The sequence below is a fragment of the Notechis scutatus genome, chromosome 1 (assembly GCF_049901735.1).
Source record: "Notechis scutatus isolate UNSWTSFEM ecotype Mainland chromosome 1, rNotScu1.2, whole genome shotgun sequence".
In the NCBI taxonomy this organism is placed as follows: Eukaryota; Metazoa; Chordata; class Lepidosauria; order Squamata; family Elapidae; genus Notechis; species Notechis scutatus.
In genome coordinates this window covers 290,695,332-290,767,420 of record NC_142009.1, presented here as the reverse complement: position 1 = coordinate 290,767,420, position 72,089 = coordinate 290,695,332, and the positions used below count along the sequence as shown (strand labels likewise).

General features: G+C 38.3%; 1 protein-coding gene across 1 annotated transcript; it reads left to right on the top strand.

The window, feature by feature from the left end:
- The first annotated feature begins 14,703 nt into the window (after nt 1-14,703).
- SYNDIG1L (synapse differentiation inducing 1 like) lies at nt 14,704-57,702 on the top strand. Its single transcript, XM_026664270.2, has 5 exons — nt 14,704-14,909; nt 49,859-49,968; nt 50,301-50,764; nt 54,871-55,008; nt 57,447-57,702. Exons 3-5 carry the CDS (start codon nt 50,348-50,350, stop codon nt 57,603-57,605), a joined length of 714 nt encoding a protein of 237 aa, XP_026520055.1. The 5' UTR covers nt 14,704-14,909; nt 49,859-49,968; nt 50,301-50,347; the 3' UTR covers nt 57,606-57,702.
- Nucleotides 57,703-72,089: the final 14,387 nt, after the last annotated feature.

Below are 72,089 nucleotides of genomic sequence, written 5' to 3'. Positions count from 1 at the left end.
ATGGTCATAAAATGTTATTATTGGCTCCAGTTCAATTGTCAGAGGTTGTATATATTGTATTTCATTGCTACTTAACCCCAGCTTTTCCCTTTTTTCTTTATAGCTCCATGGGTACCAGACAAATAAGGAATCACATTTTATCTATCTCATAATACATGAAAATTATGCCAACCTTTCACAACTTGATACTTTGCATAGATGTCCTGTATCATAACTCCTAACATCTCTCATCAGAAATAATTAGGCTGAAGGAGGCTGCCTAAATATCATCAGGCAATGTATTAATCTTTATAGTGTCACAATATTCCTTCTTTTTAATATAATGTATTAAAATGAGGGACATGAACAGTTTAGAAATATGATATATAAGCTGTCCAGTGACCTGCAGGTACATAAATAGAAGCAAAAGCAATTACAATCTCAAAACATATCTAAAAAGAAATTATTATTAAAAGTTAAGTTTTACAAAACAATGAAGTACCCAACATATTTCAATTGATGAGATGCTTTTTCAAAGTAACCCATTTCAACCTAATTTAATCTTCTAAAAGAGTAAAATCTTCATCCAGTCATTCTAAAGGATGTTCTTTCCAACTATATATTGGACATTTTACAGGTTCAGAAGGACTATATTTTGATAGGGATTCATTTACCAGAACCATTCAAAGATTAAACCATTTTGTTTCTAATGCAATTACACAAGAGCTCTGATTACACTATGCTTGATTAAAACTGACACCAGTTCTCAAGAGTTACAGTACTGATATAAGTTATACGTTTTACTTCTAACTGGTCTTCAATTATAGTATCCCTATAGGGTAACAGTTATCTTCTTCTAACCTCTGTAAGCTGCTTTGTTTTTCAGGAAGCCAGTAGTGAGATCCAACATTTAGATTTACAATGTGCTTCTTTCTGCTACCCAGCCTAAGATAGTGAATACTCTGTAAAGTCCCAGATTTAGTGTGGATTACAGTTGTTATAATGTCTCTTTTCCTGCATATATAGTTATAGTTTGGTCCTTGGAAGTGTTATTTACAGATTGGCTTTCTCCAGTCTGGTGCCTTCTAGGCATGTTGGACCAGATCCTATAAAGATGGATATAGATGGGAAGACCACTCTAGAACACAATGTCAAGTGTGAAGTCTTTCTCTCAGTTCCATTAGACCTGGGGCATTGAGAGCTCTACAGCTCACACCTTGAAGCACTAACTGGCAAACTGGTTCTACTGGAAATATACACATTATTTGCACCATGGGCCCAGATATGTACTGAGTGCAGCTCTCTTCAAATAAGTGAGTGAGCTGAAATGGATAAGTATACTGTACTGACAATACAGTTCCCACCTCATGTCTTATTCCCAAGATTATTTCTTTTATTTAATTTAAACTCAAGCTCTAGTGACATGTAAACCCTTAGTTCCAGAGAGTTGGTCTCTTGCGAAGAGTTATTACATCTTCCCCAAAGCTTTGCATCTCAAATGCTGAATTGATACTATGCATCTATTAAGCCATGGGACTCTACTTTCAAACAAGTAGATATGTCACAGGTTGCCCTGGTCTTTTCCATTCTTAAATGGTCACAAACTGTAATTAGTAACAATGCAAAATAACTCTCCCTGCTAAAGGACATATTTCTTCATGGTATATTTTTATCCTAATATTTTTCTGATGCATTTCACTATTACTCTTAATATACCCATCCTGTGAAGAACATTCACCTAAGAGATTATAAACTTACTCAACCTTATTTGATAAGCTTCCCATTTAAATTAAGATTTGAAGACAAGGAGGAGTATTTTGGTGGAAACAGAGAAATTATAATGGGAGGTGGAGTTCTCAGAGAAGGAGGATTTAGTATCTTATACTTATCCCTCTCCTCTAGTCCATTGTGCTCATCCCCAGATCCAGGTCACTGGATTCCCATGGCAATTCCTGCTTAATAGCAGGTCTGCCTGTAATAAATCGTCATCCATCTATGGTCTTATCCTGTAAGGGAGGACAAACCCAGTGTCCATCACTGAAACAGTATTAATGAAGCTTATGGAGGATCTCTAGCAAGACTCCAAAGAGTGGGGCTGCTCTCCTGATCTTGTTTACTCTGTTCAGCAGCTTCTGATAGCATTAATACTGGTAACTATCTAAATTGGAGTTTAGCAGTAGAGGCCTTGTATTGCACTGGATCTCCATCTGCTCCTTTTTCTAGGTGGTCTTTTAGTTGGGGGGAAATAGATTGAGCCCAAGACCCTTGCGGGGGTTGCGTTAGGAGTTTTTTTTAATATAAAAATATAAGTGTTATATTATTTTAAAGAGAAAGGGAATCCAATAATAAGGAAAAAAAAAAAATGGAACATTCTCCCCTAAAATCCAAAAAAAAAATAAATCCAAAAAAAAAAAATCCACAAAATTATTTATTTAAATAAAAAATATAAAAAAACAATATTAATATAAAAAACGGTAGAATTGGGCCAAAAACCTTTGTGACCCTTGTGAGGTCACACAGGCTCAACACTCTCTCTACTCCAGGGCAAGGTTATCCGGTCAGATATCATCTGTTTTGTTTTTGTTTTGTTCTTTGTCAATGTGCAGATGGTTATCATTGTTTATTGTTATTATATTAGGAGTTGTAATGCTATTATGTAAGCTGCCTGGAATTGTCCTTGATTGAGATGGCGTACAAGTTAATTAATTAAACAAATAAATCTGTAATAAATCTTTGCAACTCTTTTATCTGTTGAAAATCATTACCTCATTCCTCTTTATTTTTATAATTCATTTTCTCCTTTGGTGCCATATTGAAATTAGAGCAAAACACATGCACTGCACAGGTATTACCTAGCACAGAAACATTTATGGTATTTTAATATTTTTAGTAATGAAAGGTATTTGTAGGACAGAGTTGCTAGTTTAAAACATTCACTGATGTAAGGCTAAAAACATGGGCATTGCAAAAAAACTGAGATTATATCAAAAGGCTGGCATGTACTGTATAGTAGAATCATGAGAAAATTCCCTTATATACTTGTGCCCCAACAAAACATGCAAATACATAAGCAGCAGGTTTTGCTGCCTGTTTCATCATGCCCTCTCCTCCCACCATGCCTGTAATTGTGTATTATTCTACTTCTTAGGTTGTAATATAAATATATTTTGCTTTGGGGATCAGCAAAATGTATTAATTCATATATAGTATTATAGAAAGTACATTCTTGTAAAGTGCTTTGTTCTGATTTCAAAGTGTTTAATAGAAGTATATCAAATTTCTTGCAAATCTTTGTTTTATATTAACAAACTCATTCTTTGGAAAAAGTTGTTTTGTTTAATTGATCATGAAATAATACAGGGAGGCATAATAAAGGAGAAATGAAATAGAAATTGGTATCAAATGGAAGAGTTGGCAAGTTGGTAAGGACTCAGATTCTTATCTCTGTGTTAGTGTAATTCAGTCATTTTCTACAAATAAACAAAACTCAGTCCATAATCATGGTTTAGTATTCTAGCAAAATAGTGTCTTCTATATGTACTGGATTTTATCTTAATTCATTCCCAGCCATGCAGGTTCAACAGGCACCATTGCAATGGAAAAATCCAATGTACTATGACATATTAATTTTTTTTTTACAATTTGGTACCCCTAAAGCTTCAGTTAATGAGGCTATGATTAGTCTATTATAGTCTAGCAAATAACTTACAGTATTTTGTTTTCTGCCAGGAAAACTACCAGGATGCCATCAGCAGGATCTCAGTTTGACTCATATTTTATATTCCACTTATTTTAATGGAACATTTGAGCTTGCAATTACATTTGGATCATGCCCATAGAATGTTGCATATCTATTTTTGTACATTACAGCTATTTAATCTAGCAAATTTTTAATGGCTTGAGGGATTATTATGCTTTATTTTCATTTAACAGTGAAAATTTTGTCTAGAAATTTTATCTGTGTGGCTTTTATAACATTTCCCTCACTCGCATAAAATTCTTAAGCTATCAATCTACTTGTTACCTCAGCAGGAGTCAAATGTCTAATTCAGGCTGGTCTCTTTTTTTGGCTGCCAATAATGCAATTCGTCATATAGAATTTAACAAATTCATCATATAGAATTTGTTGCTATATATGTTGTTTTTAGATGAAGAGTGCAAAGCATTGCACATGTTAGCAATGAAAATTTTCTGTCAAAGAATTACTTGCCAACTCCCACCTCTATAGGAAACTGCAGTACATTAGCACTATTTTTATCATGTCTTTCCAAACTATAGAAAGCTTCTTTTTCCCAAATGGAACCAACACAGCAATGGTTGTGTCATCTATAAAGCCTATCAAATAATAATGCAGTACATTACATGGTGTTTAAGATAATGAGACTGAGAGAGGTCCCCCTCCCACCCCTAGCTTCCTGTGCTGTTCTTAAAGATCTTCCCACATTAAACTACAATCAGGGGAGCACTTACATCTCTTCCTCTTTTATGAGTCACTTTTAGTCATTCTCAAAGACTCAAATGAGTTCTGGTGCAACAAAAAATTGCTTTGTGTGTGGACAATTCAATTTCTTGATTTCCCTTATAAATAATAACTCCATCTCATATTTTCTTCTGTATTCCTTTCATGTGATTGCATGTTGTCTTGGATTGTTTCAATATCACATCTTTCCAGGTACCTTCAAACTGAGAAAATCTTATATTATTCCCATCTTTTTCTAAGGTCTTAAATGTTAAAATTACAGAAAATAGATCTTATTGCCAGCAGCTTGAATTGGATCTCCAGTGAAGATCCTATTGCTCATATGGATGAAGACAGTTCCTCAAATTACTTAGTCCTAAATATTTAGATACTTTTTGCTGGGCACCAAATTGTTTTCAAGAACTCATGGCACCACACTTTTTGGGTATACCATGTACTGCAGCTGAACTTCCACACAGGCATCCCTGTTTCTATCCTAATCCGTGAATATCATAGAGAAGTAAAGAATCCTAGAATGTCAACAAGAAGTAAAATACTGCATGTCTATGATCAAGTATAGTGCTTTTATACAAGAAACATTATGCACATGTTATTTGCTTCTCCTTTGGTATATTTCCTAGCTTTTTCACTTGTCAGCTACATCCTCTTTGAGTGCAGCTGTTTGATTTGTGAAAGCCATCTATTGCTACTAACTCCAAACACAAAGGCTGGATTGTCTGTTGTTGCAAGTCAAATCTTTACATGCTCCCACTTTGGGTAATTGCTACATTTGAATTCTATTTCAGGTAATGTGTGTGACCCACGTGAAAGATGCCGCAGCCCATTAAGGAAAGCAAACTAGCTATTTGGGACTAAAATGCTATCTAGGACAAATTGTTCTATTCTGGTAATGGGTCACCATGGACAGCAAATCAGCCCATGCCCCCTTTGGAATATATATTTTGGCAGCTTATCACTGAGTTGCACTCTTGAAACAAGGATGCTTTTAAACAAATTAGCAAATTGTATGTGAGAATAGCTTTTCTGATGGAGAATCTATTTTGTGGTGACTTACATCTTTGGGAATGAAAATCTGACAAATATAATACTAGGTAAGTTTCACTATAACATACTTTCAAAACAAACAAACTTTACTGTTTTTCTTTTCTTTTTTTGGGAAGATTCTTTGTAAGATCTGGTCATCAAAATTTGACCCCTTGCGTTGATTAAAAGTTGGCTTTAACTACTTTTGGTTGTCGTATTTACATTTCATTAGCCAAAGTGTTTGAAATATGTGCTTGTCAACAGATAAGAAGACGGAAGTCTACAAATCTGAGTTTATCATTAGGCCACTAACACCACACATATTCTAAATTTCAACAGCAATCATCCACTGTCACACAAAAAGAGTTGCATCAGAATACTATACAGCAAGGTGAGAACCCACTGTAGCACCCAGCAAGCCAAACAGCTGGAGAGAAGGTACCTACACGAATAATTCAGTCACAATCATTTAGTACAAGATGTCTGCACAACACGTTGGGGCGAGAAAGGGAGAAATGAGGCACAAGACTAACTACATGGCACACCTTGCCATACATGAGAAACATTTCAGAAGCAGCAGAACACAGCTTCCAAGATCTGCAAGTGAGCATCGCCCAGAGGCTATCATGCTAGGACAAATTATGCACTGTAAAGATCATTTGGAAGAGGAAGACACTTCCAGTGTAATCTACCAGATCCCCTGCATGAATTGCCCCTATGACTATGTAGGACAGACAGTGAGAAAGCTAATCACCAGACTGCAGGAACACAAGCAAGCAGTCAGATGAAGAGATCCAAACTCATTGGTAGCCTCACATTGCAATAAACAAGGACATACATTCAATTTTGCAGCTGCTAAGATTGCTGGATGAGCAGGCACAAAAGCAGCCATGGATGTGGTTGAAGCCTGGGAAACAGCCCCTCCCTTCAATCAACAGGAGTGCTTATCAAGTACTTAGGAGGGGGGGGGGGGTTGGCAGCACAAGGCAACAACAGCCAACATAATAGCCAGCCACCAACACCCCAGTCTACATCTAAAAGGTTACACAGCACAGTCACCATATAAATACCCCAAATAGAACAGCATAGAGTACAAAGAAATTCCCTGAGGATGGGGTTCCAGCATGAGTCCAAAAGCTTGGAGGTCAAAACCTCTGGTCCTGGTAGCCGACCAAGATTAGACCCTGTCTGAAAGATGTCTTACAAGCTTCTTGGTAACCAGAGCAAACTTCAGACATCAGCATTACATCTCAGGCTACATGCCAGTTGAAGCTCAGAGATATTGCTGTTTTCAGGAGTGCCTGACAGATCATTGTTCTCTGTAAGCAGATAAGGTTGCCATTTAGCTTCATTGCTCTGACTATTGCAAAGATGTATATCACACTCATATCTTTAGCTACCCAGCACTTGACTTCAGTTGTCAATTGTTCTCAAAGCCTGAGGCACTGCTGGCAAAGAAAGGATTCTTGGCTTGCATTGGTTCACTCTGTCCACAACTTCTACATTTGACCACAGCTTCTTGGTCTTATAAATACTCAGAGCAAGTTTAGAAAATGTTGGAAGACAAAGGAGTTCAATCAGGAGAAACTGCACAGAGAAAGATTGGAGTTTTACTTAATAAAACTATCCAGGAGAACCTCTTTAAGACTCTGGAAGCACTTCCTCCTCCTACACCCTAGATCTGTCTGTCTGTCTGTCTGTCTGTCTGTCTGTCTGTCTGTCTATCTATCTATCTATCTATCTATCTATCTATCTATCTATCTATCTATCTATCTATCTATCTATCATCTATTTCTCCTAGTGGCCCAGAAAAATGAAGAAATATAAAATACTGAATTAAACTGGTATTTTATTAGAAGGGATTTTGGAGGTCTTCTAGTCTACCCCCTGCCTAGGCAGGAAACTCTACACCACTTCAGACAAATGGTTATCCAATCTCTTCTTAAAAACTTCCACTGTTAGAGCATTCACAACCAGGCAAGTTGTTCCACTGATTAATTGTTCTAACTGTTAAGAAATTTCTCCTGGCTTGGTGGGCATGGCAGGGGAAGGATACTGTAAAATCTCCAGTCAGAGGTGGCATTCGCTGGTTCTTCGAACTACTCAAAATTTCCACTACTGGTTCTCCAGAACTGGTCAGAACCTGCTTGACTCCCTTTTCTTCATGGCAGCCCCTGAGATATTGGAACACTGCTATCATGTCACCCTCAGTCCTTCTTTTCACCAAACTAGACATACCCAGTTCCTGCAACAGTTCTTCATATGTTTCAGCCTCCAGTCCCCTAATAATCTTTGTTGCTCTTCTCTGCACTCTTTCTAGAATCTTCACATCTTTTTTACATTGTGGTGACCAAAACTGAATGCAGTATTCCAAGTGTGGCCTTACCAAGGCATTTTAAAGTGTCATTAAAACTTCATGTGATCTTGATTCTATCCCTCTGTTTATGCAGCCTAGAACTGTGTTGGCTTTTTTGGCAGCTGCTGCACACTGCTGGGCTCATATTTAAATGGTTGTCCACTATGACTCCAAGATCCCTCTCACAGTTACTACTATTGAGCAAGGTACCACGTATACTGTACCTGTGCATTTTGTTTTTCTTGCCTAAATGTAGAACCATTGAATTTCATTTTGTTAGCAAGCACCCAATGTTCAAGTCTGTCAAGATCCTTCTGTATCTTAAGCCTATCTTCTGGAGTGTTGGTTATTCCTGCTAGCTTGGTTTCATCTGCAAATTACTTTTACTTTACAATTCAATCATTTCAAATACTTCGCATAAAACCCAGGAAAATTGTCCCATGCTCCTTATTCAGAGGCCCTCCTGTTCAGCAAATGTAGGATTTGAACAAGTGTTAGCAGTAACATTGGTGACCACCCCATCATGCCATCTGGAAGAGTGGAAAAGCATGTGTTTACCAGTAAATATCAGAAGAGCATTGTTGGAGGCAGGAAGTGTGACTAAGTAAGTGCTAGACATGGGTGCAAGCAGTTAATATCAACTCGCAGCAGCTACCCATTTGGTACTGTACTGTATGCTTTCACTCCCTATATAGTTTGCATCAGGGCAGGACCCACACAGATAATGTTGAAGGTATAAATTTGGGGCTCCACCTACTTCATAAGAAAATTTATGGTCACTGTGAAGTTCCCAGAATGCTTTAAAACAATGCTTCAGGAACTAGCATGACAGGTGGCTTTCCAACTTCCAGTACCAGTTAACTTCAGTGCCAATGAATCTACAATCAGCCACCTTGTCAATACTTCCACAAATCTGATGCTTGCTCATTATTCCTTGCAAGTAGTTTTAAATAGGCTTTCCTTCAAATACGCACATGCACATATCTAATTGTACTGCAGATTGGAGTAGTTCCAGACACTCATCTTACCCTGAAGTGCAAGAATTTAGAAAGTAATGAGTGGGTATCATCCTACTTTGCTTGGTCAGAATTCTGTGAACTCTGGATTTTCCATACCAAGAGTAAATCGTTATAATCTGGCCTGATCACCAAAATAAAACTTCTTCCTTGCAACCTGTAAACAAGAGGACATATACAGAATGCAACCTAGAATTAAGGAAAAATTTCCTAACAGAACAATTAATCAGAAGGAACAAGTTGCCTTCAGAAGTTGTGGGTGCTCCAACACTGGAGACTTTAAAGAAGAGGTTGGACAATCATTTGTCTGAAATGATACAGAATTTTCTGCTTGAGCAGAGGATTGGACTAGAAGACCTCCAAGGTCCCTTCCAATTCTGTTAGATTCTTGACTACATGGCATCCTTTTTGTCATGTCCAAATCACATGCCAGCAGCTCTACTGTCTTGCTCTTGTGAAATTACATTTCCCCCCATTTCTAGGATTAGAAAGACAGTTGTCTTTGAAAACATGCATTGAAAAGATTTTGACCCTTTATGTTCCTCTCTCTCCCCCGTCATACTTAGCGCAATGGAGTGGAAATCTCTATGGTATTTATGTGGATTCTCATAAAACCAAAATCCAGCAAAATGATTATGAATAAAAAATTGTCACTTATAATAAAGCACAACTCCTGCCTCTGCTTTAGCCTTTATCCTAGTAGTGATCCCCTTGAAACAGCAAAAGTAATGGTTTGAGGAAAAATCTAGATTTCTGAAATCATGCCTTATTTGAAATAACTCACTATACTTATGCATTGGTAAACTTGTTAGGTCTCAGGAATTAAACAGCATCAGGTCTGCTTCACATTCAGCTACATTCCAAAGACTGTAGGCTAGACCAGGAAATAAAACAACCCAGAAAAACGCAAAGGGAAACCATATCAATGCTGCTGCCAAAAAACTTACATGCATCCATGAAATTACTAGAAGTCACTTGAGTCAACAACATATTTACCTTCTGTAAAATTATTTTAGTAGAATTTTTTTGAAAGACATGAATTAATTCCTACCTATAATTAATCCATTAGCTTCTCTTCTCTAATGTTTGTGTGAAATGTTTCTCCTGAAAAGATCTTGCACTGTTTGTTGTGATAGTTAATTAGAGCTACTTGCCTTATATTGGACATTGGGAAATGTGGCATTAGGGATATGATTGTTGTGTTTAGGGTGAATGGCAAAAGATTGCAGCAGTCTAAAGTAGAAATGGGCAATATTATACAACTAAAGGTTTCACCATGCTTGATCATTGGCCATGTTGGGTAGGGGAAGATGGAATTGAACAACACAAGGACAAGTAATCCTTTTATGTAGCAATTGCCTGATTTAGGAACCATTCAAAGTTAAGACAATGATGAAAAGGTAACATTATGACCAATCTTTTATGACCTTCACAGGTCTGTAAAGCAAAGGAAAACTGAAGTAAGATCATAAATACAGTTGTAGTTTCATTTAAAGATTGCTTTGCATATCAACTGAGTTAGGCAGAGGGTCATATGTTGCTATAAAGACAAAGCAATAAAACAAAAACCTGAAAATGCTCACTGAAAAGAAACTATATCCAAGTGATACCATATATGAACCAGAACAATCCCAGTTCAGACTCTGCAGTTTAATAAAATTAATCAGGGGTGACTGAAGAAGTGTTCTGCTTTAACCCTTGAGAGCAACAGTGAACTGCAGCAAACAGAGCCAGTGGTCTGACTCAGTATAACAAAAAAGGAAATGAAACCTGCAAACCCATATCCGTATTCCCCAACTTGATGGTTGCATTTGCTTTGGACCTAGGTCCCTTGGCCAGCATGGAATCATGGCTGAAACTGGAAGATAAACTGAAGAACATTAGTACCATGCCAGGAATGTTGCCTAATGTTGTATACTGCATCTTCTCATCCTAGATTCATAATTACTGAAAATAGGTTTTTTTATTCAGGGTGAATAATTCTATAATGAATTATAGAAACCACAGTACTAAATACTCACTAGCACTTCTAATTTGTTGATGACCATGTTCTTGGGAGTTGGGAGGCCCTGGATTATCTCTCATGTTAGAATAAAGAGTTTTCTTGATTATCTTAGGCAAGATACTTCTGCTGGACTATGTATGACTCATTACTTATCAAGCTCTCACAGACCAGTGACTCCCTTCAAGGTCTGAGTTGCACTTACAAGATTCTAAAACTTTGTCCCAATCTTGAAAAAAACTAATAAACTTGAGGTGGGCTAATATGTGATGTAATACTTTTAATTTAGCATGCTTGTGATGTATTTGTCTCTTTTGCACACACCAATCACTTGAAAGTAGTTTTGAGTTAGTGTTGAGATAATAGAACAGTAAGTAGACTGTCCCTTCAAATCTCGGATTCTAACCAATTAAAAAATCTGACTTTTCAATGTGCTGATATATATCTAAAATCTTTGAGACCAAGTATACAATAAATTAAATGGATTATCACTGAACAGTTTTCAGGTTGATTGAATAGTTTGGTTTGGGTTTCTTAAACAATGAGAAGAAGGGATATCATTCTTCTCCACTTGCCATTTCCAGTTTAAGTTCCTCCCTTTCCCATGATTCCCCCCACCCCAAATTTAAAATTAAGGAAAAAGTATATATTTTGATCTAACAAAGAAAACAATGGAAGGATCAATGTAAGAGAATATTTGTATCTCAAGGTAGAACTGTGGGGTCATTACCCAACTAGTGCCCTGATGGTGTTACCTTGTTGGATAATGAAATGGCTGCAAGAAAACAACCAAACTCAGAGAGCACCAAGGACCCTACAATGTAAGGAATCATATAAACATAGAAATGACAAGTACAGCTTTAATCAGCCTTCTCTTTCATTCCCTCTCCCCAACAGAAATATTTCACTTCTCATTGCAAAATTTGCATAGCTTATTTTCTTTATAAAGGCTTGTATGGGAAGTACAGTTAACTACTTAGTCATACATCTCCACATTGTGATGCATGAAAACGGCATGACATAGCTCATCAAACATTATTTGGGAACCTTGGAGAAAAGAACAGGTGAAAAGCAATATTAGATCCCAGGGATAAAAAAATGAGAACACTTGCTTGAAAATGTTCAGGCAATAGAACTGACATGTTTTAAGGCTGCCTTCCTCAATTTGGCACACGCCAGAATGGGCTTTCAATTCTCAGAATGGCTAAGAAGGATGGAGGGGAAGAGGAAGGGAAAGTTAGGGAAGGATGATATATAACATAAAAGAAGCAAATTAAATACCATCTGATGGCAGCTTAAAACATTTATGCAATAAGCATTAGGGGAGAAGTATTTGTGAGTGCATGGGAGTTTTCTCATTAATATAGGTGTACGTGACTGATTTTAATGAATTCAGAGAAACTGTCAAAATGAAGTGGACCAGGAACCTGCTGATATTTTTCTAGAAGAGCAGCTGAAGAGCAGTTACAATAGTAACTGGACAAATTCCTTGTTACATCATGCATTAATAGCTTCATTATGGACCTAGGCAAGTGCAACAGACAAAGGCTTTCATGTATCAGGTATTTTATAGACGAGGAGCAGGAGGGTTTCATGAGGGTTCTTACAAGGACTCTTGCATATTTAACTTTCCCAGAAAAGCCTTGCATTTCTGTCCAGAATACTCTTGTGTCCAACACAGCCAAAATGCAAAACCTCTTATCTTCTTAGTGAAGTGGGTGTCCTTGTTAAACATCATGCCAACATGTATTACACACTATGTTAGATAATTGTAACTTGAATCAGATTTTCACCTAAGAATACTTTCCAAAATAGTTTATAAGTAAAATCCACATGAATAAGCTATTTAGATAGGAAATATATTGCTATGGAAGGGATAAACTCTCTTCTTGACCCTGCCAATTACTGAGGCAGTCCAACTCCACGCTCTTCCTCCATAGGGAAAGAAAGAGCAAAAAGCATTGTTACCGGTAATATATTTTCAGACTTGGTGATAAAGTTAAGGAATACAGTCTTTTAAGTGTAGGTGCCAAAGATTGGACCTCGTCTATATAAGATATAACCAATCTTTCACCAAAGTGAATTTCCATATTCAGCAGAAACGTCTGATATCAGATGCTGAAACTGAACAAATATAAGGAGCCATCATAATCATACTTTGCTTTTATCATCAACCTCTGGTCATCAGGGATACATCACCTCTATACATAGAGTACAAAAGTCATAGCCAATGGCCATTGATGGATCTACTCTATCTTGAAATTACTCAAGTCTTTCTGCAACTCAGTGTCATAATAAGTCATTTTACTGAGATCTAACTGACTTTTTTTTGGGGGGGGGAACCCTAGATGATTCTTGGTCTAATCAAACAAGAGGTCCCTTAATTTTTGACATTGCAATAAATCAGCTGCAGTATACATGCATATACAATTGTTCAATAACTCAGGAATAAAATTCTACTGGAACAAAAACAGGGAGTCTACAAAGATATGAGGATGTAGAAGTTTTGTCGCATTTATTCTCACTTACACAGAATTTAGAGACATGGGTGAGTTATCCATGCCACCCATCCATTTCCCGCCCCCAGTTGTTGGTTTGCTCCGCATTTATCACAAAGGAGATAACTGTTCAAATGAGTGTTTGGCATACCCACAGCCATCATAAAATGATCTGACTGACCTTCTGCAAGAATCCCACACTCTTCTTGACACCCTCTTTCCTTGATTGACCAAACAAAGGGCTTGAGAGAAGTTGGATCCTTACAAGCATCCTGTCTCTGAATCACTACATAACTCTGTAGATAGACTGGATTAATAAGCCATAATATTTTTTAAATCTTACTTTTTATTCATTCTTTATACTTCAAACTGCCATTGAGTAAAGATTCCCCTGCACCCAATCTTTACCTGTTGAATTAACTGAAATTTAGTCTCTGGTAATTGCACTTAGAATCAGTATATTAATGAGTTCGTTTATGTTATATTTAAAGATACTGAGAGAGGTTTAAGTTAACATTCAACAAAAAGAAGAAAAACCCAGTTTGGGTTACAGTAGTTCAAATTGCTTCATCCACTTCCTTGAAAATATCCTCTGGCACAAAGAGGAACAGGTGAGAACATCATTCTAGAGGTTGCAACTTTGGTGGGACTGAACTGACATCCTGTTCTGCATCAAGGGTTGAAGGAGGCATGAAAAAAGGAAATGTTGAATAGTACTGATATAAATATACTGATGTTCCTTGTAATTGCCGATGTGAATTATTTTAGGATAAGAGACAACTGTTTGGTATAAAACTTGATTCGTTTATGCAATAAATCAAGTCAACAGGCTGAATGAGATGTGCAGTTAGAAGGAAGCTTCATAAACGACCATGAATCTTACTTTGAAATTACAGTAAACATCCATGTCGCTGGGAGGTTGAAAGATCTTTCAACGATGGGTTGGGGGGGAGTGGAAAAAAAGGAGGAGGCAAAAAGATGGAGCAAAATCTGTAACTGACGCTGAACAATCAATTGAAATTGAAAATCTCTAGAACAGGTCTTATGCTTCCTGACTGCCGTTGACTAAAACAGAGCTGGAAGCCTTGAAAGAAAAGGGAGGCGGCGCAGGACGGAAAGGCAAAAGCTCTGCCTTAAGTTAAAAAAGAGAAGAAGCGCGCCGGGAGCAGAAGCCCCGCGTTGGCAGCGCCCCACTGAGGCGGCGGGCGGGCCGAGTGGCGGGCGCTCTCGTCCGGAGGAGAAGCCAGGCTTTGCGGCAGCCGGAGGGGCCGTGAGGAGCAGCTCATCTCCGCCCGTTGCTCTCTCAGGCGCATCCCCATCTCAGCTCTGACTCCGCCTGTGCCGCCGCCGCCGCCGCTCTGCCTCTTGGGCTCCGCGCTGCTTCCAGCCGCGGACGCTCACCCGTTAACCCGAAATTCTCCCGCCGCCGCCGCCCGAGGACCAGTCGAGCGTGCCCACCCGGGGGTCATGCCTACGCCCGCCTGCCTCCGCCCCGCCTGCCTCCAGCTCGGCGGGTGAGGCAGCCTCCTCCTCCTCCTCCTCCTCCCCTGCCCAGGTAAGGCGCCTTCCCTTTCCCCTCTTTTCCGCGAGCGGGCGGCTGTTTTGTGGGACTGCGCTTCCCGAGCAAGCCCGGAAAGTTTCCAGCTTCGTCCCTTCCCTCAAGTCTTTGCTGAGAGCGGCGCGACTGTGGTTGGAGGACGGACGCGGGGTGGGGACGGGGGGGCAGCCCGGGGGAGGGAAGCAAAAGTGGGGAGGGCGAGGAGAGAGTTTCTTCCCCAGTCCTGGACGGAAGTTCGGCGGGTGTCGAGGCGCTTTTCGCCTCGCCCTCGGGAGCCTTGAACGCGCGGGAAAGGTGGCTTCACTTCCCGCCACGCCGAGGAACCTGAGGGCCAGCCCGGGCTGCCGTTACCATGCAAGGTTAGTGGGCTTGTGGTTCCGAAGTCGGGGCTAGTGCCGGGCAAACCCGCTGGACCGGTTTGCCCTAAAATGCTGTTCCTGGGCGGTTGCGCTGCATCCGGGGGAGGAGAGCCCCCTGCCGTTTCCTCGCCCGCCGCGGACGCTGGCCGCTTCTCGCACCTGGTGGAAGGGCTGGAAAAAGGCCGCTTTGAAACGCCGCCTTCGGGGAGCCTGTGCACAACTCAATAGGCGCTGGGCTCTAGCTGGAGACAGGCTTCCGCTTGGGAAGCAAGTCCGATATGTGTGTCCGTTTCAGCCCGAATGGCAGCCTTAGTCTAAAAGCTGAGCAAGGCGCCAGTCCCAGGTCCGGCAGTTACCTTTGTTGAGGAAAAACTCCATAAATCCAGTTTCTGAAGAAAAACCTTGGATTGGAGGAGAGAGGCCCTGTGGACTTCAGAAGGATATCGGGAGTTCCTTGTGAAGTTAATCAGGGAGATGATTGTACTCCGCCATCCATTATGCTCTGTGGAAGAGGAGGGGATTTGAATCCAGAACTGGAAAGTTAAGGTCAAAGCATTGTTTAAACAAGGCTCACTTTGTGGGTATACTTGATATTTAGCAGAAACTCACACCTCAGAAGGGTCGATTCTGGTCCCATTATTCCCAGCTGTGGCTGTGCATTCTGGGCATTGCAGTCTTGGCACCTCTGAGAGCCCCAGTTTGGGGAAGGCTTGTTTGCATCTGATGTATGTAATTTAATTTGAGCCCTTATAAGTTGACATTTCCTGGATGCGCTGGGATCACAATGATTAGAATTCCCTGCCAGATCCAAACTATGTTCAGGGCACCAGATTATGAAGAGCTGGTCTAATCTAAATGATTAATAAGTCTCAAGATATCAAGAGTTGGTGACAGGGAAAGCCTGGAGTCAAAACACATTGAATGAAGAAGCCACAATTAAAAGTATGATAGGAAGACCTGAGGAGCCCATCCTGCCAAACAGGAGCAAGAGCTTATCAGATTTAAGGATAGGCAGAGCCCGCTTCTCTCTCCCAGCTTTGGGATCTATTAACTATTGGACCACAACAGCAGTATTTCTTAAAAGCCTGTGAAGATGTGTTTTGTAGTCTGTTTTTTGCTTGTGTTTCATCATTGCTTTTTGCTCACATTGACTGCAAATTGAATATAAAATTGAAAGCTTGGAAGAATAAACCTTTGGTCCCAGTGATCAACTTAGATTGGACCCTGAATATAAAATTAACACTGGCAAAACAAATATTCATTTTATAAATGGAACTCCGCTGCTTTCTACCTGTCTTCAAGAACATCCATCCCTACACACGTAGGAAGGTGCAGAAGGTTAGAGACACTTCTTTTGCCTGGCTTAATAGCCCCTGTGTTGCTAAAGTCTCATATCCCATTTTCCCCTCTCCTTCAGCTCATCCTGTGAAGCCTGAGCGAACTAAACTCAACCATGTCCTGCCCTTCAGAAGCCTATCTTGCTTCTGAATATGAGATTGGATATCCATCTAGGCTTGTTGCCCTGACACATTTCTAGCTGTTTCCTCCAGGCAGGTTAGTTTTGTCCCAGAGGGTAGTTTTTGCCACTTTACTCAGAGGCAGCAGCTCTTTCTGGAGAATAGCTTTCTCCCTTCCTTGACCCCTCTCATTACAGCAGGGCTAGAGATATGACTATCATCATATAAACTAGCATGGAGTCCTTTGGAGTGTGTGTGTTTGAGGTGGGGGGGAATGCAGCAACTCGGGTGTAAAACCCTGGAAGGCTTTCTTTATCCGACTCTGGGAAGATTGGCTTTATAACAGGCACTTCTTGCGATGGCCCTCCTGCCTTCCAGACTGCTTTGTAGACTAGAATCCTTTCTTCCTTGCAAGAAAAGTCATTCCCAGATATGCTTTCATCTTTATGCCTGGGACTGATTTCTCATGCTGGTTTACCGGATTGTTGCATGCTGATTCATTAATTAATTGTAGCTTTAAAATGTGAAGTTCAAATCGAGTTTTGTTCAAACTCTAAAAAAAGGAAGATGCCTTTCATCACCTATGGAAGTCTGATTATCTTCACATTTCCAAGTGTATGTTTCCACTAAGACGTGCTTAGTGGAAACCTATTTTTTCCCTTTTTCTGTTGAGGATTAAAGTATACTAAATTGGCACCTTGCTTCATTTCAACCATTTGACTGGTTTGAGGAAAGACAATGAATTACACACACTCCTAAATCTTAAATTGATTGCTCTAACTTTGCTAAGATATTCAAAAATCATTCAAAGCTTCATATTTTCAAAATGGAGGGAAATTATACAATTCTATTGGAGAAGGACATACAGCTTTGCAATACACCTATAGCCAATCCCAGTTCAGAATTGTAGGACATAAAGGTGATTAGGTGAGCTCTGTTAGCAGAAAGTATTGAAAGAAGGGTTGGGGCTATGTAGAATCAGTGCTAGAGAAACAAGGCAAGTACTAATTTGGTAAGAATGCATATATCAAAGAAAATGTGGGTTAGGGATAACCTACCCTCAGGTTTCTAGGTGGTAAGTATGTGATTAATATTTAAATTCAGAAAATGGTGGGGTTATATAAAAAGTAATTATATAATCCCCTATAATCATATATAGGAAAAATGCTGTAGTGGTGTACTTAGATTTGTGTAATGCCACAATAGTGATTTTTGTCATTAGTGCACAAGGGATCTGCTGCATGCATTAATTGGCTTGTTTGTCAAGTTTAAATGGTGACAATCCTTCTGTAATTTTTGTGTAAAACCATATATATCAGCTGTCTCCAATCTGGCAATCTCCAGATTGTAACGCTCAGAATAAGCCTGAAGTGTCATGTTGGAGAAGGTTGCTGTATACATAAAAAATGAATGTAAAAAGAGAAATTACATGAGATGCAATTTACATTCTGTGAAAAAGTCTAAAACGAACTCTTTAAAAACAAACATTTTTTGTTTCTGGTAACAGATAGGTTGTAGAATGCAGAACTGAACAGGGACTGCTTAACCTTTTCTGCATCTTCTTTTAGTCCTCCCTCCATAATATCATCTCCACCTGCTCTTCCTAGAACAGTTCCAAAGGCAAATTTGAAAGGGCAAATGTATGGAATTCAGCTAGAGTAAAAGAAGATGGAGACAAATATTTATCATTCGCTTATCCCTAAAAATATCACCTACTTCTTCCTTTCTTTGTCATTTTTTTAAAATTGCAGTGCTTTGAAAAACTCTCATGTTCTTTTCCAGTCTTTTTCAAGCATATGCTTCTAATACCCCTTCTTTCTGAAGTATGTATTTTGAGCATCTGGGAAATTATTTCCCCAGAGAGATGTTTTATGAGGACTTTTATAAGAGAAATATATTTTTGTCAGATTTTGCTTTATTCCCTCAACTTTTTCTTTTTTTAGAAAGAGGTTTTCAGAGGTTGTCTCTGAAGATTACAGATCTGAGAGACATAGACATTTTGTTGAATTAATGGACTACCATGAGTCAGTCCAATATTTGTATTCCAAGTCAACCTACATTCAGTATTTTAGAATAACTTGCATGTTCACAATAATATTTTTGGCATTTCCTCATCTAAAGAGTCACTGTTTCCACTATCTGAATGCAGAAGAGAAAGGGAAAAAAGCAAGAACAGATTAACCACAGTAGAGGAGCAAAGAGATCTATAGAACAAAGAGCCTTGCTTGGAGATTTCTTACCTATGCTGTCTTTAAGTAGGGCTCTGTGGATTTCAAGGAAAAAAAAGTGCTTTGGAGCATGCAATGGTGCTCACATATTCTTGCTGGTGATTCTTTAAACTAGCTGCAGCGTGATTCCAAAAAGAGACATTCAATTGAAATATTTGCTGGGAGGTTGGCATAGGTGTTCTTGTGTACCTTTCTCCTTCAAACTCCAATTTTTCATAGCCCTAATCATTAAAACACCAACTATTCAAGACCTTGGGAGAAAGGAAGGGAATCAAAGCTCAAATATGGAGAGTAGTTTGGCATTTAAAGTGATCAGATTGATCAGTACTTTTCATTGAAGCCAATATAATTTATAACTATGACTGCTGATGTTATTTCAGCATTTGAGCTGAAATATATGAAATATAATAATCATATTCTTCAACCATTGACCGACTGATAGAAAATAATGGTAAAAAAGTGACTGACACGCAGTGAGAAGAAAAATGGGAGACCAGATTTCAAATGAATGTTATACACTTCCAAAGTGTCGAGTTTTAAGTGATTTTTGAGCTGGGTCAGCTGCACTGAGATATATATGGGTATGTGCAGACTTATGCATAGAATACATGGCTAAAGCAAGGAGGTTGTGTGGATTTGCCCAGTAATTCTCAGCAGGTGAACAATCCTCAGAGATCCTCTTTCCTAAGCAAACAGGCCAAAGTTGATTTAGTTTTTCAACCTGTATCCCTACATATACCAGCTATCAGCTGGAGAGATCCTACTAACAATAATGACCAGATCATGATACTGCATGTACTGTGTTAAATAAACTAACCAGTCCAAAAGGCCGTTCAAAGTGCAAACAGGTAAAATGATGATGAATATTTTAAAATGCTGGCCAAGCACTCAAGGATTTCTATGAAGAATATTTTTGTTCAAAAAGTTTGTACTAAAGAGTTGTTGATATTGTTTGAAATGGTAAATAAATACGTTGTTTTCAGTTTAATGTTCTAGTACAAAATTTAGTTTAATGGGGTCTTCATGACTGAAAAGATGGAAAAACATAAACAAATACAATCATAAAATTCTAGTTCAGCAAAAATGTGAATGTGTATTCTCAAAGGCAAAAAAACCTGGAAAGAAATGTGTTTCTTTAATTGGTGAGCTTGCGCTTTTAAAATGTTCATTCAGTAATCCATGATTGTAGAAAGATTGAGAAATCCTCTCTGGAATACTGTCAGATGTTCAGTGCCTGCATTTCAGTCTTTTCCCTGGGGCCCAAGATAAGAAAAAAGAAAACACCAAATACTTTGCAAAGCAGTTCTGTCTGCAGAATTTCACATTTACTTGTTACAGCTTCCAAACCTAGTGGTAAAGGCTGTGATTTGCATGCAAAAAGACTTAGAGGCAGTTGTTGACATTTCCTGTTACAAAGCAAGTAACAGATCAAGGAAAGAGGATCTCTTCCTAAATAGACATTACTGGCCTATGTGGAAAAAGAGTCCAATATCTTCTGCATTTCAAGAAATTTTGCTATTTTACACAAAGATCAATATACACATTTGTATACTCTTAATTTTTGACAGCAGCACTCAGTTGTGGCTTGAATTGACACTTCAGATAATGTTCATATGTTCCCGGTTCATTGATACTAATGAAATTGTTCCACACATTCAGTTGTAGATTGTATAAAATTATTAAATACATTCCAGTAAGAACTAGCCTTTACTCTGTAGAAATGTTTCCTGTATCCTTATATTTCAAAGTAAGAGAAGGCAGAGGTTTGAGAGTTTGGGCAGGTTGAAATCACACTGTTTCACATTCTGGAAAGCAGAAAATTATATCATGGTATCTTATGGATAATTCCTCTTCTTGAAAGGGTGACTGCTGTCTAATGCAATAGGAAAATCATAGAGTGTGGGAGATATCTTCAAGGATGCCTAATCCATCCTGAATTGATACAAGGATTACCAACTTCACCATTCCTGATATACAGCTGTTCGGTTCCTGCTTTAAATCTCTTTTGGAGATCTTATACAGTATTGTCATAGCCTCTTCCATACATGTAAAAAGGGAGCATTTTCCCCCTTTTCTTTGATTGGGGGAATTAATCACTTTGGTGTAGTGGCTAAGGTACCAGGCTAGAAATCGAGAGATCATGAGTTCTGTTCCCATCTTAGCCAGGAAAGCCATCTGGGTGACTTTAGGCTGGTCATACTATCTCTGCCCAACCCACATCACAGGATGGTTGTTGTGGGAAAATAGGAGGATGGGGGGGTGTTAGGCATGTTTGATGCCTTGAGTTTAGAAAAGTAATAAAGGCAGGGTAAAAATAAATAAAATAAAATTATGACATCAATTAGCCATTTGGGTATGACTAATCAGTGACGTTTTACTGTATTTTTATTTATTATATTTGAAAATACAGTGGTATTATGAAGTATCATATACACCCAATAAAACAATGTACTGCTATGTAAACGTATTTCTTTTAATATAAAACAATATGGCAATATAGAAAAAGCCTATAATGCTATTTAATGTTCAGTAATGAGAAAGAGAAAGCCAGATTAGTGTAGGGATTAAGGCATAGGGCTAGAAACCAGAAGACTCTGAGTTCTAGTCCTGTCTTATGCACAAGACTAACAGGGTGACTTGGGGCAGTCACTCTCCCTTAGCCCTAGGAAGGAAGCAGTGCAAACCGTTTCTGAAAAACTTTGCCAAGAAAACTTCAGGGACTTGTCTGGATACTTTCTGAGAATCAGACACAATTGAACAGAAGAAAAAAATGGAAATAAACTATTCATAAAAATAAAGGGTTCTCATTTTCCTTGAATGCTTCCATTTTCTTATATAAACTGATTAATATCGTTGCCAGAAATAACCAATTGGAATATTTTTAGAGTTCTATTTAATAATTAAAACAAACATTCCTGAAACTAGTGCACTTGGGTTCTAGTACACAAAAATGATCTATGTGTAGGTTTGTTGACTGGAAGAATGAATTATTTGATGAATTAGATATACTATAAGGTTTATTTTATTTGTACATCACTGAGGTCCTTGAGCGTCCTTTCTTTTCATTTATATTCCAGTTGGAACTGAACTCTGCATCATTCTCAGTGTCACTTTCTTTAGTAAGCTTATGCAATGTGAATTTCTCTACTCTCACTGAGATTTGCAAGTTATTCAGATTTAGTGTCATTTTTCAATCTCATTAGTTTCTCGTTCCAGTCTTCAGATTTCTACTGGAGCTGCTACATCAGACCAATCTAGACACCTTCCACACCTCTATTCATATACTTTATCTGCATGTGCCTTTTTATATTTACAATCTGTCAGATTTTCAATTTTTATCTCTGAGCCAAATATGCCTAAATAAATATGTTTTTCAAGTAGGGTTGTAGGCAGCAGTTTCATATCCCTGAGCTTTTTTTAACTGTTATTATTTATTGATTTTCTTACACCTAAAGACTTGCTGGTTGCTTCCTAGAAATAGGCAAAATAAGCAAAAAGTCTCACTCCGATTGTTACCACAGAAGCAATAGAGCAGAGGAGAAAATAAACGGGAAAAAGCTGAGGAGGAGAAAGAGCAAACTTGCCTGTTTTATGACCATTATGACCTGGGTCACAGCATGGTTCAATATACTGTATAATTATACCTATGCACACACAGACCTTCCAATATTGTAAGCCATTTTTTCCTGATATACTATGATAAAACTACATTTGTCTCCTTGTCACCATATGTGTCATACACTTGCCAGTATACGTTGGCATATAATTAAATTGGAAAGGACATTTAGTTACCTCCCTTTTATACATCGGAGCTGTTTGCTAGCAGTTGCCTTTCCTAGAACTGGAGATGAACAGGAAAGGAAGAAAGGAGACTTCTGAGAGTGGGGAATTCTGCCATATTGAACATCAACTATCACTGTTTTTATTACAGTGTAATGTTATGAGAGACCTATCTGGGAGTACTTACAACCCAGTTTCGAAGTTCTAACAGTCCCCTCTACAGACACAGTCATGTGGCTACAATGCAAGCACTCCACAACTAGACCTCATTTATGACTATTTGCAATAGTTCTGTGATCTTGTAACGGTGTTTTGCATTGCTTTTGCCAAACACCATCATTTACTTCCAGTTTTCATGGAAGCAAAACCATGCCCATAATAAAACTGGTTTATTTAATGTCTGTTGTGATTATTTACAACTTACCATTTACTTAATGCCTGCCACAAAAAAGTTTGTAAAATCAGGTTGGTCACTTTATGACCATCACAAGTTATGACCATCCATTAATGTTATAACTTGAGCAATACCTGTACAACTTGAAACATAGATTGTGTTGGGGTGTTTTTCTACCAAGCTTTAGTGATAGATGTGCTGCATCAGGCAGCAACAATTAGCATTTAGTTGACCAGGATAAAACTTTATTTGGTAAAAGTTATTGGGTTCCAATGGATTATAAAGCATTTTCCATAGTTGTAGGTCATGACCTAAGTGCACAGAAAATCTGTTTGGTGATGTCAGTCTTTCCTATTATCTTCAGTCTGAGAAGTCTCATCGTATTTGGTAATTGAATCAGAAAACATAGCATTGTCAAATTCAGTATTTGCTGCTTTTGTTGAACACAGAATGTTTATACTAGATTTATATTCTACAACATTAATAGATGAAATACTGTACATATCCTACAACTCCATTTCTGGCACTGTTTTAAAAACCAAGCAGGTAGCTTTCTTTCTTATACAAATATTTGCTCAGGATAAAAAACTTACAACACTACAGAATGAGCTCATCATAATGTGAAATGGCATACTGTACACTATATATCATCAGTGTCATAAAATATAAACTTATAAACAAAATATGTTATTTAAATTCATAGATTAAGTTCTAAAAATCCTGGGGAGTGATATAACCTTGCGTAGATCCCATATTTCCAGTTATATTGTTATAAAAGTAACAATTCAGCAGGACCGAAATCAGAAATAAGGATGTTCCTTATTAACAAGGATTTTAGACATAGATGAAAATGGAAAGCTGAAAATATTGTGATATTTCTTGACTAAAAGTTTAAAAATAAATAATAGGAGATTGTCACTGGTTTTTATGTCATCTGTGCTTCATAAAAGTCCTCATAGGATTTTCTCAGCAATTGCATTTTGATTTAGTAGAGTAAACTATTCTCACCAGAACATCCTGAAGACAAATACTGTTGAACATCTGTCATATTTTTAAAGGGAAATTTATTCATATGTGTTTTAATTATTTTATCACAAAAATACCTTTGTATTGATGGTCTACAATTGTAAAAAATGCAAAATTAAGTCTTCATCTTGCAAAAGTGCAAGAGTGAGTTATAGTACATGAAGCTGAACTTTGTTAGACCTCTTTTTATTATAAGTGGATGTTTGTAAAGTGTGAGTGGAATTTTAGGGTCATGTGAGAATGACCCTAAATCTGTGATGGTGAACTTATGGCATGCATGCTGGAAATGGCATGCAGAGCCATCTCTCCAGGCACGCCAGCCATCACCTGTTGCTCTTCTGGGTTCCAACATGTACATGCATGATGGTCAGCTAGAGCACCGGAAACTGCAAGAGTAGGTCCATGGCGCACATGTGTGTGCTGGCCAGCTGGTCTTTGCATGCACATGCGCATTAGAAACTGGAAGACCAGGTGGCTGATGCTCATGCACGCACCAGAAAGTTGAGCTTCTGGTTTCCAGCATACGCACTGGGAGTTACTCTTCCTTTTTCATGTGTGCTCCTGTTTCAGCACTCGGTGCTGAAAAGGTTCATCACTATTGCCCTAAATCATCAAAAATCAAAGTACACCTTCCTGTAAGTCAGAGATACTGCCATTGGAGAAAGTCCACTACAAAGAAAAACTTTATTTCCAGTGAATAATAATATGCTCTCTTACTTACTGTAAATTTCCCATTTTTGTACCTTATTTTGGTATTCCTGCTAATATCTAACTTAACCAGCAAAATGCTGTGGACATAATATACGTGGACTTTAGTTAAGGCATTTGACAAAGTAGACCACAACCTATTACTTGATAAGATAGAAAAACACCGGTTAGATAGCATTACCACCAGATGGATTCATAACTGGCTCACCAACCAGACTCAATGTGTGGTCTTCAGTGAAACTACATTTACATGGAGGTAAGCATGTAGTGGGACACCCAAGACCCAGTACTCTTCAACATCTTCATAAATGTTTAGATGAGGGAATAGAAAGGGAATTCATCAAATTTGCAGATGATACCAAGCTGGGGGGAGTAGCCTACATTTTAGAAGATAGGCTCAAGATCCAGAAGGATCTTGACAGATTTGAACATTAGGCTCTATCCAAAAAAAAACAGGGTGAGAAAAGTAAGGTTTACACTTAGGCAAGAAAACCCAAATGTACAGGTACAGAATAAGTGACTTAACAGCAGTAACTATGAGGGACATCTAGGAGACCTAGTGAACAACCATTTAAATGTAAGCCAGCAGTGTACTACAGCTGCCAAAAAAAGCCAATACAGTCCCAGACTACATCAACAGAGGGACTAGATCAAGATCACATGAAGTATTAGTACTGCTTTATAATGGTTTGGTAAGACCACACTTGGAATACTGCATCTAATTTTGGTCACCAAGTACAACAAAGATGTTGAAACACTAGAACAGGGGTGTCAAACTCAACGCCCAGGAGCCAGATCTGGCCCACAGGGTGCTTAGATCTGGCCCATGGGGCCACCCTGGAAACAGCAAAGGACCAGCCCATGGTGCCTCTGCGGGCAGCCTTCCCGAGCTCTGTTTCTGCTGGCAGAGGATTGCAGGAAGCCGTCGCAGCCAAAAATGAGCTCGGAGCCTATTTTCACTGGCAGAGCACTCAGGCCACTACAGGCACCCCACTGGTCATGCCCACCCCTGAGGTCAAACACAACAGTGATGCAGCCCTCAGTGAAATCAAGTTTGACACCCCTGCACTAGAAAGAGTGCAAAGAAGAAGAACGAAGACGATTAAGATCTAAAGGCTAAAACATATAAAGAACGGTTGCAGGAACTGGGTATGAAAAGAAGTACTAGAGGTGACAGTATAGCAGTTTTCTAATATCTAATCTAATATCAAAGAAGAGGGGGGGTCAACCTTTTCTCCAAAGCACCTAAGGATAGGACAAGAAGTAATGGATGGAAATTTATCAAGGAGAGAGCCAACCTAGAACTAAAGAGAAATTTCCTGACAATAGCAACAATTAATCAATGGAATGGCTTGCTCTAGAAGTTCTTGGTGCTCCATCACTAGAGATTTTTAAGAAGAGACTGGACAACAATTTGTCTGAAATGGCATAGGATCTCCTGCTTGTGCAGGGCATTGGACTAGAAGACCTCCAAGGACCATTCCAACTCTGTTATTCTCTTAAATACATTATCTACTCTTACGTTTATTTCTATGTCTTCTCTTACAATATAACATTCCCTTATTCTACATTTTGCTGTCTGGGGTTTTTAGTCCTTTAATGTCCCCTTATAGTTTATAGGTTATAGTTTAATGGCTTAACTATAACCTAGCCCAATACTGTACTAGGCCAGTATTAAAAAGTGGCTCAGCCCCATTAAAACTACTGTACTATTTCTTTCTAACAATATTACTGAAATTCCTACATTCTTGATACTTTCCTATTATATTGTTTCTTCTGTTCTTCCTCTTTTTCTGTAGTTAATTGTACTCCATAGGAATGATTCTTGTTCTTCGTCTTACATTTGTTTTATCCATAACATGCTTCCCAGTTGGTTCCATTCATCTTATTTCCATTTTAATTCTATACTCTGTATTTAGCCTTCTTTATGAACTCCTTTCACTTTTTGCCTCCACCTGGATAGGTGCATCCAGCCCAGTCACTCCTCCTATACCTAAAATAGATGACTCATCCTGGTTTCACCTGTACCTGCTGCATCTCCCCCATTTCAACTTTGTCAATGGCTTGTGTGTATCTAGTCTATTTGGCTCTTCCAGCATCTTTTATGTTTCGTCCCTTCAATATGGGAGTTAAAATAACCTCCCTTCCTTTCTCAACCTTGTTGTCTCTTGGAATTTGCTAGTACCTGGATGGATCACTTTGCTGCTGTTATCTAAGTTGCCTACCAGCACCTGCCTTGCTTTCTACTGTACTCCACCATTGGCCCTCCATTCTTTCCTTTTTCCTACAAGACTTCCTATGCCAATGTCCAGGCTGGTCTTCAATTTGTTTTCCTTTTGACGCTGCTTTTGCTTATGAAAGATGGCCAATCAACATTTGGTTATTAGCAGAGTAAGGATGAAAATATCAAAGTATTAGTTTTTGTTTTTCAGAGTGGTAGTATGAAATGTTTCTTTCTTACTTTTTTGTACCTGAAAAATCATCTGAGAAAAACAGGAAAGATAGGGAGGAAGGGAGGGTATCATGTATGGAGAGAAACTATACAAGAATACAGCCAAAGGCAGCAAGAAATACTTTAAGGGGTTGCAAAAAATAAAGAGTAATTTGGATGGAAGTAAAATATTGTTTCAGGAGTAATAAAGAGGGCTATAGAAGGAACCTTCAGCAGGGTGAATGAAAGTAAAGGGAGATTAAGTAGAAAAGTGGATATCCAATAATTTTAGAGATTTATCATGCAATAATAATTTAAACTGTACAACTGAAACAAACAATAGAAACATTGGTGTCCAAGAAAAAAGTAGTGAAAAGGGAGGCATATATATTGTGTGAATGTTAAAAGTAGCTCCAGGGGTAAAGAATGTAACTATAGAAAGGTTGTTGCTGCCCAACTTACTTAATATGCATGTGAAGACTGCATTCTATGCTGACAGAAAGGCAGCATGAATGAATGCTGAAATTATAAATGGAGTAGTTTCTTAAGTATGTCTGGGAAGCCTTGGCAGAATTCTGATCAAAACAAGGCAAGCAACATTTGTGAAATGCAATGTGACTTTATGTAAAGCTGGAGTTATGCAGCTCAGATTTTTGCTCTTCAACACATCACTATATAAATGTGGAAAAAAAAGGATTAATGTATGTTTGTTGATTTATATAAAGTAAAAGGATTTTAGTTATGAAATATTCTGCAAAAATATGGAGTTGAAGGTTAGGATGCTGAATATGATAAAAGTGATATATGGTGGAAGTAAAATATGTGTGGTGGTAAATAAATTACATAGCAAGTGAATCAACATTGCTCAGGGAATAAAAGAAGACGGTGTTCTGTTGATTTATGTATTTATAAATGTTATCAGGAATGCTTATGTAACACATTAGAAGTGCATTAATGGAAAATATGAATACACACGTACTTTTACCTCAGAGGGAGCTGTGCTGTTTGCTGAGAACATGAATGGCTGATAGCAAGTACTGGATGCAACAAGTATGATAATTACTGTTGTTTTTTTTTATAAAAAAAATTTTTTCGGGGGAATGGAATGAACATTTGCAAGCTATATATTAATGCTGAAAAACCAGAAGTATATAGACAGTATATGTGTATTTTGGTAGATTATTTAGTACTAAGGATGAGAAAGTAATTAGAATAATTTTAGACATTCCAGTGTTGATAGAAATTGAATGGATAGTAAATGGTTTGCTGCAAGGGATGAATGATAGTTAAAAGAAGCAAAATATGGTATTGAATGCCAGCATGCTTCTATCCACTTTGATATGTGGAACTAAACATTGTGAAACATAAGGATATTTCTTGTCTTTTTCTTCCATTCAACCTTACATGATACTCAGAGACTACCTGGACAAGTCCCTGCTGTTTTTTTTGACAACTTTTGTGTTTTTCCATTGCCTCCTTCATAGGACAGAGAGAAAGTGACTGTCAAAGTCACTCAGCTGACTTTGTATCAAAAATAGGAGTAGAAGTCACAGTTTTCCAATTTCTAGCCTGATGCCTTAACAGGTAGTCCTCAAGTTACAGCAGTTCATTTAGTGACCATTCGAAGTTACAACATCACTGAAAAAAGTGATGACTATTTTTCACACTTATGATTGTTGCAGCATCCCTGTAGTCACATGATCAAAATTCAGGTGCTTGGCAACTGGTTCATATTTATGATGGTTGCAGGTCATGTGATAACCCTCTTGCAACCTTCTGACAAGCAAAGTCAATGGGAAAGCCAGATTCACTTAACAACCGTGTTACAAATTTATCAACTGCAATGATTAACTTAACAACTGTGGCAAGAAAAGTCATAAAGTAGAGCAAAACTCAGTTAAGAAATGTTTCACTTAGCAACATAAATTTTGGGCTCAATTGTGGTCGTAAGTTGAGGACTACCTGTATATCACACTAGCTCTCCTGTAATACTGTTTACTACAAAAGGGAATCGTTGGTGGCCATGTATGTATGGTAATGTTATTTTAACCCTATTTATGACTTACACTATAACTTAAAGGTGATTCCTCAGTCAAAATGGCAGAAAACAATGCAGCCAATTTTCAGCAATGACAGTTAAAAGGAATTCCGAGGTCTGCAAAAGAAAAACGCCATACAACCCTGGGGCCACAGGATGCTCACCCTTGGCATATATATTAACATATAGAAAATTTATGCAAATCTATAGCCTTTTTTGTTCTAATTCATTTCCATTATGATGCATTCACAGACATCCTAATTCTAATGGGCTCAGTAGGCCTTATTTCTGGAATCACAACACAAGTACATTATTTTTCAGCACTTCTAGCAAGCAAGAGAATTTCTTCCCTTCTCTTCTTTTACTCTGAAAGAAATTCTTTTATGTTCCAACCTTTGAATTTATGAAACGTGTTTCAGAAATTCCAAGAGCTCCATGAATATATGCTGATTTTAAAATAGAATGTATGGTTTTACACTTGACAGCAGAATAAATCTAAAAATAAATAGTTGCTGATATGTTCCTTAAATATTCTGTATTATTATTGTTACGCAGCAGTAATGTATTCTGGTTATGCAAAGATAATTATAGCAATACTCCCTGTCATCTGAGGGATGAAATAAAGAACAATGGTATCAAAAAATAGAGAATAATTTAAAAGGTAGATAAAAGGAAACCTAGTTATACAAAAGACAACATAGTGTTCTAATGAGTAGAATGCATATATATCTAAAAATAAATATGTGCCACCAATCTGACTATCATTTGCTCATTTTTTTAAAAAAGGTTGATGCATAAAAGATAAGGCAAGTAACAAGTTATTCAAATCAATTTATAATTAGTCTTATGACTAAAATAATAATAGGAATAGCAAAAGCAACAAAACTATCTGCTATAAAGGTTCATTCTGGCCCGAGATGGAAAAAAGTAGAATTTGGCAGTATTGGCATCTGGACAACATGATCATGATATAATTGTGCAAACGATTATTTGATTAATACATCAGATGTGGTGAAAAAATGATACAAGTACATAATTCAAGTCATTTGTGCAATGATAATTGTGATAAATGCAACATCATTTGCTTACCTCTCTCCTGCAGATATGGATGCTTAGAAGAAAAAATATCTCTGCATAATTCCTTTCCAAATTTCTTTTATTTTTCTTTTAATGAAGAATGTTAGGACAGTGTCCTATTGAACCATAGTCTTAAGAAGTAACAGAAAACCAAACAAGAATTCAATATTTGTGCAGATTCTTGTCCTTCTTCCTTTGGATTATGCCTTTTATATTTTCACATCAATCCCTGAGTTCTATTTTAAATGACACAAATTATATTCAATGTCTTACATTACAAAATTTGAACTTGTGAAATATGATTTCCAGGGCTTTCTCATGAAAATATGGGAAGAGAGGTCCTGGGAAGAGAGATGTTGAATAATTCACACTTCTTTCAAGTCTAGCTGCTATAATGCTTGGTGACTCAGCTCAAGTTAAAGCTTTGCCTAATACTTCCTAGCTAACTGTACATGCACGATTCCATCTTCACTTTTGTCCAAACAAAATCCAACACTCTTGCTTTCCCACCTAAGCATCAGCAGCTCTACTTACTCAGGGCAACTAACTGCCTTTGGCTGAAGCAATGCATGCTTTGACAAAGTGGATCAGAGACAATAGATAAAAATTGTGATCCATGGAATAAGTGGTATAGCAATATTACCTGTGAGTTTTGATTATATATGATAATATAATATTTATACGTGATAATGTAAAATAAAAAGAAACTCAGCTATGGAGATTTTTGAACCGCTTGATTTAAAGGTGCTCCAATGAAATATAAGTGGAGGAGTTCTGTAGGACAAGGAAACCCAGAACAATCTGCAAATAGGCATGATGCTCACCAAGGGATCAAATGTATGTCATGGACTTCAGAGATAAGTGGTGGCATGAATATCTGGGGGAGGTTTGCACACAATAACGAATAATGCATGCAATCAGCATACAGTTCACAAACACAAGCTGTTTCACATTTGCTAGGAGCAGCTGGCCAATCTTATTCCAAACCCAGCAACAAGCTTTTTATGAGGACACTGCTCTTGGCAAAATAATGCAGTACTATTTCAACTCAAGTCAAAGGCACTTTGCCTGCATGACAAATACGTGTACATAAATTTAACATATCCTGTGTATCTCTTCAGAAGAGTCATGATGTTAGGATTAGAATGCTAAACTAGTACTGTAGTATGAAGCAGAACTGATGTGGACTTCTGGATTGGAAAGGTGTGGTAGTAAAGATGACAGAACAAGAATGCTTATTTAGCAAAGTCTAGAACAATGGCCCCCAACCGATCGGCACTAAAGACTGTTCCGTGGAGAGAGGTTTTTCCACAGACCGGAGGGGGTGTGGTTTTGTGTGCTGCCTGCATCCTGTTGATGGGGCTTCACTTAGTTGTGTGGCCCGGTTTCTGGCATGCCACAGACTGGTGCCAATCCATGGACCAGGGGTTGGGGATCCCTGGTCTAGAATGTTTACTTTGACAAATAAAGGGCCTCCCTATAGGAATATTCGTTCAAGAACTAAGAATTACATAATTCCTAGTTTCTGGAAAAGTTCTTATACACAGGCAGAAAAATCAAAACCATATGAACTTAACAGGCATAGCTGGAAGTATAAACACAAAGCAAGGCATGAATATCCCAGAACCAAAACCTGAGTTAACTAATCCACAAGAAAATCAGCATGGTGTAGTTGTGAATATAAGTTAGTGTTTCTCTATTTTAATATGTGTGGAATTCCATTCCCAAAATTTTCTAGCTAGCTGATATAAGGTACTGGATGAGGATCAAGAAGTGCACATTTGAAAGCCACAGCCACAACCCAAACTTGATAACATAAGTTATGACTTATTACAAGCCTTGTATGTAGGACATGGTAATCTGTCAGTGTTTCAACTATATGATTGATAAGTGTATACAAAGAAAAGCCATATTGATTTAATAAGGAAGATATCTGCAGTTGACTTCAGTTAAGACCTGTTGTGCATCTAAAATCTTAGTGACTGGAAGAAGAAGAAAGTAGGAAATGGTTGCAAATACTGAGAATGTAGCACATAATTTTAAAAAATAGTAGCCTCCTCTGTTGTGACTATTCAGATCAGTTCAAGGCACTTGGTGAAAACATTCATTTAAAAGTAAATGCATACTGAGTATATAAACAAAGTATTAAGGTCAGGATTTAGTTTGCTTACTCTTAGCAACCAACTGTTACTGAACTCAGTTGATTTCACTTTCACACTTTAAAAATTATGCACCTGTAGTTATTTTGTTGGCTTTATCTTATTTGTTTTGCTAATTAGGTTCATAAACCAAACAAGCTAATGTTCTAAATTGTATTCCAATTTACATCTCTGTAGTAAGATCCTTTTGCCTTACTATGGCTGCTTTTATGGAGGCAATAATGTCAGATTATCAAACTGTTCTTTTATGTTAACTAGCACAAGAAACCACACTGGATCTCTTTTAAAAGCCACCCAGCAGATGTTCCTGTAAATATAAAAGATACTGTGGCCATCTATGTGCTTCAAGGTCCCTATAGGCATTCTAGAATGGGAGATTCATTAAGTACTTTGTACACCATCATACACAGTTGGTGGGCTGCCTTCCTGCCAGCTCAGTTGAGTTACTATTAGACTGGAATTCTTTCAACCTGATTGTATGATCTCCTGCTTGAAAGTTTGAAGTGAATGGATCTGCAATATGCTGAATAACTCATATTGTGGTTTAATATGGGCTTACAGTTTATCAGTTTTTATTCAGTAAATTTGCATCTGTTACTCTTTTATCTGCATCATATGGAAATGATTTACAGAAGCTGTACTCTTGTTGTGGGAATATGATATTTTCTAAGTGTTCAACATAGAGTATTTTGCAGTTCAAGAAGTTGTACTCTTTTTGCAAAACTGGAATTTACTAGTGAGCAGTGTGTGTTATGTTATTGCACAAGTATAATAGTCACCTTACTATCTATGACCACCATTAGCAACAATACATGCAACCTCATTAAAACTAAACAGTTTTATAACTTCCTTTTTTTAACTTTCTGGGTTCCCCTGCGTATACCAGTTTTATCATATGCACATGGAACTGTTTCTACCTCTTCAGTTCATTTTTTATCTTTGACTTTTTTTAAAAAAATCCTAAAATTAAAAGCTTTGCTGTCAACAATTTTCTAGCTGTACAAACCTGGCACCCCCAATTTTACCCCATTTCATTAAAACAGCACAATAGTAAGGATTCTGAAAGGCAGGATAACTATCATAACCCCCCAGGAATGTCCAGACATTTTAATTCATGAACAGCAGCAACAGATGTTTCCTAAGTCAACAAGGTGCAGAGCCTGGGATCAAAGGTGCAGAGACTGGGATCAAAGCCATCCAAGTTATTTGGTGTTACTCTTGATCATAGAAATATAAGAATGACAAATTAGCTATCTTCAGTTAAGAATCTAAGAATATGATGTCTTTTGAAAATACATAGAATCTGTTGCTTGAGACAACTGTCTCATTCTGCCTATGGGTGTCTGTCAATGGCAAGTCTATTACTTTTGTCCTCTAGGTAAAATTTCACTACTAATGTTAGATCAGAGTGGGCAAGCTAGAATTTGTGGGCCACAGAAAGCCCTGAATCTCTCTGAATCCCTTACCAACCAATGCTGAAATCCAGTCTCCACTGGATTTCCTTTTTCTTTTCTTTTTATATACTGCTAAATGTAATACTCTCCCAAATGAGGAAGATGGGCCCCAACCAGAGGTGGTATTCAGCAGGTTCTGACCAGTTCTGAGAGCCGGTAGCGGAAATTTTGAGTAGTTCGCAGAACCGGCAAATACCACCTCTGACTGGCCCTGCTCCCATCTATTCTCTGCCTCCCAAGTCCCAGCTGACTGACTGGTCTTTTGTTGCCCTGCACAGGAGAAAAGAGCTGGAAAGCAGGTTAATGGGGTGGGGAAGGAATGGAGATTTTACAGTATCCTTCCCCTTGAGTGGGGTGGGAATGGAGATTTTGCAGTATCCTTCCCCTGCCATGGCCACCAAGCCACACCATACCATGCCCACCAAGCCATGCTCACAGAACTGGTAGTAAAAAAAAAAATTGAATCCCACCACTGGCCCCAACGTCTACTGTGCTCCCAGTCGTGATGTGTTGTCAAGTCTTCCATAATCATTCTTGGCATGGGTCACATTTTAGGTTATTATGGGCTAGAAAGAACATAGTTTTATTCTCTAGTATCCAGATTTGTATTTGAGGAATAGCATTGCCACAAATCAGTAATGTCTATGTCCCAGAAAACCAGAAATACCAAGAAATTTGCTGACATTAATTTAAATCCTGATAAATGCTGAACTCGGTTTTCTTCTAAACAAACAGCTCAAAGATATGGTAAAAATTTAAATGAAAAAGTCCACTGCACCACTTTAAGCCACAGGCAGAGAATGCATAAAAGGCTCTGGCACATTCCCAATGAATCAGATTGTGGATTGGAGGAACATCCAGCCAGGCTATATATTTCCTTTTCAAATGCTGTAAAAAGCTTTGGGGCTATTGACCAGTAAAAGCTCCACATAATTATACTGATTATGCTGTACAACAATGGCACTATTCACTGAGAAATTGCATTGTTAATAAGAAAGCTGGTTACTGAGAGGGTACTTACAAAGAGTTTTCTACAGACTAATGTCAATATTTGGTTGAATCAGGCAGATCTGACTTCCAGATCTCCAAAACAAAATTATTCTTACTCAGAACTCCTTTAGAAATCAAACTAGAGTATAATATAGAGCAACAGAGACCTCTAGTGAACAAATAGAAATTGAATTAATTATCTCTTCCATAATTCAGTGTGTCATTTGTGTCCAATTAAACATTTGCTATTCATGAAAATATTTGACTATTTTTAAAGGTTGAGATCCAATAATTCTATCTTATTCCATTATGAATTTAATGTTACTGTTATAATGCCTTTATACCAGTTTAAAGCCTCTCCACACCTAAATTACTATATATAGTTCTGAGTTCCACACCTCAAGAAGGATATTGTGGGGTTAGAAAAGCTGCAGAAAAAGAAAACCAAAAGAGGAAAATAACTCCATTGTGTGAGCAAGAATACTCTTTAGAAGTAAAAAAAAATGGGGGACATAATAGATATGTACTCTATCAAATTATTAAAGGAGTCAAGGAATTAAATAAGAAGCACTTTCTTTTCTATCTTTCAAAATATTGCAGTGGAGTGAATCAAGAGTGAAAAATTCAAAATAATAACTGGATATGCAGCACATCAATTTTAACTTCAGAATGTGGCTTCAAAAAACAAATTTGGCACCTGAGGAGCTGCTCATTGTTAACCTGTAGAATTCATATTCAGAAGCTGCAAAATAGCAAACAATGTGCTGATTTTAAGTTGGAATTATACAAGTTCATGAAAGAGAAGGCTATCAATAATTATAGCTGTTCCAGTAATTATAGCTGTTCATTCTCTCCTAGAAAAAAGGCAATTGTCTTTCACATCAGACCTGATCCATCTTTTGTATTCTTATACAGTCTTCACTGCAAGACTTTCAAGACCTGCTATGGTCCTAGCTTCCATTGCAGGAAGAGAGAGGACTGAAGATTAGTATGTTAATATAGAGATTTTTTTTAGAAATGCAAATAGACTGGCTGCAGAATTGAGGTAGAGCAAGATGAACAGCTTTATAACAAATGCAGTAACTCCAGAGAAACCCTGCAGCTACTGCTGCCATTTAGTTGAAAGTCTTTTGAAAGCAGATTAGAATTAAAATTCACCTCCAACTATGCCACATGGTTGGCTTCAAGATATTAAGCTATGGTTTTTAAGAGTAGTTTGTTAAAATATCACAAACAGTTCACATATTGACTGATTATGTGCCATCAAGTCGGTGTCAACTCTTGACAATAGATGTTCTCCATTACAATCTGTGCCCAAACTGTTTCTTCAGGTCTTCCAATGGTGCACCATCTCCTTGAGTAACAGTCTGTCCATGTTGCCACTGGTCACCTTGTCTTTCCTTCCAACTTTCCTAAAACAATAGACTCCTCCAGAGAGCTAGGTCTTTGTATAATATGTGCTCAAATGACAATGATAATTTGAGACTGGTCATTTTTGCCTCAAGTGAAAATCTTAGGCTGATTCATTCAATGATGTATTTGTTTGCTTCCTTGGGTATCCATGGTATTCTCTGGAATTTTCTTTAACATCAAAGTTCTAAAGCATCAGAATTTTTTTCTATCCTGGTTCTTCAAAGTCCAAGTTTTTCTCCCATAAAAGGGTCACAGGGAAAACTATTGATAGTTCGATTCTGATATTTATACATATAGATACATCAGAGTATCTAAATATCTTTTTCAAGGCCTGGGTTCACATGTACTACGCCATAAATTATTTAAAAACCACAATGATTGGGCTCATGTAATTCAGAATTAATGAACTCCTTTATGGTTTTGCCTAATCTCTTACCCATCTAGTTCCTCAAAAGATCTTCCTGCAATGGACAGGATACATGATGCAACTCCTTGATGAATCCAAATTCAGACTACCATTCATTGCAACGAAAAAATATCACAACAAACCAATGATGTAGCCAGTAATAATATTGGAAAAGGGGTGGAGAAACTTGGATTGTAGTTTATACTTAGACCTGGTTATTACTGGGTGCCACTGAATGGTTAAAAATTCTATGAAGATAATAATGGGGCAGTGGGGGGAAAAAGGTCTGCATATGCTTTGAAAATGATTCAGAAATCCTTTTGACCTTACACAGCAAAGCATAGCCCTTCTTTACTATTCATTAAAGCAGTCTGATATTTTCGGCTTCTGCATTCTGCTGTTCAGGAATTACACTGAGTGGACCATTTACAAAACTTGTGCAACCCTAATATACTGGACTCTGAGGGGAAAAAGGTTATAAAGACATGTTTTTTGACATCTGACACTTTTCTTTGTACTGAAGTTCAACATATTGGTCTAAAATTTAACATTCTGGCTTTATAGAGGCTGTCCTATGTCAACTTCTCCATGGCCTGTCTTGCAGCAGCACAAGCAGGAGCCTTATTTACCCTCCATTCCACTGTAGAGAAATTGAATTCCAATTTTGCTTGACTGCAGCTGGGAAAAGAGGTCAGCAAGCAAGAAACACTGTATAGTAACTACATCTTTTCTCATGACTTCATAGTTTTGCAGGAATCGGCATAACTCCTCCCCCTCCCTCAACTTTAATTGTTTTCATCTAGGTCTAAGAAAGAGTCAAGCAAGATTGCAGAATATATATATATATTTAAATGCAACTGGAGAATTTATGACAGTAAAAGAAAACTTTTGACTGCCCTCCACTGAGATGCCAGCACTTTCAGGAACTTTATCTTTAGGCCTCATCAAGAATTCTGCACCTCATTTTAGTTTTTCACCATTAGCAGAGAAGTCTTGGCAGTAAACATTTTGCCTCTGCCAAAAAAACATTTTATCAGTGAGAATAAAGATTTTATTCCCCTCTGAACATTGGCCAATTTAACTAGTGTACCTCTAAACAACAACACATAATATCCCAATTCTCAAAGCAATTTAGTCTCTGTCAGATCCAGAAACCCATCGTAGGGGTAGTTGATTCTATTTCTATTACTAGGCATTCTTCCACAGCTTTGTTGAATGAGTACCTTCACATAGGTGAATTAACCAAACTCCCCCATAGACTTCTCAACTCCCTAACCTTCCTGTTGGTTTAATCCCGCATTTAGCAACACATTTCATATTAACACTACATCTGGTGCTCATTTCATCTTCTCTTCTTACACTGAAAATGCTTTTCCTTTAACATGGTTCCTCTTGGTAATCATTAATGTAGGTCAGGAAATTCTATTTTGCTCCCTGGCAACATATGAAGAACAGTTTTAGAGCACTGCAGATAGCCACTTAGTGCATTTGACTAAAAACACATCGTCAAATATCTAAGGAATTTGTATCTTATATGCGGGAAAAGGAAGAGGAGAATGGCTTTACTCATTCATTCATTCACTACTGCCTTATATTCCATAAAGCAGTAAGACCATTTAATAAAAGTCCTCTTGTAAGTTATTCAACCAGTGACCATCCAAAACAGCTACCTATGATTATATGGCATTGCTATGAAAGCCCCCCTCAAAAAAATTGGATGCAAAAAGACTGCATCAGTAATAATCAATACTTTGAATAACCAATAGTAATAATCAATACTCCAACCAATGGAGTCCTTTGAATTAGGCCCTGAAACTGCTTGCCAACCAATGGAGTCCTTTGAATTAGGCCCTGAAACTGCTTGCCAACCAATGGAGTCCTTTGAATTAGGCCCTGAAACTGCTTGCCAACCAATGGAGTCCTTTGAATTAGGCCCTGAAACTGCTTGCCAACCAGTGGAGTCCTTTGAATTAGGCCCTGAAACTGCTTGCCAACCAATGGAGTCCTTTGAATTAGGCCCTGAAACTGCTTGCCAACCAATGGAGTCCTTTGAATTAGGCCCTGAAACTGCTTGCCAACCATAGGTGTCACTGTGCTGTACCAGCACCTGCAACTTCTGTGCCATCTTCAAGAGCACTCCTAGGTAGAGAATGTAGCAGGAATCAAAGCAAGAGATGTCAACTGCAGGAGTTAGAATCGTGAGAGGGGTAAACATATAAATTGTATAAAACAAAGAAATCAGTAAAATGGAAAAGAAGCCAAATCCTGGGGTATCTCACACTGGAATATCCAAGATCTTAATGTCTCCTCCTTCGCAACCAATTGGAACCACTCACAAAGAAGAAAGTCACTGCAAAACAAATGTCCCCCAGATTCCAACTCTGGTAGGTAGTCTGAAATCATCCCATGGTCGGTGTTAATCAAAGGAGAACCATCTAAAAAAGAATAAATTACCCAATAGAATAGCTGTTTTTTGTTGCTGTGGATTTAGTGCTCACTTTGTACACCGTACAAAGATGAAACTGCTAATACACATGACCTCATCTAGGTTTGCCTATTTAATAATGATAAATGGTGTGGGGAGGATGATTCCTATGCCTATGATAACCAGAAAAAGGGTGGAGTGATGCAATTTTCCCCAGGACTATAAAAATTATTTTATCTGTGTAGCATCAGAAAAGCAACAAACTGTGAGAAGTCTGATTATTAAAGCAGGATGAGCAAAATTTTAGCCCTCAAAGGATGCACTTATTTGTGCTGCTGGCGGGATCGCAATCATTTTGAGCAGGGCTGCTGTGAAGAAAAATAGTGCCTATAATTTCTCCTTACTTTCAGCAAACCTGCTTCAGATTGTTGGGTTCCCACAGGTTGCCAAACAGTTGTGACTGTTGGTACCACACTATCACGACAGTGCATTCCCAGCATAAAAGCACCCCGTGGCAGTCTATACTACATTCAGGGGGGTGGAAATGCTACATTTTTTTTCCTATCATTATGATGAAAGGGAATTTGCTTTGTCTCTCAAAAGAGAAAGAAGATTTTTGAGGAAATTTTATCAATGGAATAGAGTAATGTGTTTACTTACTGTCAAGGTGGTATGTGCGAATGTGTTCTCCTTTATTGATTTCTTGCCTTTTAAATAAATCAACTTCAGATTCCTGGGTTTCTTATAATTCAGTTATATCCTCACTGCCATCAATAAAGTAAGCCTCAAAAGCATCCTTATAATACAGTAAGCTTGGTAAATAAACAGAAGCACTTATCTATCACAGGAGAACAAACTAATGGGAAATTGCAGGCCAAATTTCAGCAGGACAGTATAGAACCCCTAGGCTATAAGTTGCCCAACTATGGTATGATAGATCACAGAAATCCTATATAATAATGAATGTAAATATTATCATCATCATCATCATTTTAGCCATTGTCTATTCATTGTAGAATGAAGGCCTCATCCACATGTTTCCAACCCATACAGTCCTGAGCTATATGTGTGTGTGTGTGCGCGCACATATTCTTACACACATACTACTACATATTATATATGTATGATAATATATTATACATATTAATATAATTGGAATTCTTTCAGATAGAAGCAAAGATTTGCCTTGTCTTTTTCTGTATAGTGCTTTCCTAATTGCATCCATAACTCAAGTTCATATGTCATAGAGTGTTTAATTTGGTTGAAACAAACTGTTACTGCTTTTTCACTTTTTTCAACATGTTCCCAATATGAATGTCATATTCTTGTGAAATGTACAAGATTAGCTAATTTGCACTTAATTTTCCTTATTGCCCAAAAGATCATGAGGCTAAGGGGTCTAACATCTAAGGTATATACAGTGCAAACAATATACAGTATATAAATAAAAAACTGGATATTTACCTGGCAAGAATATTATACTATGATAGATTCTTAGCAAAAACTACTTTGTCCAATGTTTATTTGTTTTATTATATTCTGTCATCATGAGTCAAATGTTAGACTGGCATGTTAGACTCTCCTAAATCTAAGCCGCTCAGAGTCATTTGCTGAGATGTGTAGCTATAGAAATCAGACAAATCAAATCAAATAAATAAACAAACAAACAAATGATGCAACATTTACTGATGCAGCTCCCTGTCCCTTCTTAGATCTAGTATGAGCTTCAATGCAACATATTCAATTTTAATAAATTGCCAGTCATAAGGGACATTATTGGATACATTGTAATCTCCCCAAGTAATTGAAAAGTACACAATCTCATCAGAATGCCATCCATGTTTGTATCATTCATCTTTAACACCAGCTTTTCCCTTGGTGTGTACATTTAGCTTTTCTTGTGCTATGAACTACTGTTAGTTGCAAGCACTCTAGATTCTAATGCTATGGATGGGAATACCAATGCCTTCTGCCGGCTTACAATGATGTATTTAAAATGAGAATGGATCATGGCTGCTTTCAGCAAATTTTATCTGCTTCAAAGCTGCTTTACTTTGAATTGATTTTGATTTTTATATCTTGAGAGCCTGATGTTGAGTAATAAAATCCAATTTAAACAAAATACATTTTAGCACAAGAAATGTCCAATCTGTGGTGCAGATCCATGTGTGATATGCTCAGCATTATCTCTGCTTTACCATGTATTCCCTCCCCAGAGGACCTCTTTCTAGCATAAATCAGATCTTTCTTAGGCCAGCAGGACTGCAATTCATACCCCAAAAGAAGCTTTGTTCTTGGCAATCACATTTTGTCAAAGCAGTCAGCAACTATCACAAATACAAGAAATGTGCCACTCCACATTCATCTTTTTTTCCCTTCCCTCCATTAATACATTTCTTCTGGGTGAGAAATTGAGGGATATGTTTAGAGAACTTGCTGATATTAATGCAGGAGCACACCTGAAGCTTAAATCAGAGAATGGCTGACCACAGCACTGATGGGACATGGACATCACAACAAATGGCTCTCCTAGGTATAGTTTGCAAACACTAATTAATGAGATCAGGTTGATGTAGCTGTGCTGCATCGGTTTTTTGGCATATTGTATGAGTCCTGATGGACCATGTTCTCATCTTTCATTTCTTCTCCATTCATTGCATTTCATATCCTTGGTACCTGTATTTGATGATCATAAAACTTTCTGCAATGGTCAGCCATAGTCTCACTATGTAAATAGTGAGTCTCTTTGTGAGATCCTTAGTCTCCCAAGATTTGAAACGTGGTAATAAACTGTTAAATCATATTGGTTAGTTTGGCTTTAACTTACCAAGAATTAGCAGCTTTGTGAATATAAAAACTTCAGACATGATTTCTGGGCTGCTATGCACTAAAAAGAGATTGCTACATCTTGCATAAAATGGGAATAATGTGGAAATAATATGGATTTTGACTATTAGAGATTGTATTTGCAAAAATGGTGGACTTTGGTCTTTCTTTATTTGCAGTTTACTTCTCTATATCCCCAACAAACTACCTGTGAGGTAATTTAACACTAATTCCTCAACAACAGACTCCCCCAGATATATCTAACATGCTTTTCCTTTTGCAATCTACACAAGAATGGAATTGGTACAATGACTCCAACATACATAAAACCACATCCATCTTGCCTCTTTCTCTCCATCCCCCAATTAAATTGCCTAGCCTAGTAACATGTTCTACAGCAGGGCTGTCAAACTCCTGGCCCGGTTTAGCAAAGGGGGAAAAAGTCCCAATACGTCACATGACTCTGCTGTGATGACATGAGTTTGACACCCCTGTTCTACAAAATACAAAAGCTTGAAACTATTCTTTTTTAAATGATTGGCCAGAAAGGTGTTCCTGTGTGGATATCTGTTATCATCCAACTAAAACCAGATTTTCCCCAAAGGCATGAAAGAGATACCGTGGCAGTCTTTCTTTTAACCTCAGATGTACATTTTTCATTATTTCTGCTTGCCATGCTGGCTGGATTTGGCAAAATAGAAGTCCAAGATCCAAGAAAGACATAGACTAGAGAAGGTTGCTCTATACTGATATGCTAGGAACCCAGAAAGGTGCCTTATACTGAGTTAAGCCATTGTACTCACAGATTATCATTAACAGTGGTTAGCAGCAACTTTCCTGAAGTTTCAAGCAGGATTTTTTCATCCTCTTTTTGGAAATACCTGGGCTGGAATTTGGATGTTTTGTATGTAATGCATGTGCTATTAAATTGTGTAGTTCATCATAAGTTTTAAATGACTATCATCTGATGGATGAGTGCATCTAAAGCCCAAACTGAGCATCTTGTAACCTAACTCAGAAATGTCATAAGTTGTTTTTGTCAATAGCTTCACTTTTTTAGAAAATGATACTTAATGACTTACCATTTCTGACCTTTTCTCTTGATGGGCTCCTATTGAAGACAAAACAAGGTAATAGTGGCAGCTTCTTGCATCTAGAGACTTCTTGCCCTAAAGAATTATCTAAAATAATATTTCTGTCATTAGTGAAGCAAGACATTCTGTAGTTTTTTGTATGCATCTGCCAGTGTTCTTTCATTGATTAGGGCTTCCTTTGCCAAGTTGACAAAGGGTTTGCAATGATGCTACACATTTCTTCATCCTAGAGAATCTTCTGATCAGTCTATATATCTTTACTTTTCAGACTGGTTGCTCCAGTCAAAACAAGTCCATAAATCCATAGAAGTGGTAGCTCTTCAAGAGTGCAGGCATCCTTTCTAGTGGTGAAACTGGAACTCAGTGTCACCTCACATCACGAGAACAGTGATATATAAATTTGATAAATAAATGACTTTTAGCTGAAGGTTGAAACATTTTTTCAATTTTCCAAACCATCCTGATCTTCTAAGGTCTTCTCACATTCAAGTATTTGGTCTGAAACTGCTGAGCTTTCTAGAACCTGCTATCTGGTAAGAAAATATTCAGCACGGTATATATTGTTAGTCAGGTCAACTAAAGACATTTGTTTTCTGATTCTTTCAACATTACACTTTCACATACTGTATTCAACTCAGGAGGGAATAATTGCTAGAAAATTTTTTCTAGAACCTTGGAAGATGATTACTTGCATACAATATTGCTACCAAGAAACATAAGTGACTATTTCCAAGAATTCCCCAATAGCTGAACTTGACATAAAACTAATATTAAATTTAACTAATAATTGATGGAAAGAGGATTGATGTCCAGTCTTCTTCGTTTCTGTGCTGCCTAAGGAAGAAGGAAAGGATGTTTCCATATTCCATACTCAAGGAGTCAGCAAACACGATAGGGTGGGTTGTTGTTTTTTTAGCTTTTTTAAGGTTTACTGCCAAGAAACTAGTATCCTGGATGAGTTTCTATTAGACATGAAGTATGGAGTTGTTTACAAAAAATACTTTCAGACTAAGCAACTTTCTTTTTTAGTATTGTTTGCAGCTTGTTGATATTCAGGGGAGAGGAAAAAGAACTCTATATAAATGCATTGGCACCAGAGGTGGTATTCAGCAGGTTCTGATCAGTTCTGGAGTACCGGTAGCAGAAAGTTTGAGTAGTTTGGAGGACCGGCAAATACCACCTCTGACTGGAGATTTTACAGTATCCTTTTCCTGCCACGTCCACCAAGCAATGCCCACACAACCAGTAGTAAAAAAATTTGAATCCCACCACTGGTAATATTTTAATTTTCTTCAGTTACTGGTAGTGTTTTTGTGTGATCTAAATGATTTCATTAATTTGTGCCTTAGCCTTTTTTTTTTTCAAAACTATTAGCAATGTCTTCCTGTAAAACATCAACAGAACATTGAAACATGCTGTAGCCAGCAAAATATTTCTGACAACTCCACAGAAGGCTCTTTATCAGTCCTTCAGGCAGCCATCAGTTCATGCAACAATTTCTCATCTATCTCAATTTAAGACAATGCTGGCAGGAAGCTGTCATAAACCCAGCTGCCAAGGACTTGTTAAAATATACAATTGTTTGAACAAGAGGCATTCCTCTCCAACTTCTTTTGATTCATATCTTACAGATAAGCAATTTTGTTTAATAGCTGATGTGATGTTTTATTAAAATAAAATTTACATTTATATAAAAGTTATTGTCTAAGTCCCTTTCCTCCCGTCTTTCTGAAACCTGTTTACAATGAGCTGACAGTTGGATATCTTTGGACACATGACAATATAATAGTAAATCGTCATGAATTGTAATTCTGTTCCTGCTGAAAATAATCACAAAGTGCTCATTGTAGCAGCTCTTGCTATTTTAAATATATAAGGCCTATTTTGATGGAACTTTTTTACATGGCTATATCAAAAACTGCTGTATCTAATGGATTAATTTAGTAGTTGACTAAAAATTAGTGATGAGATTTTCCCATTACCAAAAGTAATCTTTCCCATAGTTAAAAGCAATTGCCAAAGCAATTGTGGGCCATCCAACTAATCAGAATGTGTGCAAAATATTCAAAATATTTCCCTAGTGTGCAGCTGGCTATCTTTCTGTGGCTGCCTGATTTTGCCTTTAAAAAAATGGGTCTGTGTGATCACAACTATTTTTTAAAGAAAGAACATAATACTATAACCATTGGTTTTTCTCGCCTTACTTAAATACATTGGCTTTGCCAATGAATAACAATTCTTAGAATGTTACAGTAATATGCCATATGATATGTTGATGTCATTAATCTCAACTAAAAGGCACCCCAAATTTCTTTCTTATAATTTATATGCACTGTCACTGCAAAGGGGACATTTGTTATAAATGTACCATAGCACAGATAGAAGATGTTTCCATGTCAAGCAACTTTTCATCCCCTTTTCTTTCTTGATTTCCACTGTTTCCTTGCAAGTTTCTGTCAAAACACTGAAGAACTCCCTAGTAGTCCATTAGCACTGAAGAACTCTAGCAGTCCTTTAGCATGCAAAATAGATCACGCTTACTTGAACCAATTGCAACTGAAAGGCTGTAATTCATCGTTTGCCTCACTTGTTTATCATGCATAGAAGGTTTCTTCAGGGGATGCCAGACTCAGATCTGTGCCGAGACCATCTGCCATTCACTGTAATTCTGCAGGAAGTTATGATCCAGCATAAAGGATGCACTATGCATTTACATCAGCTACTCTTCTCCATCTCAAGCTGCCAAAAAGAAAGGGCAATGTTCAACACATTCTAACCATCATGATAGCTTTGACCTTCTCATCTTTTCATATGATTCATAGTCTGATTTCACTACCTGCCATAATGAGGCTGGCGTAAGGACTCAAATAAAGTCAGTGTTCAGACAATATTCTGGCAGCTAGAAGAGAAGTACAAGCTCTCATGCCCAATTATGCTGCCAAATACTGTCATTTTCTATCAAAACTAAGGTAAGTCAATACTTTGCCCCGCTTTCTAATGACTATACTTTCCTTTTTTCTGTGTTCTCAAAGAACTATGCAACATGCAGCCCAGATCTTCAGCACTTTGATAATGGATTTCAGTATCGTACATTTCAGATCTGTTGTTCCCCTGAAGCATTTTCATGGCCTGTTTATCAGTTTCTGGTACAATATTAAATAAGATGCTTGAAAGAAATTGATATAAAGTTATGTAGGATCTGGACAGTCCTGGGATGACATTGGATGATCTAAAGAAATGCAAGAGAGGAGACAGAAGTAAATCATTCATTTTAAATGTAAGATTAAAGAAAGGGACCAATGTGCCAGGAATCATAATTTCCAAATGCACTAACCACTTAGGTAACCCTTCTTCTCAAACAAACCTTCAATGCTCTATTTCTACTTCCAATGGTGCTTTAAAGTCACACCATTAGTAAAAATGCCGGAATCCTCAACTATAGTCCTACTACCAGGCAGACGTTAGTAACTTCCAGCATTTTCTTTTTCTTGGAACCTGTCAAATGCATTATGATATGTTGTGTCCAACTGAACCTTAGAAGCCAAAGGGGCTTTTCATTCTGTTGGGTTTGTAACAGGCAATTGGACCCTTGTTTCAGCAAACCAGGCTATAACATATAGGTCCAACTAGTTTAGCATTCTGCATATCCTAGTGCCATTTTGAAAACTCATTTGCATAGATGGATAGGCAACCAGTATGTATTACATAATTGTTTCACTCAGAAAAGGGTAAACAAGCATACATATGAGTAGGAACTGGTAACCTGATTCTCCATAAAGCTCTCCAAACTGGCTGCCGTTACCACTGCACTGCAATATTTTGAAAGATAGAAAAGAAAGTGCTTCTTATTTACTTCCTTGACTCCATGAATAATTTGATAGAGTACATATCTATTATGTCCCCCATTTCTTACTTCTAAAGAGTATTCTTTCTCACATAATGGAGTTATTTTCCTCTTTTGGTTTTCTTTTTCTGCGGCTTTTCTAACTCCACAATATTCTTCTTGAGATGTGAACCTCAGAACTATATACAGTAATTTAGGTGTGGACAGGTCTTTAAACTGGTATAAAGGCATTATAACTGTAACATTAAATTCATAATGGAATAAGATAGAATTATTGCACAGTTTATGTGCTATATGAAAATAGATTTCTTTCTGTTGATCCAGTCTCCTTGTAATTAGTTTGTGAGCGACCTTGAGAGAAGGATGAAACCACTTCTCTGTATGTATTTATCTATGCTATGCTGATTTTATTGACTTTGTTATATCTCTCCTTGCCATCTTTAATGCTACACTAAACATTTCCAGTTGCCAATTGTAAGATAGCTGTTCCAGGTCCCTAAATATTTTGGATGCCATTTTGATGCCTTTTTAATATAGGCATCAATAATTCTATAATTTTTAAGATAGAAAATATATTTTATATCAAGAGTTCTATCTGTAACCCCATGGCAACTGTCCTACACCCAAAGTATTTTCAAACCACACAGTTTTCATAGCCATCCTGAACAAAAGCAGAGTACCCACCAGCCTCACCTCTGGGTAGACGTTATGCCAGAGGAAAGGAATTACATACCGAGAGGCCACTCTACTACAAACTTCACAAATGGGAGAGGCCTTGAATATCACTCCCTGGGAGAAACGGATTGGAGGCAATTCTGAGAATCAAGCCACATAAGCTTTAATAGTTAAAACCAGCTTTTCAATTAGAACTGGAAGCCCATTGGAACACAAAGGCAATACTCACAAAATTCACTGTAACACTCGGCTACAATATCCCATCTCCAGCAGTAGCCACTCTAGGGGAACTTCCAAGTCATAGATTTAGTCTTTCAGAGGGAATATCATTCCATTAGAGTCAAAATAAGAGCCAATGGAGAACCAGATGGGAGCTAAACAACAACAACTGCTGATTCCAGATTGTTTATTTTCAGCTTGTCCTATACAGGCTTCCATATCTTCCAGACATTAGGACAAGATTACTCAATTTCCAGTTTGGCCTAGAGTAGAAATGTGCGACTAACTGTCATTAGCATATCAATGATACCTCATTCCAAATCAATGGATGACTTGATTTTACATAGATGTTAAAAAGCAAGGATGGGGGAGCTGAATCCTACTTCACCCTCTTGCCACTGTATGGATATTTAAGTCTAGCCTTGAGAAGAAGATGGGAGTGGGGAAACAGTTGCTCAATCCAGGGAAAAGAGAAGGCATTAGAAAAAGACTCAGAATAGCTCTGCCTTGACTGTTGTCTTAAAAGGGGGCAGTAAAGGATTTCAACAGGCTTTCAGGATTTTGTTAATATACCCTACACCAAAAAAATAGCATTCCTGGAATTTTAGTGGAGCCTGTTTCTTGATTTGGCCTACCTTGAAGGGTTGGCATCCACAGTGACTGATGTTGTCTGTCTAAGAAGTCTTGGAAGTATTACAAAATAGTGCTTCTGCTTTCAATTGTCATAGGTGATCCAGAATGATACTGTATCAAACATTGCCAAAAAATCTAAAGTTGATTTTCCCCGAGCCATTTATCTACCAAAGCAACCATTTCAATCCCAAGTCTAGGTCTGAACTCAAAGAGGAACAGATAATCCACTTTAGCCAGGGTGCTCTCCAACTGACACCCCAAACACCCCCAATTCCAAAAGAGGAAGTTGAAGGAGCAGTAGTTGTCCAATTGCTGGATCCAAAGAAGGTTTCTGTCAAGGCTGCTGGAAGCAACTCTTCTCCCAAAGAAGTCATCTTGTAGGGGAGATGGGTGTATAGTAAATTAATAAATCAATAAATAGGGAAGTAATTTATTGCCTATTTAAGTGGCTGAACAAGGCAAGAAAGACATAGAACCAATTGATATGTGATAGAATTCAAGCTACCAAGCACCTTCCACAAACAAAAATGGCTCCCAGGTTCAAGATGTTGTTCCAGTTACATTATAAGTCACTCTCTCTAGATCCTGCCAAGCTGAGTGAATCTATCCAGGACCATCAAATACCTGTGTCAGACTATCTTAATTGTTCCATATCAAATGAAGTTACAGGATGCAACAAACCTCATTTGATCCAGGAAGTAATCTGGCAAAGCAAAAAAAATAACCTGATGACACATCCTCCAAGATGAACATAAGATCCAAAGATGGCCAACTGTATGGATTAGGCCAGAGATTCTCTGGGACAAACCCATGGTTGCCAGTAAGGCCATGAATTCTTGATTCCTACCAAGCCCCACTTTCATCAAAGAAATTGGAAATAAGGTTGAAGAGCTCAGTAAGGAAACTTGCCAAGCAGCAGGGGGAGAAATACACGAGCAAGATCTCTAACTTTTGCTAGAAAGTAATCAATTTCATCATTTGTCAAACAGCACTCTGGTTAAGCTTTGGAGCTGTGGCTGCTGAAGAACCCCAAATCCAGAAGGCAAATCTTGGACAAGGCCATACCTGGGTAGTCAGCATTACTATGTTTTGGTAATGCATGCCATATCTGCTCATTTATGCACAATCAGCTTGTAAATAAATGTGATCTTATTACAAATAGACCTGGAACTAACCAATAGCAGCCTGGACCCAAAGCCATTAAACTTTATATACACATTTTATATATTTATACCAATATATATATAAACGCACTTTACAATCTCATCTGAAAAGTGTCCATTTATTCCTGTTTTCTGTTTTTTAATCAGATGCACTATAATCCCGTGGCACTTGAGATTTGTGCAAGGCTTTCTGAAAATTCCAAGCATTTAACTCTTTGATCATCCATGTCTACACTGACCTTCAAAAAAGCAAAAAGGTTAGTATGACGTGGTTTTCCTCTGTGAAAGCCATGTTAATTTCTTTTCATCATGACTTGTTCTTCTGTATTTTATTCTTTTTAGTAATACTTTTGAACAGGAACAAAGAAAGGAAGGCTGATGACAGAGAACCCTCTCAATTTTTCTCTAAAGGTCATTGCTCAAGTGCTAAGGGTCAAGTACAACCTAGAACCTATCTAATATGACTGCAGTCCTTGGATTTCCACTAATATAGACTTCTCTTTAGGATAGATATAATTATTGCTGGATTTTTTAATTCATTTCTACAATTTATGCATCATTGACCTTTTATTTGTTTGTTTTCTTTAAGGACTCTGATTTATCTCAGAAGCATCTGACGTTGAGTTTTTAAGGAAAATGGAAAGTGTGAGTGAACTTCAGAACCCACTGTTGGCCAAGAACAATGGACACCTTCATGGTAGCTGTACTTATCACCAGGATTATCATGGTCATCGTTGTCATGGCAAATTATATTCCTATATCTTCCAAAATTCAGGCAATGCAAGGACACACCAGTTGTTGGATGCCAGTTCTCTTCAACTAGCTGTTGAAGCGCTGTATGGTCCAAATTTCATTCTGGTGAAAGATGAAACCAGTGTCAAAGTCAAGGACAACAAAGGTGACAATTGTGAGACAACCTTCATGGAAAACAAAGACCTATCCACTGATGTTTCTGATGAGCAAGAAACACAGGGAAGATCTCTAATGGAAAATGATATCAAAATCCAGACAGTATCTTATGAAGTAGAGGAAGAGGAATTGCAAGAATATGAGGTAAATTTCTAAGGATACACTCATAATGTACACTCAGAAATTTCTGAGTACACATGCTTAGGACTAATTTTTAACTAACAATTATAAATGTTTAATATAAAAACAATAATAATAGACAAAATGGAGATTATATATAGCACACTAGCTTTCTACCCAAGAGATATTTCAGAGAATTAGAAATCAAAGAATAATTAATTAAGAATAACATGACTAAGCTAAATTTTTAGTACTTTAGGACCTTAGAATCTAAATGAGGAATATACTTAAATATGAAAAATGGCTTCATTTTACCAATACTCAGGAAAAATAATTTTCCAGTGAAATCCCAAATCCCTGACTAATAAACTGATCATTCAGCTAGAGAGGAAAAACAAAAATACCTTTTAATTCAAGAACTTTTAATGTTAGCATTTTGCCCCCAACTAAGTGAAATGAGAGGATATGGCTTACAGAAATTATAAAATCCATTTTTCCTCCCAGTGTGAAACTACAGTATTAAGAAGGCGGGGAGTGTATGAAAATGCTGGAAAGAAGGTCAAATGAAAGTATGGAGGGAAGGACTGCAAAATACTTCATAAAAGGAAAACTAGGAGGCTAAAAATGCTACTACACTTAAATGTCAAGTAATAACAGATGTCCTAGAAATATTATAACAAGGTAATGCAGAAGAATCAGGTTTCAGTGGGAAAAAATAAAAATCAATAGGATGCCAACTGCTTTACATCAGGGGTGGGAGCTGACAGCAGTGAGTGCTATTCTTACATTGTTCTGTATTGCTATTATCATGATTATCACTTATTATTATTACCATTGTAATTTTCTGTGTTACCAGTTCACACAGAGTTATTTAATAACAAAAGATTGTGACACTAAGTATGAATAATTAGAAAGCAAGTTCAGATGAAAGAAGCTGAACTTTTTGCTAACCCATATATTTGGCACTAAGCTATAAAGCAATAAAAGACCTCTAATATAGTACAACTCAGACTGTTAACATTATCTTCCTTTTTTATTTTCCTAGAGGCCAGATTTCTGCTCAAATCATGGAAATTCTTTAAAAAATAGCCCATAAAAATTGAAATAAATTATTTGAAGACATACATTTAAATATCTTTGTTTCTGGTATAATATTTAATTCTTTTTTCCCACCATCATTAGCACTAGATTAGTTTTGTACTCTGATTACTTGTTTACCTACAGACACATTTGATGCTTTTAGCAGTTATTGTTATGCAAGACTAGAAAAGGTAGCCTTTGGCTAGTTAGGCGAGTGATATTTAATGTTATAGGGAGGGGCAAAGGATATATTGGTGGGTTGATGATGCACAGTTTTAGAGACTGGGCAAGACAAAAAAACATATCCTGATGAGTAAAAGAAGTGGGAGGTAGAGAAATCCATCTTGGTCAGCTCCAGTGAAAATAAGAGTGGGAGGATGGGCTTCCAGAAAGATTCTTTTTAATGAAAGGAATGGAAAATGAGACATGAGAGTGATATGAGTGCTTGTGTGAGTGGGGAAAAGGCTAGTCTAAGTGGATTGGTTTTGTTTGTTTGTTTTTTGGGTGTCACGTTATTGTTTTTTTGCAAAATGCCTGCCCAAGAGAATCAAACAATGTGGTTGGATAAGTTAAGATTTGGGAGGTTGGCAGGACCAGAAAGTTGATAATTTTTTTAGTCATGGAATGACAGGAGCAGACTACTATTGGTAGATTTAGCAGAAAATGGACCCCGTGTGTTAGCAAATAAAAGCCCATTATTTTTACATAGCAACTTCATTGTAGATATTGCACTGGTTGGTCTAGATTTGTGAAAACAATTCACAGTCCTAGTTTGGTCAATAAAACCCTACATGGCATCAGATACCTGCAGCAGTGTCTGCTACATTGGATTCTAACCAGACAGGAAATTTGTGAAACATCAAGGAATTGATATTTTTCTCTACCAGGATCACACTCTGAAATAACCTTCCTCTGAAAACTTCCTGTGGAGGTTTTATTATTTTTACTTATTTTATTCAACCTATTACTTCATTGTGTTTTGGTTTTCCTTTTTAACTGTGCACTTCCCTGAGTCTTTGTGGATATGGTAGTACAAATATATAGGAAATAAACCCATGGTGTGGAGTCCTTAGTGCTCATGAGCTTGGCTATTTGGTTGCAGATGTTTCATTACCCAACGAGGTAATATCATCAGGGCTATGCATATTCTTTCTATTGAAAAGAAACAATTGCCAAATATTTCTGCATTTTTTTCCTTTAAATTTTGGGGGAGATTTGGGCCTTTTTTTGTATTATTATATTTTAATTAAGATAAACATTGTTCGGGGTTTTCACAACAATTTTCATATGACTCTTCAAAAAGATGTGAAACAATCGTCGTTTTTGGCAATTGTTGTCACAGGAGGGGTCTGGATTGCCTACTCCATCCTTAAATAAACTAAGATTTAATAGATCAACACAGCATAAAATTAAAAATTATGTATAACAGACAGTCCTCAACTTAAGGCCATTCATTCAATGACCATTTGAAATTCCAAGAGCACTGAACAAAGGGATTTACAATCTCTACCTTAAGTTATGACCATTTCAGTGCCCTTGTGGTCATATGAATAAAATTTAGGTACTTGGCAATTTGCCTATTCTTATGACCAACCATAGGAACTGTAGTTGCTCCACTGCCTGTCTCTCCCCCACACCCAATCCTGCCCACCTGGGTCTTTTGAGCCTGCCTTCCACCCTGCTGTGTCCTCATAGGCCTTGGGCCTGCTTCCTGCCCCTCTGGGACCCACACCCTTGGACCTCCTCCCTCCCCATCATGCCTCGCTTCATATACCTTTTCCAAAATCATCTTTCCCAAGGAGAGCTGGCCAATCTGCTGTGTAGCCTTTTAGAAAGAGAAGTAGCCTTCCTTCCCATAAAGAAGCCACATGGTTCCATCCCAGAAGTTGGTGCCATTTTGGAAGCAGCCACTACAGGAAGGCAAGCTCTGCAGCTCTGAAGCTATGTTAAGCTCTGAGTTTATTGAAAATGAAACTAACTTGCTTGCTTGTCTGCTGAAGTTGAGTTGCTGTTCTGCTCTGAACTTGTAACATGTTTGAATTTGCTCCATGTTGGAGAAATCTACAACTGGTATTGTAAAATTTTACTTAATATGTTTATAAAGACGTTAAATGAAGCATCAGCCATCTGTGTTTATTTTTCTGGTGCTAAATTTACGCTGAAAAACTCTGAACACAAATACCATCTTTTAAATCTCTTTTCTTAGTGGATTATTCATATTAACATTAGTTATGTGGCAGGTAAGGCATCCTGGAGCCTGGAGGTTGACTTTGTTCCTTGAGTTTGGGCTGGACTTACTGCCTTCTCTATTGCCCTCTGGAATTGTAATATGACTCTCACCCTGAAGATATTTCATAAAGCATTGAAAACTTGGCTATTTTCCCAAGCCTTAGGACAGGGTGGTAGGTGAGCTCCTGTAAGTTTTTGTCTGGCATATTTTGGCTCTGTTTTATATCTTCTTTCTTGATGCATATCTTATTGTTCTTACATATTCAAAAATGTGAAATCCCATCTGCCAATTGTTTAGCTGGTATGGGCCTTCATATGCAGCAAATTCTTCCCAAGAATCTACAATATCACAATGTATCAGCACAGTACATGTATGGATCTAAGCAGTGTCACCTTTTGCAATTGACTGATGGAAATTTTGTCAATGCCCAGGTTTTCTAAGTGACATACAAGATTTTTTGGCATGGTACCCAGTGTGCAGGGACCACCAAGGCCAATTTATGCTATAATCTTTCAACTATTGATTTTCAGATCTTGAGCTCTTTTATTGTTATTATTCCACCTCTCTAGAAGAGTCTGGTATATCTGCCTGATCCATCCAAATAAATAAAATATTGGGACAATGCTACATTCCTAATTTGGGAAGTTTCCTGCCAGGTGAAAATTATTTGCCTACCAGGTATCAGGAGAAATGCTGTATATTGTCAAGACAACAACATTAAACATGCATAGTATTTGGATTTCTAGTCCTGCTGGATGCTTTGTGGGGCAAGTTTACAGTTTGCTATTGGTAACTGTTCTCAAATTAATTTACTTTCCAGAGTGACTCTTCAAGTGACAGCGAGAGTGAAGATAATTTTCTGATGCTTCCTCCACGAGACCACCTAGGCTTAGCCATTTTCTCAATGCTCTGCTGTTTTTGGCCCCTGGGAATTGCTGCCTTCTGTTTTTCTCAAGGGGTAAGAATTCACATCTATTAATATATGCTTGTATGTAAACTAGTCTTGACTTACTAAATGCCTTTATATACTACTTTATATACTACTCAGTATACAACAACAATTTCATAGTAGTAAATATAATCTAATCTATTTTCCTGAGATGCAAAATGTTCCCTATATAGATTTTTTTTCTTTAAAAAAAAACATAGCTGGAGTCAATGAGCAACAGAAGAAAAAAACCCACAATGTTGCTACTTATGCTGGTGAACAATATATACATGAAATAATTACTCTAGTGTTATTTCCATCTTCTATCCTCTCATCCAAATCATTGATGAAGCTGTTGAAGAGTACTGGGTCTAAATCAGAGCCTTGGGGTACCCCACTGCATACTTCCCTCCACATAGATGCAATTCCATTGAGGACTACACGTTGAGTGCAGTTTGTCAGCCAGTTATGAATCCATCTGGTGGTGATGCTGTCTAACCGACATTTTTCTATTTTATCAAGTAGTAGGTTATGGTCTACTTTACATTCAGTCAGGACCACCTCCTTCTTTCCATCAATGGGGCCTCTAAATGAGAAACCTCCTGGGGAAGGAAAGAACCTTTTATCTATAAGAAGCAGAGTCTGGATCCAACTCACATACAGAAACATGCAGAGACATACAAAATGCATCAGAGAGGAACAATAAAAGAGTCTACTGGTAAAACCTTTTAACACTGCAACCCAAATGTTACAGAAAAGAGAGAATCAGCAGTGAACAAATGTGCACTGTACCTATTTCCTCAGAGCTAATGATAGCCAAAGTAAGACATAAGTCAGTAGTCTTCCTTTGTCTGGAGCCTAGCTCTACCCATCAATGCAACACAGTCTCGCTCACTCTGCATGATCCTGCACTGAGGCCCATATACCTTTCACCCAAAATGCCAAATATAATTTACAATGAGCTATTAGCAAAAGGAGATATAAGACACAAAATTTAGTTAGCAGCCATTTAAATGACAAAGAAGATAGACTTTAGGGTCATCCACATCCAGCCCAAAATTGGCTTTACAGGTTCTGGTAGGGAAATAATGCCTTGTTTCTTACCCCAGCGGAAGATCTCCCAGGTGGAAAATTTACTAGATATAGACATGGATTCTGCCAATTGCACCCACACCTGTACTGGACCTAGGACTGTCACTCACATTTGGTCATTTGCATTTCAACTATTGCAGTATGTCGTATATGCAGCTATTTTTGAAAGCCACTTGAAGGCTGCTGGTGGTCCAGAATGCAGTGGAATCGACGGTTATGGGTATGCCACAGTATTTCAACCTAACACCTCTGCTTCATGAACTGCTCTGTTACTAGAAGGCTTCCAGATGTAATTCAAGGTGCTTGTTTCCACCTATAAAAACTTTCATAATATAAAGCCTAATGGTTATTTGAAGGACTTTCTCCAGTAGTTTCTGCCCATCTTCATATTATCAGGCAATAGTGGTAAGCCTTGGGTCCCATCAATTTAAAATATTATCTGATGGACTACAGAAAGTGGACTTCCTTGATTGCAGTATGTGCCCTCTAAAATGATGCCCTCCCTGAGATTTGCATTGAACTCCCTCCGCCCCCAGCCCTATTCAAAATGAGACCTTAAAAGCTGGTTCTTCTCCAAGGCCTTGGACTTGGGGCACAGGGTTGGCATTCTTTTTTCTGGTTGCTTGGTTTTGCCTTATTCTGCTATAATTGTTGCATGTTGTACAGACAAATTGGATTAGGCCTACACATTTAAAGAATGTGCTGCTAGAACTATCATTAAGAAACTGGCTGGCTTATGCTTCTTATATGAACATATAATGTGTAAGTATTTTGGTGACATTGGATCAATTTATTTCAAAAGAAATATATGTAGAAGCAATAACATACCTTTAGTGAAGGAATAGATAATTGTCGGACCAGGGAGGAATTGAACATTCCATATTATTTCGCAATGCAGCCAGCAAACAGCTTTCAGCACTCCCAGAAATCATAGCCAGACTTTAATCTTTAATCCTTGGACAGAATGTGTGATATTGATTGACAGATAGATTTCAAAATGTTTATTTATCTTGCAATTGATATATAATTTATATATTAAAAAATGAAATGAGTAGAAAGAGAAAATCTTCACAGGAATCCTGTGAGCTTAGTTATATTGATTGACTCAAGCTAATCCAATAAAGTTTATCACTGACTGATGATTTGAACCTGGTTTCTCTCGTCTACACCAGAATCATAACTTCACATTAGTTTTCAATCTAAGACTATAATAGAATTCAATTGCTTTATTCATCTAATCCAGACATAGACAGAACTAATTTTCAGTAGACAAGACAGATTCCTTTGCTGAAAAACAGCTGATATTATTAACTATAACAAATTACAGTGAATAATACACAGTATAGTAACCTAAGTATTTCTTTGTTTGTTTCCAGACAACTAAGGCCATCTCCAAGGGGGACTTTCACCAGGCAAGCTCAGCTTCTCGACGAGCACTCTTCCTCGCTGCACTTTCGATTACCATCGGCACAGGAGTATATGTTGGAGTGATTGTAACACTGATTGCTTACCTATCTAAAGGTGGGCATGTATAATAAAGACTATTCCATAAAATGCCCATCGTTCTTCCCCAATGGATAAGCCTCCTGGATTAAGTGCTTTAAATGCCATAAAGGACAACGTGCTTACAAAGACTGGAAAGGAGCTTTTTTCCCCTCACACATTCAAATGAATTGTATAGACTTTTTTTTTTTAATGAACAGTGACCTACTTTACATTGTAGCCTAACAAGCGATGTATGTATGTATGTATGTATGGTGTTCAGCTTTGTTCGGGTATTTCCCCACATCATTATAGTTGTGCTTTTAAAGTTGTAGCAACATTTTGGCAGAATCTCATCTGCCATCATCAGGCTTCTGTATAGTGTTCGTCTGTGAGTCAGGCTTTCACAGCCGTTTCTGCTTTAAATTTGGTGCTAGCCTACTGCTGTGTTAGAATGGTTTTTTCTTCATCCTGATTGGTTGGGAGTCTTGGTCTGTGTTTATTGGTCTTGGAGTTTGCTGTGTTCTGCTTGATTGGTGTTTCTAAAATCTTCTGTCTGTTTTGTAGCGTTTTTTTGTCTTGATTGACTGGCAACATTGTGTTTCCTGTATTGGAGGCTTTTAGTGCGGCTTGGCTTCGAGTAAACGGATGGCTATCATTTATTAGGAAGCTAGGTTTCATCTGGGTGCCTGGTTGGGGTGTGTTTGTGCTGGAGGTATCGGGGATCTGTTTGTGCCCAGGTGTTTGCTTGGCTTGTGGTGTGGTGTGGTGGTATGAGAAGCTGGAAGTTAAAAGAGTAGGAATACTATGTGACCTCAAATTCCTACGCAGCTGCAGAGACAACAATGCAACACCAACCAGCTTCAAATTAACATTTCATCACAGCACGGCAGCTACCAAACGTATCCTGAAAAGAACTGAAATGGCTCTACTCAGGAACGAGCTCCACAGAAAGAGATTCCAACTCGACCAGTTAAACAAAGACCTCCTAACCCTACACCTGGAATTGAGCAACAAAATTCACCCTCTACTTTGGGGCAAGATAAAACAACTTACAACTTGGAGAGCTGAAACTGAAACCACTTAGAAAAATGACAAACTCCTGAAGAAACTAAAGAAATTAGAACATAACAAGAAAGCCCCCAACAACTCACAACAACACCTGAAACAATTAGTATACAACGTTTCCAACAGAGAACTCACCAAAACAGAAACAGATGTCCTAACCAAAGGATTCAATTATGCTATAGCACCCCAAAAAATCTCCACAGAATCCATCATATGCGGAGTGGAATCCAGCCTAACTAAATTAAATACAGATGAAGCTGATAGAATAAGACACCAAGTCACTAGCATCCTATGCACAAGCAAACCACCCAAAAGCAACTTACACAAAGAGGAACTAAAAGCCCTGCAAGCCCTAAGGAACGACAGCAGCATAATCATACTTCCAGCAGATAAAGGTAATGCCACAGTAGTAATGGATAAAAAAGACTACGAAACAAAATTTACAGACCTACTCCAAGACTCCACATACAAACCCATAAACACAGACCCAACCACATATCTGGAAAAAATAACCAGGAAGAAAATCATAACCAGCAACATGAGCAAAGAGATCCAACAGAAGGTCATCCCAAGAGAAAAATCTTCTAGATGCCCCAAACTATACGGTCTCCCCAAAATACACAAAGAAGGCATACTTCTCAGACCCATAGTCAGCTCCAGAGGAGCACCACTACAAAACCTAGCCAAATACCTAGCAAAGCAGCTACAGCCCCATGCTGAAGCAGCAGCTTCACATGTACAAAACTCATACCACCTCTTGGAAATGATCAAAGATCTACACATGGAACAAAAAGATCTGCTTGTAAGTTTCGACGTGGTTTCACTATTCACTCAAGCCCCGATAAAAGAAACCCTAGAAATCATCAAAAATAAATACCAACCACCCAAACACCTCATGGAACTAGCAGAACACTGCTTAACCAACACATATTTCATATACAAAGGACAAAGATACAAGCAAATTGAAGGAGTCCCTAGGGCAGGGGTGGGCAAACTACGGCCCGCGGCCACATCCGGCCCATTGGTCTGTCCAATGTGGCCCGCCCTGAAAAAAAATTGCTGCCATTGGTCTGTCCAATCCGTCCCGCCCCTGAAAAAAATTGCTGGGCGTGGCGTATTGCCCTGTGCCGCGTGGCCCCCAAAGCTGCAAAACAGTGCGGAGCGATCTAGGGTAGGAAAGAAAAGAAATTTGCAAAGGCCTCGGCTGGGTGTTGAAATCACCTTCGAATGCGACCTCTCCGAAGGTGAGTCCCGCCGATCCCCTTTTTTTCCGGGGCTTCCAGGCTTAAACTTTGCAAAGGCAAAGCTTGCAGGCTGGAGCGTCTTCCCGCCAAGGAGCGGAAGGGTTCCACCCGCGGGCGGGGCGGGCTGCTTGGAGCCACCTAAAGCTAGGCCGCTGCTGGTGGAGCCTTGCCCTGCCTTGGTGCCCCGTTCCCAGCTCGGCGGTCCTGCTCGGGCGGCACTTTAAAAGCCTGCTCCCAGCACCCGAGCAACTTCCCAGCAACATTCTGCTTCGTTTTAACTCGCGGGCGCTCGCGCCTGGCCCCGAGCCGCGTCGGAGGAAGCCCGGTGGGCGGGCGGGCAGGCGGGCTGCTTGGAGGAGGCGACCCGCGGCACTCCGGGCTTCCCCTCCGCCATGCGGCTCGGGCGGCGCAGCGCCCACGAGTTAAAACGGCCGAAAGTTGCTGGGAAGTTGCTGTTTTCCGGGCTTCCAGGGCTTTGCAAAGGCAAAGTTTGCAGGCTGGAGCATCTTCCCGTCGAGGAGCGGAAGGGTTCCGCCCGGCGGGCGGGCGGGCTGCTTGGAGCAGGCTGCCGTGCGGCTCGGGGTGAGTCGCGAGCGCCCGCGAGTTAAAGGAAGCTGAAAGTTGCTGGGAAGTTGCTCGGTTCCGGGGCTTCCAGGCTTAAACTTTGCAAAGGCAAAGTTTGCAGGCTGGAGCGTCTTCCGCCGAGGAGCAGGAAGGGTTCACGCCCGGCGGCGGGCGGGCTGCTTAAACTTTGCTTGGGCGGCACTTTAAAGCCTGCTCCCAGCACCCGAGCAACTTCCCAGCAACTTTCGGCTTCCTTTAACTTGCGGGCGCTCGCGCCTGGCCCCGAGCTGCGCGGCAGAGGGAAGCCCGGCGGGTGGGCGGGCTGCTTGGAGGAGGCGACCCGGCGGTGCTCCGGCAGCAGCAACAGGCAGTTTCGCCTGGGCTCCACTCAGGTGTCCGGCTGGGCTGTCAGGAGTTGCTACCGCTGGCGCAGCTCGCGCGCTCCAGTCCCGCGTTGCCTTGGGAAGGAAAAGGCAAAACCAGGAGCCGCTGAGCCTCAGCCTCGGTGCCGCTGCTCCCGTTGCAAAGCACCGCCGCGGCTCTTCCTTTTGCCTTTCCTTCCCGAGGCAACGCGGACTGGAGCCGCAGAGCCGCGCCGGCGGTAGCAACTCCTGACTCAGGGGGCCTCCGAGGGGGGGAAGGAGGAGAAGAGGGGGAAGGGGGCGATTCCCAAAAAATCTTGTGCTGACCCGGCCCGTCTGTCAAATTTTAAAAGTCAATGCGGCCCCCGAGCCAAAAAGTTTGCCCACCCCTGCCCTAGGGGATCACCACTGTCACCTGTCATTGCAAACCTGTTCATGGAAGAATTCGAATCCAGAGCCCTAGCCAATGCCACCCACAAACCCAAACTATGGCTAAGATACATCGATGACACATTTGTTATTTGGCCCCATGGAAAAGAAAACCTAAACAATTTCCTAACACACCTAAACAGCACACACCCCAAAATCAAATTCACCATGGAAACGGAAACAAACAACTACCATTCCTAGATGTACTAATCTACAAAAAAACAGATGGCACACTAGGACACACCATATACCAGAAGAAAACACACAACCGCTACCTCAATGCCCAATCCCGCCACCACCCAGCACAGATAAACTCCATGGCCAAAACACTAATCGCCAGAACCAAACGCCTGGCAGACAAGACACACATAAAGACTGAACTATGCACCCTGACTAAAGTACTGACAGCCAACAGCTTCCACAAAAGCAAAATCACAGGCCTGATGCACAAAAACACACTGAGACATAATGGAGACCTAGAAGATGAACAGACCTATGGAACAGCTATCCTGCCCTACATAAGAGGTACTACAGACAAAATCAGTAAAATACTACACAGGCATCACATCAAGACTGCCTTCAAAACAGACAGAAATATAGCAGCCATCCTAAGAAACCCCAAAGATAAAATTGACCTGGAAAACCAAGGCATATATGAAGTCCCCTGCGCATCATGCCCTGCCGCATACATCGGACAGACCAATAGAAGAATAAGTACCCGCCTGGATGAACACAAAAATGTAGTAAAAAAGCTGGAACACACTTCCTCACTAGTCCAACACATGAAAGCCACAGGTCATAGCTTCGACTTCAGTGGCACCAAAATCCTAGCCACTATAGAAAACCCCAGCTACAGAATTATCAGAGAAGCCATAGAGATTGAAAAAAAGACCTGAAAGCATGAATAGAAGAGATGACTCCACCAGACTGTCAATTATCTGGAAGCCTGCACTCACAAACAAAAAAATCTCCACACCACAAGCCAAGCAAACACATGGGCACAAACAGACCCGCCCCCTGATACCTCCAGTTCAAACACACCCCAACCAGGCACCCAGATGAAACCTAGCTTCCTAATAAATGATAGCCATCCGTTTACTCAAAGCCAAGCCGCACTAAAAGCCTCCAATACAGGAAACACAATGTTGCCAGTCAATCAAGACAAAAAAAAGGCTACAAAACAGACAGAAGATATTAGAAACACCAATCAAGCAGAACACAGCAAACTCCAAGACCAATAAACACAGACCAAGACTCCCAACCAATCAGGATGAAGAAAAAACCATTCTAACACAGCAGTAGGCTAGCACCAAATTTAAAACAGAAGTGGCTGTGAAAGCCTGACTCACAGACAAACACAATACAGAAGCCTGATGATGGCAGATGAGATTCTGCCGAAACGTCGCTACAACTTTAAAAGCACAATTATAATGATGTGGGAAAATACCTGAACAAAGCTGAATACCATACACACACACACACACACACACACACACACACACACACACACGGAACCTCTGTGCAAAAATGAGCGCATGCTTGAACAGCCTGTATTTTGATACTGCCAAGAACAAAAGAGGGGAAATGAGATTTTTTTTAAAAAGTCTGCAGCGTGTTCTCAGACTAATTTTGTTGTGAGCTAAATCTGCCATTTGTAAGGTTCAATTTCCTATTGGAACTAAGTCCTGGTCTTGTTCAGAGCACATGGTATAGAGAAGAAAATGGGGGGATGTTCATTGAAAAACTTTCATTAGGGTATTGGGGGTACACAGTGATATTTGTCAAAATGTTTCTATTTTCAGCCAGAGATTCTAGCTACAAGATCAATTCATCTGTGAATATCTATCACACAAAGCCAGCTTTCCCAGAGCTCTCTTTCAGAGCCATTCTCATACAGCTTGCCTCTCCATCTAGAGTTCTCTTCTATGTCAGATTTTCCCTATAGTGTCATCTCATTCATCTTTGAAGAATCATATTCAGCTGTCACTTCAGTTATAAGATAGCACCTGCTTTAAAGAAGACACAAAAAAAAAATAGTAATTCTAATTGGGAAAATCCTTTGGGCCTTCTATTTTTTAATTATATTTTAGGATGCATATTGCAGTATTAAATAGAATGAATTAATATTATTTCAGATTTTATTATGACATGAAAAACCCATTGAGATAATATAGCATGATTACTTTTTTACATATGTAAAAATTATATTCTGTTTGACATCATCTGAAATCAAATTCTTATACAGGTAGTTCTTGCTTAACTACAATAATTGGGACCAGCAACTCCATCACTAAGCAATACAATTGTTAAGCACAATGTCACTTGACCATGCTGGCATTTATGGCAGTTCTGGCTGTTGTTATTAAGTGACTCCTGGGTGATCATTGAGCATGATATCACATGATTACCATTTGTGACTTACTTGCCGGCTTCTTTGCTTGTCGAATGCTGGCACTGAATGTCACAAATAGTTACATGAACAGAGGAAACGGTGACCATTATAATTGAAAACCACCCACCAAGCATCCAAATCATGATCATGTGACTGCTGGGACACTGACAGTTGCAGCTACAAGGACCCAGTCAAAAGTCTCCTAGTTTTCAGCACTATTATAACTTTAAACAGTTGCTAAACAAGTGGTTGTTAAATAAGAAAACATCCATATTAATATTTCCTACAGGTCAGAACAATTATTGGGATTAGTCCAGTTAAAAATGGTTCTAAAGCCACCAGTAACATTTCTACATAAAATTGCAACCTTATAGTGTTTAATGTTGTACAGACACCTACATAATTAAATTGCATACAGATTTTTGCTATTTCAGTTTTTCTAAGTCCAAATGTTTATTTCTATGGCTATTTCAGACACAAATCCTAAATCAGATCAAATATGGGTAATGTTGCAGTGATATCTTCACACCTAAGAACTCAGCGCAATCATCAAGTTTTGTTATGTCTCAATTTTGAGATTTTTTGGGTTCCATTAGGTCCACCATATGGTAAGCATGCATACATGCAATAATGAGATAATTCACTATTGGAAGGCTCGGGGCATTGCATCCAGTTAAATATAATTTCATTTTTACTGTGACTTAAATCTCCATTCCTGAATCTCATTGGCCTTAGTCTTGGATTGAAAGAAAAGGATGCCATGGAAATAATTTGAAAGCTGATTGGGGGGAAAAACTTGCCTACTCACCTCTAGCAATGCTCCAGTAATACACAGTGCCATAGAAGGTGCCAGCCTTGCTAGATTAAAACCTATTCCCATACAACCCATGATGTTTCTGTAGCCTCATGGTAAGAAGTTGAATATGTTATAGTTAAATCATGGTCATTTATAGTAGGCAGAATGTCTTTCTCTAAATCAGTTTGCTCTAGTCCACCTATGCTTGAATCTTCGGACCTCTTGAAAATGTTACAGGCCTTTTCTATTCATGCAATCACTGGATAGTAAAAGATGTGTATAGTGCATTTTTTAAAAAAAGAACGTGTTTTCTTTTTTATTATGGATAATTCAACCATTAAATGTTTTAATGTGCTTAAAAGCTGCCACAATTTCTTAAGAGATGGATAGTGTAACAATTGTAATATAAAAGTAAGTAAATAATCTTCTATCATCAAAGCAGATAGTAAAAAACAAACTGGATTCTGAACTGAAAAACAATGTGCAAAAATAATATGTTCCTTTAAGGGATAATAACCAACTCAAGCTATATATTTTCCCCAACCTATGTTGTTTCAGTGTGAAATACACTTCCAAATATGTCCACAAACCTCAAGTGTTTAATTTTACTTATCCTTCTGAAACCAAGAATTTCATTTTCCTAGGAGCAGAAAATTTAATTCTGACTTTCACTGCTTGAGGGTGGTATTAGTTACTGAAGTATAGAAGAAAATTGTTGGCTTGAATTTGGGAAGATCAGATGTACAGTATATGAAATGTGCAAAACCACTAAGAAAATAGTTGTTTTTATTTCAGGGATATGTGTTTGATTATGCTTTCTCCCAAAACTTACATGGTGCATGTATTTTGTTTTCTAACTCGCTCAAAGGATGATAATTAAGAACTTATGTTTTTTCTTATGCTTCTAATGAGTCTTTTAGACAATTCAGGGAAATGAACAAACTAATAAATCAACTCTGAGTGCTAAGGACTGCCATAGAAATTTAATTTTGAATAGTAGTTCTTATCCATTTATATGAAATTTAGAAGTTCTGGGATCAGCTAGAGAATAATTTAATGATGTCCTAAAGATAAAGGACACGAGACATCAGGAGGTCAGGAGAAAGATGTTCAGGGACAGGGGAGATGAAGAAATAAAAATTGGGAATAGTCAAGAACAAAAGTGAATGGGAAGAAAAGACAACTGGAAATAAAAGTAGTAGCCATAACAGTAGTAATCGTTGTGAGGAAATGTTGTAATGGCTAGCATAAGATGATCCTTCAATTATCTTTAGTCTACAACAGGTTTGTCCAACCTGGTGTCCTTTAGTTTAAATGAAAATTTGGGGGGTTGTTATCCAATATATCTGAGGGCCAGGTTGGAGAAAGCTGGTTTATAAACATGGCCTGTGGGTTCATTCTTTCACAGTAAAATACTCTGAATTAAGCCATGAATTGAAATATTGTTTACAAATTTTCTAATTATATTTTTTGTATAGTTACAAAAACTTGGAACATTGCCTTTCATTCTGCTGTCCTCTATGTCCGTCTTCAGGTTTCACTTTGAAGCCTTTCATACATCTAACTCTTTTTCCCCAGTTTCTCTCACTTGTACCTGGAGGTACAGACTGGAATTTTTTTGTCACGGATCCTTCTGCATGCTGCAGTTTTTCTGTAAAAGGCTCCGCATGTTCTGTATAGTTGAGATATATGTTTTATTACCAAGTGGCATGTTAATGTCTAGCATTTCTATTGTACTTGAGCCATAATGGAAAGAAGCATATAAGAAAAGTAATTTGTTCAAAAGGACCCTCTGAAGTGGCCCATTTTGTTTTTTATAATTCAAGTTTATTTATTTAGCATATGGAGATAGTACATTAGCCAGGACAGTACAGTGTTAATACAGTACAAAGTAGTTGTTTGGCTGCCTAAGATTGCTGGTCCATTTGGTTCACACTCACATGCTATCCAGAGTGCACCACACGGGGTGAACTAGCTCCACACTCAAAATGGCTAACAGCATTCATCCGGGGCCTTTTCCCTCCACCTATGTCATCTCACATTTGAGCTCGCATTTGTGCAGGTCCAGCACCAGTTGGATTTGTACTTCCATAAAAAGCACCACTATTTTTTTGTGACCAAAGTGGTACCTATTTATCTACTTGCATGTAGTATGCTTTCAAACTGCTGAAGCGGAGGCAAGTGATGAGAACTTACCCCATCATGCAGTATTAGGTTTCAAACCACTGGAACACAGACTTTCTCCGGCATCTTTAAGCTACTGAGCCACTGTGCCTGTTTTGTTCAACTTAATAAAAAAGCAGAAAATATTTTTTTAAAAAAATTAAATCTTTGGACGCTGATATAGAAAAGAGCACAGGATTCAAATGAATCTGCTCATTGGTACAAAACTAACCACAACATCTCTAGGCTATTGTTTCCAGATCTTCTAGTGGTTTTCACCTTCCAACATATGTGTCTTTCCATGTCGCCAGACCCCACGTAAACTGCACTTATACTCTTCCATCTTGCTTTGTTTAATATCTGACAGAATTTGAAATACATTGCAAAGTAAAGTAAACCCTATATTTTCAAGACAGTCCCATCCACACAGCCTCCTTCATTCCACTCCAAGACAATCCACTTTCAAGTTGATTGACGATATATCCATTGTAATTCCGTTTGGTACCAGACATGGTCCTGAGGCAAGCTGAAGCCAGATCAAGGTGATCTAGTAGGAAAGTGTTTTTCCCATAGAAAAACAAGAAAAAAATGTCCTAGGTGAATGTTCTGTGTCATCTTAAGAAAGGTTCTTCAGAAGGTTGATATTCTGCAGGCCTTCAGGCAGCCTGTTGCAGGTATTGCCTCTCCCATTCAGCCAGAGACCTCTGGTCATTTTTTTTAACCAAATGTGACTTTTTAAGGTCACACCTACAGTCAAAATTAAAGGACCAGATTTCCCTTTAGCTAAGATTTGTGTGACTGGTATAGGACTTTTAAGAATGTGGTTTGTCCACCTAAGATTGGAAGAGAAGCTGAGAACCTCCTGCAATTGTTCCTCCCAAGCAGGCTGATCCTGCTTCCCTGGTTAACTGGCTAGTTCTTTTGACAGTCCAGACACTTCTAAGCAACATGCTTTTGGTAATACTGGTTGTTCAAAGATAGGAGCAGCAGATATCTAGGATCAAGTGCACACATGACTCTCTCCAAACCAGCAATGAGTATTTATAGTGGCTATAGTACAGAAGGCAATGGGAGAGCTATTTAACTAATTACTATCCAGAAAGTAATCCTGATTACTTTCTGTGCAAACAGCAACTTTCCCAGCCTCATTGCAGACGTGTGGCAAAAGGACTTGAGGGTGGGGGATGGAGGGCAGGCAGAAAAGGACAATTTCCTCCCATCAGAAATAGATACAAATTCTATCTGTGTTTGTAAACCTTTAGTCTGTGGGGAAGAAGAGAAATGCCTAACCATTTTTTTAACATATCGCTACAGTGCTGACTTTGGATGCTCTAGCCTAGTGACATGGCAGCCTCTCACACTGATCCACCTTACATTCCTCATGATGTAAAGTAGCCGACTTGAACATATGATGGTCAGAGATGTGACCCTACCCTACCCTACAACCAATATGCCCTATTTACATCTGAAACACTACAGTACTGTCTTTTTGCAAAGAATTAAAGTCCAATCGCTTTTGCTTCCTTGTAAGGCTAATGTTCTGGTACAACCATACCTTGCAAGCCTAGATTTTACTATGGTGATGTTTAAAATATCCCGAATGAATCCTCTTGAAGATAAATTGGTTTAATGAAACATGACTTCTGTTTTGCATAAACAGAACAATATCATTTAGGAAACTGTTATTGGTGCATTAATAGCTTTGGTTATTTCTTGCAATATCTTTGCTTGTCAGTTCCATATAATTCTATCTCCCTCATTAATAAGTCTAAAAATTATGCAGTTTATAAAAAACATGTTGTGACAATGCTTGATAAATCGTTGAATGAATGCCTCTACAAAATTGAATTTGGCAGTCCAAAAGCACATTAACAAATAGTCTTGCTCTCTTTTCATTTGCATATTTCACAAACTGCATAAGCAGCATAGATTATATTTCCCAAGACATTAATATTGATTCACAATGCCAACCCAGAAATGCAGCTCTTCAGTTTTAGATCATTTCTGATCGCCCCACTCAAGTAACCAACACTTCATACTTGCTTTTATGTTAGCATTAGCATGCTAATCTTTGTTACAAATAAATTTGAAACCTTTATCATTCCTCTGTTTATTTCCTGGGAATCTCTTCAATACTACAGTTGAGTAGCTTACAATTAACCATTTAACACTTTGGATTCAAAAGGTCAATAAAAACTATATAAAATGATTAAGAGTGGGAAATGACAGTTGGGGAGGATAACGGGGAGGAGTGGGGGAACAGACACAAATGTTTCCTAGTTTAAAGATTCAGTGGATGGTTTCTGGCAGACAAGCCTTAGGGCTGAAAATGAACCTGTCTGCCAAAAAAAGATATTTACCTGTATAATTGTTCTGCATTTTCCACTGAATTCAATATAGAAATGAGCATTTTTCCAGGCAGAAGTCCACATTATTTGATAACAACCAGCTGGATGTGTATTTCAGGATGACAATCAAGTTTGGATAGAGCCAAAGTTAAAATTATTGGAATCTACAACATGGCACAAAAACCACATAACATTGGACAAAGGCATATTTTGCCACAGGTTCCCTACTGTAATTTAAATAGTGTACAGGGCTTTCTGAGGATAGACTACATGAAAAGAAAAAGTACTCTTAGACTTTTTGACTGATGGCTGAAGACCACAAAGTACTACGTGTCTATTAAAATAAATTAAATTACATTTTTCTTCACAAACTGTTTAATTTTGCCACAAGGAAAGAAACTTAATTCTGAAAACCACTGACAGTTTCAGAAATTGTTTTCCATTAATAAGTTGATTTTCTGTTAATCCCAGAAGGAGAGAACAGTGTAAAAGTATTCCCTTGGGGGTGTTGCAAAAATGAGGATATTAGTTAGAAACAGTCTGGAGGGGAAAGTATGGAAATTGAAATCTATGGTATCAGCATGGAGGCTGCCTTAGAATAACTTATTATAGATTCTGCAATGTGTTTCTCATCCCCTGGAGCAAAGGAAAGCATGAAAAAGAATAATCAGGTGAAGTGACAACTGTAGGAGTTTGTTCAGACTCTTTTAAAACAGAACTCCAGCCTCAAGAAACATTGTTTTCTAACACGAAGCCTTCCTGGCCCATTGTAATAAAATCTGCAGGACTTTGTTCAATAAATAATCTTAATAAAATGCACCAAATAATAAACATATATACATATATACATAAACATACATACATAATACATACATACATACATACATATAAATATAAATATAAATATAAATATAAAAACATATTTCCATTCACATTATTTCAGCAATTCTTCCAATTATTCTGCAGTAATATTGTTCCAAGAAACTGGCTTTCCACACTGCCAAGTTAAGGTATTTTCAAGCTACCCTTTTCAGAAAATTATACTGTTACATAACATTTGCTGTATCCATACTGCCAATCAGTAATCCTGCCTTTAAAATCTTTATTCTGGCTTGCTACTGGATGATGATGTCCTGATTCAGGATATGCAGGAATGTTAAGTGATCAAACTATCTAGCTTTTCTGCCCCCTTTCTGCCAGTAACTGGTTGGAAACTATCCCTTAATTACAATTCTGATGATCTGTCATCAGTCAAGGCTAGCTAAGGAGGGGAATATGCCCAATAAAATAGGAGAGGTTCTCCTACTTTACTAGTGGAACTGTGTCCAAGGATTATAAGGGTATAAGGAAAAGCCCAGTCTCATTGCTCCAAAATTGACCCTTCGTAGAACATTGTCCAGGCACCAGCAGGTTGTGGGAAAGAGAGAGAGAAGGTCTTAGCCAAAAATAGTTAACAGTCATCTGGTGGATCTCACCTCCAGAAATTAACCAAATGGTGAGTAAAGCATATGAGATTGCATTTATGGAAAAATTGTCATAGTTCCCTCACTGCTTATAAAGGGAAATTGAAACAGCTCAGGAAAACAGGTGTGTCATTATGAGTTGAGAATAAGATGAAGGCAAAGTCATGAGTTTACTAGGAAACAATGATTGTGTGGGTGAGTTAGTTTCTTGGATGTGCTGACTGGGAAGCTTATTGGTGTTGTTGTGGGCCAGTTTTTCAACTACTATTGGTGTGTTTTATAATTCGGTTGCTTACTTATTCTGTTTTTAATTGTTAGTCACTCCGAGTTGTGTATCTAAGAAGGGCAGCCTAATAAATTCCATGTTTGGTCATATAATGCAAAACCGAAGTGGGGAAAGGCTCCCAGGGGCACAGATGCTAAATCAAGATTGGCATAAGATCTATCTGAAGATTTCAATCATAAGGCCAAGAATAAAATAAGAGACCGGATAACTAGAACCAGTGGTGGGATTCAATTTTTTTTTACAACTGGTTCTGTGGGCGTGGCTTGGTGGGCGTGGCAGGGGAAGGATACTGTAAAATCTCCAGTCAGAGATGGTAATTGCCAGTTCTCTGAACTACTCAAAATTTCCGCTACTGGTTCTCCAGAACTGGTCAGAACCTGCTGAACACCACCTCTGACTAGAACTGCATCTAGTCCAATTTCCTGTTTGTCAAACTACCAGCTCCCACAGTCATGTCTGTCCAATGTCTACAACTCATAATCTTATGGCTGAAGTGAATGAGGTAAGAGGCAGGACTTCCAAGATTAGAAATCATTACGAAAACTTATCTTGCCCCCTCCCCAGAACCACCAAGTACCCTGCTCACTCACTGTGAAAAGCAGAAAGAAAGAAAAAGTAAGTTTGAACTCTTCTTTGCTCTGCAGCAAGTAATTGATTATTATGTTAAGGCTTTATTCCTGTCTGCAAATAGGGACTTCAGAGTGCGCAGGAACACAGACAGAATTTGTTTTTGACACCTTAAATAAAAGTGCCAGTTCTCAGAATCAAGCAGTGACAGTGATCTGATCCCAGGAAAGGTTGTGGGGACCTTAAGAAGTTACAGACTTCATGTTATGTTATTTTTTTTTAATAAATTTTATTCATTTTACAATTAAAACAGACCAACAACACATACATAAATGTAAGAGAGAAAAAGAAAAGAAGTAAAGAAGAAGAAAATAGAAAGAAAAAGATAGAAAACAATTAAAAACATTTTCATCTTCTTTTAAATGCAACAGATTACAATTCGGTGTCAGCGTGGCCCCCGGCGTTTTCCAAAGCCTGATGGAACGCCTCCTCCAAGGACTAAAAGGGGTGGTTCCCTATTTTGATGATGTATTGATATCAGCCGGAAATAAAAAACAACTAAAGGACCGGCTAAGGGCAGTCTTGCAAAAGTTTAGAGAAGCAGGACTCAAGGTCAAAAAAGAAAAATGCCAACTCGCCACAAATCAGGTTGAGTTCCTAGGATATCTTATTGATGAAGCAGGAATCCACCCCACCGGAAAAAAAAAATACGAGCAATAAAAGAAGCACCCAGACCCAAAAACAAAACGGATTTGCAGGTATTCTTGGGACTCATTAATTTTTATAATGTCTTTTTGCCGCAAAAGGCAACAATAGCGGAACCACTGCATAGACTACTCGATAAAAAAGCCATCT

Coding starts and splice junctions, on each gene's coding strand:
- SYNDIG1L (XM_026664270.2), top strand. CDS start 50,348: ATGGAAAGTGTGAGTGAACTTCAGAACCCACTGTTGGCCAAGAACAAT. Junction 50,765..54,870: donor AGGAATTGCAAGAATATGAG/GTAAATTTCTAA, acceptor TTTACTTTCCAG/AGTGACTCTTCAAGTGACAG. Junction 55,009..57,446: donor CCTTCTGTTTTTCTCAAGGG/GTAAGAATTCAC, acceptor GTTTGTTTCCAG/ACAACTAAGGCCATCTCCAA.